Below are 60,948 nucleotides of genomic sequence, written 5' to 3'. Positions count from 1 at the left end.
GGTTCCTAGAGGTGGGCATGTCTACCCTCGTTAAGCTTCATATAATAGCTATTAGCTAGCTCCCGAGTTGATCTGCCCTACCTCTCTCTCTCCCTCTCTGAAAGGTTGCTATCAAGCTCACCAACTGCACCCACGTGAAGTGTCTTTAATAATGAGTTGTGCCTAATCAGTATATATCTCCACACTTTAACAGCTCTAATGCCTACCCATGACCTCTTTTTCGTATGCCTTCACTCCCAATACAATCACAGTACTACCTCTGATCTCCAAGCTACCTGCAGTAAGCTTGCTGCACCACACTTCACTTTTTGCAATAAAAGTTCAAGCCGAAAGGAAAGTTTTTGTCATCAGCAAAACCCTATTTCCGAATCGAATCTCTCTTGATTTTCTTCCCTAGTGTTGTATACTTCCAAAAGGCAAAAACAGTGTTCTTCAATCTTCAACATCATCACCCACTTCCGATCCTTAGGTTCTGTAGCAAATCCAGTATTTTTTTTTTGTAGGTACTTTATAATATTAACCCTATTTCATCCTCTGCCCTAGCATTTCAGTTATAGCTAGGCAAATTGACCGTTTGTTCCTCATCTAGTGTTTTGTTTATTTTGCTCAAGCACTAATTGAATCTCGTTCTCAATTACACATCACCAATCTCCAAAACCTAATTAGACATATCCTAGAGGCCATGTTTCCTCGTAGCAGCAGCGATCAGGGCCCTTTTATATACACAAGCCCGTCCATTTTGGAGAAGCCCTTCGCGAATGATGAAAAGACTAGCTCAGGACAGGATCAAGAGCATCCCTCGTCTTATTCACACTTGTCCGCACCTTTTTTTGAGGATGATGAACTATTTTTTAGTCACTTTCTTTCACAACAGAAGCTCTTTGTTTGTAGCAATTCTCAAGCTGAGATTGAAAATAGTGTTGCGGCTACAGACAAGGCAACGGATAACCGAAAGGAGGCGTGTAGCAACACTGTGGCCGAGCAGATTCCTTCGAAAAGAAAATTTCCAAACAAGAAAAGTATTGGTGATGCAAAACCGACGGGTCCCAGGAAGAGAACAGGGAAGAAGGACAGGCACAGCAAGATCTGTACAGCTCAAGGACCTAGAGACCGTAGAATGAGGTTGTCCCTTCAGATTGCGCGCAAGTTCTTTGATCTTCAAGACATGTTAGGCTTTGACAAAGCTAGCAAAACCATTGAGTGGCTATTTTCAAAGTCGAGGACGGCAATCACTGAACTAACAGAGAGCATCTCACACGTGAAGCAAACTTGCAGTGACGGTGCCAAGAGTGTATCAGTTACATCCGATAGTGAAGTGGTTTCAGAAAATGTGGAGATTGCGAGTGATGGAGACCAAAGGGGTTTTTGTGCCGATGTGGAATCTTTCAACCGCGTGGCCACAGAGAAAACAAACAGAAAATTACATATAGTTGCAAGGGATTCCAGGAACAAGGCAAGAGCAAGAGCAAGGGAGAGAACAAGGAAAAAAATGATGATCAGGGGCCATGAGGTATCAACAGAAATATCTGTAGGTCCAAACCCTAATAATAGCAATTTGGTACGGTTATGTTCTTCTAGCCCCCAGCTTGAAACTGGTAATCAGGAATCATATTTCCCCAGCCAAAACATGAAATCTTCTCCAAAAATTGTAGCTGAAGTTGAAGAACGTTGCAGTCACTTGCTCGGACATCAAATCGATTCTGTATGCATTAATGAGAATTTTCTGGGCATTGTTGGTGCACCAACATCATCTAATTTGGTTTTGAATGATTCACGCAATGATCTGGCAGCCTCGAGTGGGGGGAATACCGAGGAAGATTTTCCCGGATTTCCTGTAAATCTTAGCAGCAACAGCAACAACAATGCTAATATGCAGTCTTTTTGCTGCACGACGAGTACAAACACGAAGTCATCCACTGGAAATGTCCAATTGAGAATCCCTAGTGCCATGGGTACCTCAAAATCCCATGAATTGAAGCATACTTCGATTTTCATGACCACCTACAATACCCAAGAGCAGATCATGCTTAATTCAATTTTCAGGAGCAGTACCCCAAACATCCAAGATCAAAACCGTAGTTCCATTTTCTTTACCTCTTTGAACACTCAACGGGAAAACCCTAGTACAAACTTTTTGGCGACCTCAATTAATAATTGTTTGCAGTCTCATTTTCTCGGGAACGAGTTCTCTTGATTTCCTTCAATGGGTGACAAGAATTGCGGTTTATCCTGATCATGAGGTGCTGCTATATTTCAGAGCATGAAGAAAACACAATTAAAGGTGTGTACCAACTACTGCTATATATATATATACAGATCATATGTTCTATTGAATTGTTTGAATTCGATCAGTACTGGTGAATTAACTATGTATGAAATTGAGTTGGGAGTTACATCATGTCAAACATCACTGTATTCATGAATTGTACGTCTCGACATTTGATCATTTTAATCTTTGATCAATATGAAATATATAATTAATGTTGTGATGACAGCTTATTTTATTCCATATTAACCTGAATCAAATGTGATAACATGAATTTAGGCCAGGTAATTTTATATATTATCTCTCGTTCTTTGTAAACAGTATTAATCCACGCGGGCCTGGCTAGAAGTTAATTTGTTAAAATTAAGTACTGAATAAAGAACCTAGTTTTTCCATCTTAGCTACGTATCAATTATTAGTACTTTTCAAAGCATTTATTTTAATTACATCTCCTTCTAAATATTTCTTAATAATTAGTACTATATTTAAATATCTTGATCTTTGTTCTTTCATTACATGACAATCGTACTTACTTTTTAAAATTTGTCTTTTCCTAATTAGTAGTACTACTAGTACTAGTAGTACGTAATTATTTCACAAATTCATCTGTTGACGATCTGATCAATATAAATCATATTTTGGAATTTATTCAATTTTCTTAATGGTCATATTTAGTACTATCTATCTTTTCTGATCAATGATACATTTTTCAAAAAAATATTATTTTCCCAAGGATATATTATTAAAAAAAAGTCATATTTCTTTTCCCCAAAATGTCGTACGTATATATACTTGTAGTATATAAATCTAGTCTTTGCCTTTCGTATAAGGGAAATTAGTGATCAGACACACACACACACACACGTATATATATATAGGAACTAGCTAGCTTAGATATAGGAAACAGGGTTCCCAATTTGCTGTTGCATTGGGAGCGATCATGTAGTGCTGCAATGTATATTTGTTAATGCTCGATCTAGCCCGAGTTAGGGAAACTAAAGATGGAGAGATCTTCAACTAGGCTATATATATATATATATTACGTAGTACGTGAGTCTTTGATAAAATTAAGAGGCTTTCCAATGGCAACAATGACTGGTATATATCGAAAAGAGATCAAGTGTTTTTTTTTTTCTGAGTTATCGGCTATGGAGGATCATGTACCTTTGATCTCTGCTGTGGCGAGTTGATAGCAAATTTGCGTGATGATCAGTGTCGACCGAGAGACTGAGTGTAGAAAAAGCTTCTCCAATATGCAGCTGTAGTACTTCATACCTGTCGAGAAGTAGCTAAGAAGTGCAACACCTTGTACAAGATTATTAATTAATTCCCTTTGATTAAGAGGAAAACAAATATAATAATGGTGCTGATGATCAGTATGATTTGGTCTTGCCGGCATGCATGCACCAAACGATCGAGGTGGGCATGCATAATTTATTAATTGTTGATGTTCTTTGGATCACTTCGCTGATATCCATGTAATATAGCCAGTACTGCATGTAAACTTTACACCTCAAATCTCGTAGTATTATTTTCTAAAAATGTACATGGAATAAATGTACAATCATGGATTACTTTCAATAAACTCTTTAAAAATTAAGAAAAACGATTGAAAAGTTAACATTGGATGATCATCACCCTAAGGCTCGATTGTTGGTTTGACCATATATTTTGTGCTTTTAATGTGGATCTCCCCAATATGCATAGGGTTGGTCGGAAGGGGCTGGAAATCACGAGAATTACTCATCTCTAGCTAGCTGTCACCAACCACTACTACTCGATCGTTCTTTCTCTTTTTAGAATCCTTCTGTTAATTTTACCGTTCATTGGAATTAATGTTGCTTTAGATGAATGTGTACGTACGTGTAATCATGAGGTGTTGATTGCCCATTTACCAACCAGCTCTGAGTTTAGTCATGTCCGAACGCCATTTGCACGCAATCCATGCATTTAGGAGATTTTTGTTTTTTATATAATATCTAGGCCAATGAGCTACTGCATGCATGAGGGTTTTTCACACCCTACATTCATAGCTTTTTGTAAGAATTTAGGTTGATTGATCACTCCCTACATTTATAGTTTTTTTATAAAATATGGGAAGATTTTTCATAGGATATGAAAGTGCTTTAATTTTCATAGAGTGTGAAGTGTAAGAGTGGTAAATAATAGCTAGCTAACTAGAAAACTTTTTTAATTTAATTTGTATGATAAGCGCGCATCAAATATTATTTATATGCTTGCCTTTAACAAGAATTAAATTACGGCCAGAAGAGACAGAGAAAAGGAAATCCTGCGTACAGTTTTCTGAAGTGTAAATTAAAAAAAGCCCCTAGCATCCATTCAACAAAACATGACTGAAATCTCAACTAGAAACCTAAATTCGGTGCTGAAATTGTGAAAATTCATGATTCTCACTTAAGTACTTCACCTGTACATGCCTCCGCAATGTAATACAGCACCCTGTGACCATGATCATGAAGACTTATATACATCCCCCAGCAAGTAAGCCATATGCAGCAGCGCTGCATTAAATTTCCTTCTCTTGGATTCTAACGCCAAATGTCTCTTTGTGCACATGGAAGATCCACATGAACTAGAGAAGATTGAAGCTGCATTGATCAATGCTCGCTTATCCTTCCTAGCTACTTTTGTCAAACATGGAAGAAAACTTCACATGGGCTGGACTGGAAGCACCTTCTTCAGATGGTGGAAGCAGTCGTATGCCAAGGCCCCTCTAGCTTTTCCTTGGAATAGCCTAGCTCTTCTTCAGGGACTCTCTTCTTTTGATTCTGAGAAAATCAGATAGTGAGGGAACAACTTTATCCGATCCGCATGAAGATGAAGCGCTAATATAGGCTCAGTAAGATATCCTAAGTTGTGCCCGAAGAGCCTCGTTGAGGGCGTAGTCATCTGAATGCCTGGCATCAAATACTCGCTGGAGGCGGACTAGCACTGGCTCAGCTTCTTTCTCCTTTTGCAAATCTTCTTCCTGATGTTCAAGACGATAAAATGGATCTGATAGTTTACCCCCGTTCTGGCAAAAGGAAAACTGTGTTAAGATTTTGCTTAAAAACATCACAACATAATAATTGGGGCCTAACTATCACATGTAAAATAACTAATCCCTTGTCTTTGCATCAACATTTTAAAAGCTGTTTATTGGCCACCAAGGAAAATACGGGTGCATCTCAAAAGATTTATAAAATGCAATTGACTCGATCACTTTAATTTCCACCTGACAATCTCCCCAAAAAAAAAAAAAAAACCCAAAATAAAGAGTTAAAAAAAAAGTCCAAACCAACCTTCATCTGCAGGGAGTGCAAAGGTCACTGCATCTTCGATGTCAAACTCCTCGGTCTTTCGCTGGGCCCCACTGATAATCACATACACAACTTTTGGATCTGTCTGAATAACAATCTCATGTCTACATGTAGCATGCAGACCTCAATGTAGAGCTCCATATCTGTAATATTCAATAAGATGTTCACTGTCAATTGAAAATATTGTGGGAGGAAACACCAAAAACTAGAAAAATCTACAATTAATTATCGTCACGATCAGTTCTCACAGTGACCATATGGTAGTGAAAAACCAATTCGCAATCACAAATAAACTCATTCATTGAGATATATATATATATATATATAGAACTCTATTCATAGTCCCCTTTGCATTTGCATATCAGACTGGAGAATTAATCAGAAATCAATTGCAAAAAGATACCTTTGTAGAATAATAATTTCCCACTTGCTTTTTATCCGCATTGAACCTTACACCCTTTGCAATCATAGAATTGCAGCCACCACACCATACATTAAAGGGCATCTCAAAACTGAAAGCAAGGCAAAAACAATTAAGAGTTGGCAATCGAAGAAAGGGAAAAAAATCCATAGAGAAGAAAAAATAAAAAATTGAGTGTTCCAAAAGAAGTGGAAAAGGGGAAAATACAGATCTAGAGAAAAGCCCGATTGGATACAGAAAGGCATAAGTCTAGAAAGGCCTGCAAAGAAATAAGGTGGCAGGGGAAACTTTTGTTGTCAACCTCTAGCTTCATTCAGAGGTTAAAACTAAAAAAGACCAGCAAAGAGAAGTGGTTGGCAAGCAAGACCCTAGTAGCCGAAGCAATTGTGCAGTAGCAAATGTGCTGGGCACTAGGAAGTTCTCCTTTTCCATTATTATACAAAATTTACAAGGCATACAATCAGAGACTTAAAAGAATGTATGTGATGATGCATTACCTTATAATCAATATGCCTTAGATGATGCATTACCTTATAATCAATATGCCTTAGTCTATTTTCCTCGCCCTCTCTCTCAAAGCATGTTGACCATGAAACTTGTTCGAGGAACACTGAAAGAAGAGGAGTTGTGAGAATTTAAAGTGCAGATGCATCATCATAAGCTATTCCAAGTATATCGTACAACATTGAAGTATACCTGGCTTGGGGTCCATTCTGGAGGATAGTAAAATTTATCTGCTCCAGCAGCTGCAAGTGAAGACTGTGGAAATCCAATCAAAGTAACTTTAGCTCATTCAATGACTATATAAGGGATGCTTTGGAGAAAACAGACTTAAGAAACAACAAAGGATCATTTGAAGTCCAATGAATTAATAATGAATAATTTCTAATATTGCATTTCCAGTTCGTACGGGGATTATAAGATCTCAGAGCTTCGTTCAAAGCAACAAAGAGGAACTGCAAAAACTCTACAAGATGCCACTAATTCAAATATCTTTTTAGGTATATTGCATCATTGTAAGATAATTCTCAACAATAATTCCCAAATGAACCTGATGCCGAAACTATGAAATAGTTGAATTATGATAATGATTTCAATTAACCCCAATCACGTGCCGCTGATATTTAAAGGATAAAAAAAACTGAGCGCCCCAAAACCATAACCCCAAGTGAAATCATTATCATAATCCTAACAAAATTCTCTGACTATCTTCAGTAGCAAGCAACGAAATTTGAATCACAGCTACAATAGCGATTCCTCAGAGATTCTTCCCCCCCGCCATCCGAAATCTAATTAATTCGGATCATACCGGCTAGTCCTTTTTTTTCTTTAGAGAAAAACCATAAAAGCCATCAAATCGTTAAGTTAAATAACAAATAATATTAAAAAGCTAAAAGAACCCGACCAAAGAAATTTTAAAGCAAAGGCTAAAGGAAACACGTCTGAATATTTCGACGTCCAGGGGGGCATTGGATATAAATAAAAACCCTAACAAATATAGTGATAAGAAAACTTATAAGAAACACTAATTGCAGAAGAAAAACCGAGTAAACTCAAACAATAAACCTAGATTATATTAGTCGTAATAAAATTAGAGAGGGATTTTTCGTACCATCTTCTTGATCTTCTTCTTCCTTTCTTTCTTCTTCGAATTGGAATTCGGAATGAAAAATCGGATCGGAAAGAGAGAGGATTTGATTTGACTGTACAATGGAACGGTGTCGTATAACTTTGTCTAAAATTTTTATCCCGGGGCCTACCCGGTAGGCCCTACCGTTCCGTGTCGGCCGAGAGGCAGAGCAAGTGTCATTGGGTCGGATCGAGTGGGAAATACGAAAAGCCCATCTACTGATAAGAGGTCCACTTTATTTAGGCTATGTTGGAGCCCTCACCACCTTATTTGAAGTCGTTACAATTTAATAATTTCTAAAGTCAACGTAATGGGTAATCTTATATTTCTAATATTATTTAGAAGGAAAATTATATATATCATATTATTATATTACTTTTATCTGATTCTATAAGATGTAATATATTTATCACCATTAAATTATTTTTACATAGAAGAATTATTTTTATATAATGGAATGAAAGTGAGATAAAAGTATTATATATAACATTAATCTATTTGAAAATTTATAATCATCAATTCCTCTCTAAATTCACCTTAATGCTAAACAAAATAAAATTGATGATCATTCAATGTAATAAAAGATCGATTACACATGTAAATACTTAGAAATCATGTATAAATCCTAATCATCTTATAGCATGTCCTTTGTTTTGTGTGTGTGTGTATATGTATATATATACATATGTATATATACATATACACACACTAGGTCAGGATCAACGTGCAAAAATAATATGTTTTTACAAAGAAATTGATTAATGAATAATTTAATACATAGGAAAAAAAAACAAAATTTAGCAAATAGTTTTGGATAATGATAACTTAGTGAAGTATAATAATTACATGTTTGATAGATTAGAAACCAAAAATATTAGTTATATGATTCTAGATAATATCACCATGGTAGAAATTATCAATACAGATTACAGATTGAGACATTGATAGCATATGCTTAAGAACAAAAATTGTTAATCACCAATTTCTACTATTCCTTGATCTTACTAAACACAACTATATCCAATCCATGAATACAACTGCTGACAAACTTTATTCTAGGCAGCTATAATTAAAGAAAGAGGTTTAAATCCATATAGAAGAATTTATCAATTCACTCCCAAATTACTCAAAGATTATTATCATTAAAATATAAACAACAGCCAAAAAACCAGCAAAAGTTATACAGAATATACTAAAAAAAAGGCCAATGAACATAGTTTGAACTATCTCATTTGAATCTAACATAATAAGCATAAGGGAGTAGCAATCTCTGCTATCAAAGTAGCCCATACAGATTTCTAAACCACATTACTCAGTAAATCCTTATTGTTCACCAGAAAAATTTTCTTGACGTTAACAGGATCTAGAACAGTCATCAGAGGTTTATTTGAAAACTCTTTAAATAAGTTTAAACAAACCATAGATTGAAGCAAATTTGGGAAATAAAGCATGTTTGTTGGGAATTCAAACTACAATTTCTTGCTTAAACACCAAAATATGATGGAACTGTTTTCTTCATCATTCAGATGGTGGTTACAAAATTTTGGGGGTTATACATATAGAGATCATGTGGTGTCTTCATCCAAGGCATTTATCGAATGGACATTGAAATGTTTGTGGCACTGTTTCTAGAGTTGATCTACCTCTACGCCTAGTTGTATGACCCTTTTTTTTTTTTTTTTTTGTGAACACAATGTTGCAATGTTTTGGACATATATATGGTAGATGTTCCTATATCAAATGAATTTGGAGTTCAAGGATGGTTATTAAAAATTTAAGAGCATATAAATATAGGAAATATAAAGTATGGTGAACAAATATAAATGCAGCAGTTGGTTGTTATGAATCTCACCACCCAATACATAAAAAGGAGCAATTTATAATCAGAAACATGAATGGAGTGAATTTCATGATGTCAGTGGCCTATGATTATCCATGATTTCTCCTTACTGTTTAAATAAGCTTCCTCACATTAAAAAAAACATAAAAGATGCACACCACAAACAATTTTTTACACTTGTGTTTGGCTTAATGATCATGAAGCAGTGTTGTTAGAGTATTCACAATAGTTCATTTCTCTTATCATTTAAAATACATCACCAAATTTTACTTTTTTTATTTTACATACTGACTTTTACAATACATCATGCATCAACTTATCTATTTTTTCTTCATATTATTTAAATAATATTTTTTTATTCTTTTTAAACATTTCATTTCTACCAATAAATTTGTAATATCCATATATTTTTTTATATTTACAATATATTATTATATACAATATAATATAATTCAGTCTTATACACCCAAAATAAAAATACATAAGCCAAATAAAAATTAAAAATAAAATCAAAATATGAAAAAATTGGATAAATAATATTTCCAAGATATTTTTTAGAAAAAAATAAAATAGAGGTGTTTTAAATAATGAACAATAAAAAGAATTTGTATTGAAATGTAAAAGTAAAAGGAAATGAGGGAGTAAATGAAGTATAAATAATAAAAAAATTGTTTGAATGATGAACGGTACTCGCTACTTGTAGCGAGTTACTGTAGCAATTTGTATTTTACATGTTCTTTTACATAATCGGATGGAACTTATTTTATGAACAATTCTTTAAATAATTTATATTTTTTATATTATACATAAGCCATTAAGAATGCTCTTACATGCATCAAAGCTTATAAAGAATTATGAATACCGGCTGCATCAAACAAATGGATTGGATCGAAAACATGCATCAAATAAATAGAACCTAAAAATAGAAAATAATATGAAGTTTCTAATGGTTCTGAAAATAAGATTAGCAATTTTCATTTTGTATGTTCAGCTGAGAAATAATTGGGGGCAATGAATGGAAGTTGAAGATTTTGCAAAGTGCGTATAAACCAAAATATAAATTGAAATATTTATGTACTTTTATCCAAGTTTTGATATATAGAAACATGAACAGAAATTAAAGAAAATGATCTTCTGTTATATTATAGGGAGAGAGTTGGAATATGTGAAGCTATGAAGGCTTTTTGAGATGACTAATAAATAATCATTCAAATTTTAATTATTAAGATAATCCAAAAATCAAAAATCAAAAAATAGAAAAGTGATATATTCTACAACAGTTAACTTAATAACCAGGATTTTCTAACATACATAACGATTTGATTTTGGCCAAGTTTCAACATGAACCACATTCAATGAATAACAAATATATATTTTTTGTGTTTATTGGAGAACATGTGTTATGATTTAGTTGGTCTAATTCCAAGGCAAGTTACTTTTAGAAGGCTATGAGTGGAGTTGAATTTTTTTAAAATTCTATAGGCTTTAAAATAAATAAATAGACATGATATAAATCACCAATTAAATAGAAAAATGGATAATGAAAATTAGGAACACACCACCAATAAGCATAAAAAATTATTTTCTGACCCTTTTAGTAGCATTATAGTTGACACCAATAAGGTGTCAATACTTTCTTTCTTTTTTTTTTTAGCTTGGCAAAAATTAATCTACTTAAGCTTAGTTGACATCAGTTAATGAAATGATATATAAACATATGCCATATTCATCAATGCACTGACACTAAACACAATATTATAGTAGCAACCTCAGCTCACATATACGGATAGATTGTGTTTACTATACAAGATTAAAAGAAACGAGGATTATTTTAATAGAATATTTAAATATATAGTATAAGATGATAGGCAGGTGTACGTGATCGAAGAACTGGAGTGGTACTTATTGAAAAAGAAAAGAATTCATGATCTTTACCAAAAGGGATTAAGATCCTCCAGACTTCCAACTAGTCTATCTCTCAGGTGGATTTCTTTAAATCCCTACCATTGTTCTCAAATTCAAGCTGGGTAGGGATCATTAAAGTTTATCCTAGAGAATTTAGAGGATCCAGATCCTACCAAAAAGCAAGGAGCTTCCAAATCACCCACCTTTACTGGATTGTCTTACCCAATACCCAGTACTATGCATTATAAACTCTTGCAATTACCATGTTACGTAACAGACATCAAAACCACTAAAAAAGGATGAAGCCTCAAGTTGCTAGTTTGTACATGTCTGTGTTCAGATCAATATATATAACAAGCAACACAAATAAATGCATGCTTACCGTATGCTGAATATGAAGACAACACTAGTAGTATGATGTAAGCTGAAGCTCTCTTGATTGAATACCAAAAGGGAGCAGTACTCTTGGAAGCTTTATAAGGCATATGATAACGACAAGTGTAAGGCTTGAAAGGTTTTGTTTCCCCCCTGCAATCAAAGTCTAGAAACTTAGAAAATTATATCCATAAATGCAAAAATTGTGAGTCAAAATCATTTCAAAGAAGAGTAGAACTGTAAAAGAAAAGTAACGTTAATGGCAGCCTGGTGAACGACATATTATGTCATCTTTGCCATGTTAAGACCTCTTATGTTTTCTTGAATTTCAGACAAAACTAGTCATTCGTATATGTGAGACTCTGTGACACAGCCTAGCTGCACAAAGGAGTATTATTGTATACGACGCACAATTCAAAGGGAAATTGTCTTCTTTTTTCAGGTAAGTAAAGGGGGAGTTTTGCCATAAGAAGTATTTGCATTATCAGAATCCAAAGGGAATAGTGAAGGTAATCGCAGCTTAGTGTTATCTTGTAAAGCATTATGACGTAGTACGTATGGCCTGCCAAGGCATTGAGAAGTAGCCCTTGGATGCACATGAGAAAAGAACTCAACTTTACCTCAATAGGGAGGAATAAACTGCTACTATAAATTATAACCACAAGACAAAAAGTAGTCCCTCATGTGAAAGCAGAAGTCAGTACTTTGAATTATAGAAGACATGATATTATGTTTAATAATAGACATAATTTCCTACCAAACAAGAAAACGTTCCAAGAGATTCTTACGATTTCAGGGGCGAAATCTAACTCGTGATTCCCTGCAGTCCATATCCATGGTTGATATGTTAGAATATTTTAAATATGGGCTTCATTTGATTGCACTTTTATAAAACGGGTTAGACATAGCTCACAATGATATTTTGTTTTAACCCACTAAGTTGAGTGATCATTTGGGGTTTGTTGCACCTTAGTAATATAGGATTATATCCTATTTATATTGTGGTATAATTACGTATGTAGGCCTGGAAAACCAAGGGTCTTGATTATGGAATTTGTATAGACCCATATTGATTTGAGTCCTTAATGGGTGGACTCCATTAGTTTTCTTTTATAAGAGGCTAGGTCCCTCCTCCTCTCCATATGTCCATTGGCTTGCCCCATTGATAGCTGATATTTTGTGAGGAGCAAGGAGGAGAAGATCTGTCTATATGCATTCTGGAAACATGGCTTCCGCAGGTATATTTTCACCTTTTTCGTTTTTCAATATTGCTATTTTAGATTCTGATTTCTAGCATGTATTTTCGTGTATTTTTACATTTGGTATCAGAGCCACCATGCTAGGATTAGAATCTTGCGATGATGCAATTTTTGGTGTTCTATTTTCGGTTTTATTTTATTTATGCAAATCGATCGCTCAAAATGAAATGTGTAGGATTTATTTGCTGTAAATCTTCAATCTGGTTGGGTTTCTTTTTTCTTTTCATTGTTTCCGCAACTTTACTGTTATGGTTTCACAATTTACATTTTTGTTTTAATTTTCGGAACCATTTTTGGGCAAGAAAATCGTATTACACAATCGATTGATCAAACTCATATCAAGATCAGTTTTTGGAATGATATTTACTTGTTTTAGATGTGTTTAATCGATAATGTGTTTCGGTTTTGAGTTTTTACAAAACTAGGGTTAATACCCATTTCGAAATTTGTCTAATCTTCCTTAAATATTGATACCCATTGTTTTAAAACACCATATATGTGTTTTTCGGGCACTATATATTGTTTCCCCTAAATTAATTTTAGTTTTTGATCCAAGAATTGCAAGAAATTAAGAAAAATCCGTTTAAAACCCGTTGACCCGGTTTCTCAGACCCGCGACCCGCTTGCTGACCCGGCTGGAGGTTGAAGATGAATTCACCTCCAGCCAGATCGTTGCCCACGCGCATCAGGTGGCGCGTGCGGCGCGTGCGGCACATTAAAAACTGTTTTTTCTGGTTTTCTTTTTCCAGCATTTATGTACTCGCCCTATTAAATCTATATATATTTTTTGAAAAATTTTTGTAACAACATAAGACACTGTTTTATATTTTTGAATGTTATTTACACATTTTTCTGTGGGCTACAGTGTACCGAATATTATAATATTTTTTGTGGTGAATAGTCAGTATCTTATATGATCTTTGCATATGTGTACTCTCTCTCTTAACATGTTTTGGATGCATGTTAATTTTGTGACTTGTTTTAAGTATTTTATATATATGCATTCCAAATTCATATTTAATTTTAGACATATTTGTTGTCTTATATGTTTGATCTATTCACACTGTTTTAGTATCACAATCACATTTAAATTTTATTTGTGATTGTATCAAGTTGATGATTATTATTATCATTTTGTGATTGTAATTTATGGGCATTTAGATTATCCTTATTATTCCTTTAAATAAAATTTTTGAAATATTTGTGGGTGGTAGCCGCCAAAGTGGCACACTCATTGATATTTAAAAAAAAAAAAAAGGATATCTTTGTTTTCTAATTTATTGCACATAATATCTTGCCCAAAGGTGTTATTGTGTGTGACATTTTAGAAAATTGTGTGAATTAATTAATGAGATTACATTAGTCTAGAAATTTCCTTCTGCCTAAAGGTGATGGTATTTTGAAACTGATGTGATTTTATTAATTAGTTTTGTGATATGTTTTAAGAGTACCTTATAGCATGTTGTTTAGTTAGCCCAAAGGTGACTTTACAATGATGCACCAAGGCTCTTATTGTAATGAAGCTCATATGGTTCCGAGCTTAATTATATATTGTCTAATTAATAGCTCATATTAATTAGAAAGATTTGATATCATCTATTAACTGCATGCTATATGTTTGGATGATAATTAAATAAAATGTACTATTTCATGTTTCCACAGTTTTAAGTGCCTCCTCTATTTCAAGTCAATTATCTGCTATTGAAACTTTGACTGGGAATAATTATGTGAGATGGAAACGAGACGTAGAAATTGCTCTTGGTCTTTTGGGATTGGATTTTGTCCTAGAAGACCAACCTTCAAAACCTACTGATAAGAGTACTACCGAATATGTGGCTGAATATCAAGAGTGGGATAGGGCAAACAGACTTTGTCTTAAGATTATCAAGCGTTCTATATCAGATTCTATTATGGGAGCTATTCCAGACAGTGATAATGCTAAGCAATTTTTGGGTGCCATAGGACAAATGTTTGTTAAATCCGATAAAGCTGAAACTGGAGACTTGATGGATAGACTGATGAGTATGAAATATGATGGTTCTAGTGGAGTTAGAGAGTATATTATGAAAATGATACATATATCCTCTAAGCTAGAAGCCCTCAAAATTCCCATTGCTGAGCCTTTTCTGGTTTATCATGTTCTTAATAGTCTTCCTAGCCAGTTTAATCAGCTAAAGGTAGCTTACAATGCTCAGCGAGATAAATGGGATTTAAATGATTTGATAGTAGTATGTGCCCAAGAGGAGTGTAGGATGCGTCGTGAGACCGTTGAAACTGTGCAATTAGCTTTTCAACCACAACAGAACAAGGGGTCCTTTCATAATCATAAGTCTAAGTTCCACAAGGGAAATAAGTCACACCGAAATCAGCACAGTAAAAGGTTTGAAGGTCAGACTTCTGGTGGTCCTAAAGAAACTGTGAAGAAAAATGATCAGTGCAAGTTTTGTAAGAAGAAGGGTCATTGGCAAAAGGATTGTTTTAAGTTTAAAATTTGGTTGGAGAAGAAGAAGAAGAACTCGACAGGTATCCCATTGGCCTTAGTTTGTTTTGAGTCTTCTTTAGTAGATGTGCCTTTAAATTCTTGGTGGATAGACTCAGGTGCAAGTATTCATATTGCGAATTCCTTGCAGGGGTTCATAAGCAAACGGAGGCCAAGTGAGAATGAAGTAAACTTATGCGTTGGGAATGGAGTTCAAGTGAAGGTCGAGTTTATAGGAGTAATAAAGTTGTCTTTGGAGTCTGGTTTTTCTCTTGTTTTGGAGAACACAGTTTTTGTACCGTCAATGAGACGAAATTTGATTTCTATATCAAAACTTGATGAATCTGGTTTTTCTTTTAAGTTTGGCAATGGAAAAGTTGAATTATTCTATGATTCCCGTTTTGTTGGAAATTGTCTTTTGTGTGATGGTTTATATAGAATGACTTTGGCTTCTTTTGGTGAAGTCTCTTGTGTTACCAATGTAGCGAAGAAAAGGTCTTTAATCCGTGAATCATCTTCTATGTTGTGGCATAAGAGATTAGGACATATTTCAAAGGAAAGAATGGAGAGATTGGTAAAAGTTGAAATACTTCATTCTCTTGATTTTTCAGATTTTAACACATGTGTGGACTGTATAAGAGGAAAGCTGACTAAATCCACAAGAAAGGGTTCTACTAGGAGTGACGGTATTTTGGAATTAATACATACCGACATTAGTGGACCTTTATCTTCTACCATATGTGGGAATAAGTACTTCATAACTTTCATTGATGATTTCTCACGCTATGGATATGTTTACCTGATTAATGATAAATCTCTAGCTCTTGAGAAATTTAAGATATTCAAAATGGAAGTAGAAAATCAATGTGGAAAAAGTATTAAGGTTGTAAGATCTAACCGAGGCGGCGAGTATTATGGGAAGTATGATGAATCTGGTCAAAACATGGGCGATTTTGCAAAATTTTTACAAGGGTGTGGAATAGTGCCTCAATACACCATGCCAGGAACACCCGAGCAGAATGGTGTCTCTGAAAGACGAAATCGGACTCTAAAGGACATGGTTAGGAGTATGATGAGCAGAACAAATTTGCCAGAATATCTATGGGGTGAAGCTTTGAAAACTGCTATGTACATTTTAAACAGGGTTCCCAGTAAAGATGTTTCAAAAACTCCTTTTGAATTGTGGACAGGCCGTAAGCCAAGTTTGGCTCATTTCAGAGTTTGGGGATGTCCAGCTGAGATTAGGATTTATAATCCTCTTGAAAAGAAACTAGACCCAAAATCTACTCCTGGTTATTTCATTGGATACCCAGATAGATCAAAAGGATATAAGTTCTATTGTCCTAATCGTGGCACCAGAATTGTTGAGTCCATTACTGTAAAATTTCTAGAAAATGATGTTGGTGTCAATGGGAGTTCTGTATTGAAGGAGTTATTTGCTGATCCTAATCCAGTTGTTGTTCCAATTCCTGTTATACAGGAAAGAGCTGTTTCTCCGCCAATTGAGATTTTTAGTGAAGAACCTGAACAACAAGAAGAAATTCCAACAATGGTAGAGTCTGTTTCTGAGCCACAAGTCAGAAGATCTCAAAGAGAAAGAAGGTCAGCATTGCCTAATGATTACATTGTCTATTTGTTAGAAAGTGATTTTAATATTGGGCATGTAGTTGATCCTGTTACTTTTAAGCAAGCCTTGACATGTTCTGAGTCAGACAAGTGGTTAAGTGCTATGGAAGATGAAATGAATTCTATGGAAAAGAATAGAGTCTGAGAACTTGTTGAACTTCCTCCAGATGCTAAAGCTATTGACAACAAATGGATTTTCAAAAGTAAATTAGACTCGAAAGGGAATGTTGAACGAAAGAAGGCAAGATTAGTTGCAAAAGGGTTTACTCAGCGGGAAGGCATTGACTATAATGAAACTTTTTCACCAGTTTCGTCTAAAGATTCTTTTAGAATTATCCTGGCACTCGTGGCGCACTATGATTTGGAGCTTCATCTGATGGATGTAAAGACAGCATTTTTGAATGGAGATCTTTATGAAGAAGTTTATATGAGACAACCTGAAGGTTTTGTTGAGAAGGGAAAAGAAAACTTGGTTTGTAAGTTAAATAAATCCTTATATGGCCTGAAGCAAGCGTCTCGACAGTGGTATTTGAAGTTTGATGAGGTTGTAACTTCGCTTGGTTTTGTTGAAAATGCAGTGGATCAGTGTATATATCGCAAGACCAGTGGGAGAAACTTTATTTTTCTTATTCTGTACGTAGATGACATTTTGCTTGCCAGCAGTGACTTGGGACTACTTCATGAAACAAAGAAAATGTTATTTGCTAATTTTGAGATGAAAGATCTGGGAGAAGCTTCTTTTGTGCTTGGCATTGAAATATGTCATGATAGAGCTCGTGGTTTGTTGGGGCTTTCTCAGAAAGCTTATATACGACGTGTACTGCAAAGATTTGAAATGCATAACTGTGCACCTGGTGATGTACCAATCATAAAAGGAGATAAGTTCAACAAAACTCAATGTCCCAAGAATGAACTTGAAAGGGAATCTGTAAAGAACATACCATATGCTAGTGCTGTGGGGAGTTTGATGTATGCTCAAGTTTGCACTAGACCAGATATTGCCTATGCAGTTAGTGTTCTTAGCAGGTTTCAGTCGAATCCAGGGCAAGAGCATTGGAAAGCAGCTAAGAAAGTTATGAGATACTTGAAGAAAACTGAAGGTTACATGCTCACATTCCAGCGTTCAAATCACCTTGAGGTGGTAGGCTACTCAGATTCTGATTTTGCTGGATGTCAAGATGATTTGAAATCGACCTCAGGTTATGTTTTTATGCTAGCTGGGGGTGCTATTTCTTGGAAGAGTGTTAAGCAAACTCTAGTGGCATCTTCTACTATGCAAGCTGAATTTGTGGCGTGTTATGGAGCTACTATCCAAGCTGTTTGGTTAAGAAACTTTATTTCTGAATTAAAGTTGTTGATTCCATCTCGAGGCCAATTACTATTTATTGTGATAATAGTGCAGCGGTATTCTTTTCAAAGAATAATAAAAGTTCTAGTGGATCCAAGCACATTGACATCAAGTATTTGGTGGTCAGAGATAGAGTTAAAGAAGGGCAGACAAAGATAGAGCATGTTAATACAGAGGCGATGATTGCAGATCCTTTGACTAAGGGACTTGCTCCTAAAGTTTTTAAAACACATGTTACTAATATGGGTATTGTGGAAACTTTTGATGTTTTTGGTTAGTGGGAGTTACTTATGTAAAAAGAACTACGTTTTGGCTTGATCCCTTTACAGGGTACGTAGGTAACCCATTTGTTTTAGGGTGCAGCCCCTTTCCAATAATAATAAATCTCCCCTATTCATACACTAAGTTTTTGAGCATGCATTTGGCTTATGTCTTTTATTATAATATCATTATGATCTCGAGATATATGGGCAAAAGACATAAGATGAGTCTCTTTTAGAGACATGGCTTCATTTTGAAGCATTATGAGGACTGATATGAATTAGCACAGCTTTTGATCACATTGGTGCTAAGTTCATACTACATACTACCACATTGGTCGGAGGATGGGGATCCATGTCGATAAGGATATTAGCATTTGTAACTGTGGAGTGGTCTTACATCGTTTAAGTGGTGTAACGATTTCCATGTTCGATGTTGATATTCTTGTTGGACCGGATCGTGTTTTCTAAGGTGCTATCATTTGAGCTATGTATTTGTGTGGCCACCTATGTAGTCTAACCCGAGAGTCATTTTTATTTTATTTATTTATTTTTTTTTTAAAAGCAAGTTTTATTTTTATAGCAATCAATGTTTGCCCAAGTGGGAGAATATTAGAATATTTTAAATATGGGCTTCATTTGATTGCACTTTTATAAAACGGGTTAGACATATATATAGCTCACAATGATATTTTGTTTTAACCCACTAAGTTGAGTGATCATTTGGGGTTTGTTGCACCTTAGTAATATAGGATTATATCCTATTTATATTGTGGTATAATTACGTATGTAGGCCTGGAAAATCAAGGGTCTTGATTATGGAATTTGTATAGACCCATATTGATTTGAGTCATTAATGGGTGGACTCCATTAGTTTTCTTTTATAAGAGGCTAGGTCCCTCCTCCTCTCCATATGTCCATTGGCTTGCCCCATTGATAGCTGATATTTTGTGAGGAGCAAGGAGGAGAAGATCTGTCTATATGCATTCTGGAAACATGGCTTCCGCAGGTATATTTTCACCTTTCGTTTTTCAATATTGCTATTTTAGATTCTGATTTCTAGCATGTATTTTCGTGTATTTTTACATGATAAGCAACACTTCTCTTGACGAACCTTTCCCATGTATATATCCCATCTAGCATTTTCATGATTGGGATAGTTGTTTGCATATGAGAGGTCATGCAGATGTACTTGTCTAACTCCATGGTCACATGTGTGAACGTGATGAACTGCGGGTTAATCCCAAGAGAGGCACTCCCAGCCGGTCGGGTGTCAAGTCTGTTTTCACACCAACCAATCATGAAAAGCCACGTAGTGTCCCAACAAATTTCTTCTTGCACCCGCATACAAGTAATCCTTAATTTCTTTCTCTCCCTCTCCTTTCGCTCCCTCTCCCTCCCCCATTGCACTGAATTGAATCGACTTCCTGCACCCCTGAGTTCCAATCGACGAATGAACGACCCTGCTCCCCTAAAGTCAAGTGGGATTTTGCCCAAGGTCTCTATGAAAACACTACACCATCGTTGCCCAAGGTTACGAATTGAACGCAGAAACAATTTTGCACGAAGTCAAGCAGGATCCTTTCTTCTATCATCGTTGCCGAATAACGTCTTCTGGTAAGGCCCTCGTCGCCTGAGGTGGTTTTTTTTCTTTGTCAACTTGTTTGCATCAGGACCCAGATGGTTATTTTCCATTTCATTATTTGGTTGCATTTCGTTGTTTTTTTTCTTTTATATTACTCTTTTTTTACTTTTCATTTCGTTGTTGGTTGCAGTACTTCAAGTCCTAATCGGCCAGAAAAGAAAACCTAAACAGAACCCATCTGATCTCGCCATCGTGCCCCAAAAAAACATTTCTTGAAAGGAAAACTTTCTATTTGGTGAAAGTTTATTTTGACTTTGTTAGATAGAATACTTACAGGAAATCTTATGTTGTATAAGAACACTTATGTTGGATAGAATACTTATGGTCGATGGTGGGCTATATGGGATGCCTTTTTTACTCTCGTGGCCATTTGTTTGTCTTAAACACGAAGCAATAGATGGTGAAAAAGATAAATGCATAATGATAATGGACTGTGGGCTTGTGTGCCAAGAAGATGGGTTCGAGTCGGAGAGGAGAGGAAGGGCTTCATGGGAATAAGTTGGGTTCGAATCGGAGAGGAGAAGCAAAGAATTGATTCAGAGGAGAAGAAGGGATATGAGAGAGGAAGAGGAAAAATGGAAAAGAGATAGGGGTTTACCTGGATGCAATCCCATAGTAATTTCTATAAGTTGCAGACGTGTTTGTTTTTCACTGGATGGTATAAAAAGAAACCTTATACCTAACCGACTGTAAGGTTTTCTCTAATCCCAATGCTCGGTAATTGCAACAATCACAAAAACAATAAATAAATAAATAAATCCAGTAGAATCCCATAGAAAGAGAGTGAGAGAGAGTGAAGATTTATGAAGGAGGAGAAGGAGAGGGAGGATCGTGCGGTGGAAGTGGCTTTTTTGCATGATTTCTTAAGTGCATTTGAGAGATCGGCGTGGGGTGGTTCTGTTGTGGGTGTGGCCGTGGGTGAGGGCAATTTAAGTTGGGTTGCAGCGGCGCATCTGGCCGTGAGGCTTGGGTGGTGCTATTGTGGCTGATGAGATTGGGAGGGAGAAAGAGAAATCTAGAGAGAGAATGATTCTGTTGAGGTAAAAAGCACCGGTGGCTTGCAGTGTAGTAGTGGTGGTTTGGGGTTGCGTCTGCAGTCTGGTGGCACTAACAACGGTGCTTGGCGGCGATTGAGAAATAGAGAAACGTGGAGAGAGAGAGAGAGAGAGAGAGATCGGGAGATAGACATAGAGGAACCAAAGAGGATGAGAAGGGGTAGTCCACCAGCGAGGCGTGGTGGCAGAGGTGCTTGGTGGATTGCTACGACAATGGTTGGTGAGGAGATCGGGACGAACATAAACAAGAGAGAGAGAGAGAGAGAGGTCTAAAGACGAGGTCAAGAGAAAAGAAACAAAAACATAAGGGAAAAAAAATTTGCACTAACACAAGCACTTGACGGAGACAAAAAATCACTAACACAAGCATAACCATCCCCTTCCTCATAACTAAAATGAAAAACAAAAACTCAAAAGACTATATCCTCATATAAACGGACACAAAAGAACAAAATAAAAGGATAAAGAAGTGAACACACAACACACAGATTATACAAGGAAGGATAAGAAAATTATTGTCACTACTGTTCACGCGGGATAGGTTCTTATTATAATAGAATATATATATATATATATATAAGATTCCACGAAAGTAAACTCATAAATTGACATGTTTTCATATGATATATTAGATTTACTTTACAATAAACATTATTTTACAATCTAATATATCACATCAAGCTATATCAATTTGTGAAATTACTTTCGTAGATCACTTTAATTATAGCTAAAACATTTTTGAACTTACTAATGAGTTCTAAATTGCTCATAATATTTAGGAATTAAAAGAATTTATAAAAAATATATATATACCATATAAAAGAAGAAGGTGTTGCCGATGCATGATGAATGGATTGATTGTCTCTTTTGTTCTATTATTTTTCACCATAATTGATAATTTTAGCAAAATAGTTTTCGTAATAGCTAGTCATTTTCAGGAATCAGGCCGAATGATTTTTTTTTTTTTGTTTTCTTCTTCTGATTTAGTAGTTCGTCTTCACTTTTTCAAACGTACAGTTCTCACGTTGCTTTGTCCCACACTTTCTCCATACACTTCAAAGATTGCTTTGTGCACAGAAAATGTGGATTGCATCTTCCCCACCCTTTATTTAGTTACAATTCACTCAAACCGGTATGGAGCTTTCCTTGTACCCAATCGTGCACCATGATCTACTTGCACTTGTAGAGAGAGAGAGAGAGATTAAGATATATATATATATAATCTACCAATGCATATATAAAAATATTCAATAGATTAATAATAAGCACAATCATACACATAATTTGAGGTTTGACAATCGATATTATGCCCTCCCTCATTTTCTTCCTTTCTTTCTAAGGAACTTTCATTGGGAAAGGGTCTACATCTCTCTCTCTCTCTCTCTCTCTCTCTCTCCACATAAGCTAGCATAAAAAGGTTATATTCTCAAGTCTCACATGGAAGCTGGCAAAAACACAATTCCACCCTCTTATTTATAATATCTTAATATATATTAGTACTACTTATAACTTCATTAGATTCAAGCTGTCAAACAACGAAAATCCCCCATATCTAGCTACTAAAACCCCTCCGCCCTTTATCAAATTTTCCTCGTTTCAGTAGTACTGCTCCATGCTTCGGCCTCTCTTCTTATTATTCCCTTCTCCCTCTCTTCCTCCTCCACCATGGCCTTGAAAATATCTCAAATAATTCTGATCATTCTTCTCTGGCTCTCTCTCCTCTTCTTATTGTTTAATGAGTTCTATAACTTTAAGTCCAAGATCAACGAAAAGCACACCTCCACCACCATAAGCGCTTACTCATCAACGCCTTCTCATATTCAACCTTTGATCAGCAGAAAAGTTCTAGCCAGACAGTTCGACCTCTCACCATTTGTAAAGCATCACCAGGATCAAAAGCAGCAGCACCATCGCCGAACGGAACGTTCTCATGAGAACACGCGTGAGCATCAGCCCGAGCCGGGTGATGATCAAGGCGAGATCGATCCGCGTTATGGCGTTGAAAAGCGCCGGGTCCCCACTGGTCCGAACCCATTGCACCACTGATGATCATGATTTCTCAGGTATTACTGAATATTATACAGGAGAGATCAAAAATAAATGGGTAGTGGAAACTTTTCCTTTTTTCTTTGTCAGGAGACATGATTCAGTTTCTTTGGATCATGGTGTATGATAATTGAGAGGTTGAGCTTTGTACATTTATTAATTAATTAAGGATATATACGTTATCATATAAGAAAGGATCGGAGATCATGATCAATATTATATACATACTCTATATATATACACATATATAGGTATAGGCTTTTAAATTTTAAGTGCATATATATATATATATATATATATATGATCATGAATATATATCATGATAATGCTTTAATATTCAAACGCAATAATTAATACTTGAAATTTTGGTAATCTTTTATGTTTGGTTTCAAAGAAACATTTAAGTAGCTGTGACGGCACGGCACGGCACGGCACGTTTCGGGAAGAAGCTGATAATTTCCAGCTAGCGCACCGTAATAATGATATTTATTGATGAGGTTGGTTAGTGTGCTTTGTTTGAAGATTAATAAAAGCCCATTGTTGAAAACACGTGACGAGTTTGGTGGCCTAGCCCGTGTGTTGCGTGACCTCTTTGGTTAATGCACCGACGTCCGTCCGGCCCAGCCATGACATAGCTAGCAAAATGCAGCCACTGCTTTTCGCTGCATGTGGCATTACCTACCATGCATGTGTCGGCTCCGTGGGATTCTTCTTCTAGCTAGCGACAGTACTGATGATCTCATGATATTGTGTTCTTGTATATATATGTGTACGTTCGGATCGGAGCTCTCAAATATTATATATATATATATATATGCAAATTAATTAAGTACTGTGGGTATATGCATCGATCATGTGATCATATATATAATAGGTACTGGTAAAGGACTAATTTGTTATATGGCAGTTGACTTTGTGAGTATTATATATATATATATATATATACACACACACACATGATATAGCAGCAGCAAATTCATGTGGATACTTTGTCAGATCATTGTAAAAAAGCTGATTGAGTGGGAAGAAAGTTAACCCATTTTTCAACATCTAATTAATTATATATACATATGGGCGTGAGGGAAGCTGCATATGTCATTAATTAATTACTGTGAGAAGCTAGGCATATAGTATTCTTAAGTAGTAGTACTACTGCTAATCAGACAAATTAATTTAGCTTCAAATTAGTTTACTATATATATATATGAATGGGCTCATAATGATGAGCTAGTTTAGTTCTGATGGTCTCCATATATATATATGCATGAGCGTCCACACACACACACACACACACACACGAGTTTATTTAAAATGTTAAATTAGGAGCTAATTAATTCTGTGTAATGTAGGTCATGACTCATGATCATCTTTAACTAGACAGAGATCATGTGATTTTAATTACAAGACAACAATATTCAATTCCCCTTTTCATGCATGCAGCTTAATTAATTTGCTTTCTTAAAGTCGTAATGGAGGAAATTAATTAGCTTGATCAGATCATCTTTATATATTTATGAGCAATGTTACATATAGTTTTTAAATGAAGATTGTATTACAAGTCTAGTTAATTTTATTTTTAAATTTTTTTAAAATTATAATAATATCCTTATCAAAATGATATCTTTTTTTATTTAATGAAAGGCTTGCACATGTGGGGATTGCAAATAAAATTTCTCAAATAAAATTAACGGGTTAATTAGACTTGACACACACACACACATATATATATATATATATATGCTCCTTGCAGCACCAATGATATATATTTATTGGTGCACCAAGAAAATAATGGGCTTAGATTTACCGTTAATTTGATGAAATTAATTAAGTTGTTCCATGCATATTGCATTGATCTGATCTGGCGAAGCCCAGCTAGATCGATCGATCGATCATTAGCATTCGCTTTTAATTAGGCCGACCATTACATATATATATATAGGAACGATATATAGTTAATTAAACCAATTAATTAAGCTAGCGGTCATGAATAGGCCATTTTGATTAAATTAGCTGATCTCTAGTAGGGCCGGTGCTTATATATATATATATATATATAATATAGCAGCTAACTTTTGAAGGCCGTAAAAAGAACCCCAAATATTGGATGCAATAGTACGTACTAGTGTTCATTGGGACTGTACATAACGAGTAGCCGGGGGTCCGCGAATAGGGTTAAGGTACTGATCATGTTGAATTTCAAATATATATATTTATATATATATATATATATATATATATATATATATATATATACACACGCACTAACAACGGTTAAACGTGCAAAACACGTTTGCCACATGTGTCTAATTGGAGAAAAAAATAAAGTGTGACTCTAAATGTTGAAAATAATCTAATACATAAGAGTAAAATTACTGTTTATTCATGTTCATCATTTATTATGATATTTAAATTATGTTGAAAATTCAAATTAATTAGATAGTTTTATTCTCTTAAAAATGTTAGCAAAATTTCATCATTTATTTAATAATGAAAAATTAGTATTTTATAAATTAAAATTGATTTTAAGTGTATGATATAATATTTATATTTTAATTATCTATTTTATGTTAGTTTAAATCAATGTTTAAACCTCCACTGTTAGATTACATTTGAGGATTCAAGATGAATGATTTTGATTTAAAACCCCAAACCTAACATTTTCTCCTCACTTTCCCTTTCTCCCTCTCTCTCTCCTTCCCCTTCAGCCCCACGTATTTCCTCTCTCTCACCCGATCTCTTCCCTCAAGCAGCCTAATGTCGATGTGCGCCACCTTGCTGCATAACTGACGATCTCACCGGCTTCCTCTCACGCTGGCGAGCAAACCCCACCGTCGAAGCCCCTTGACAGCTCATCCCTCAGCCGCATGCGAGCAACCGAAATGGGTCTCGACGCATGGATTCTCCACCCTTGAGCCATCGCGGCTCAGCCCCATCTCCACCAAGCACCACCACCGAGTTTCCCTCATGCCATGGACCACTTCTATGGAACCCACCACTTGTAGCTCCTCCCTAACTCCACGCACGCAGCCCCTTTACACGAACAAGTTTCTCCCCATAGCACCGCCGTTAGCCTCCCCTACGCCACCACCAGCCTCGTCCTTCGCTGACGACCCCTCCACTTCCTCATTTTCTCTAGTTGATGACTCCTGATTTGTTATTTGTGTGGTGATTTGTGTAGTAATTTTGTGATTTTGTGATGATTTTAATGTGAGGATGTAGAGAGGACGTAAGGAGAAGAAGAAAAGCGTAAAACAAGTTTATTGTTCATTCATGTTCATTGGGCAGTAGGCTCTTTTAAGTATAAGGAGATATACCTGCTCCACTCATGGAAGAGTACCATCATCATCATGTTATATATATCATTTATGTGGGTGAAACTTGTTTATATAGAAGATCGATCGATCGTGTCCATGATAGTTCATATAATATATATATATATATAGTTCATTATTATTATACACACCACTCGACCAACGAAGACATCCTTTTTTCTTTTACCAATTAACGTGGAAAATTAAATTAAATTGAAAAGCGACGTCCTGGGATCAAAAGCTAGCTTACCATGCCTTTCCAGTGCTTTAAACATCGATTTCTATGCAGTGATCATCTCAGTAATTGGCTGTTTTAAGTTTCCAAATTAAACATATTGATAAAGTAACTCGATCGATCCATAAATTAATCAGACAGACGATTGAGCTGCCAATATATATGGATATATATGCATATTAATCCCAATGCAAATAGATGATCAACCCACATGCACGCACGGCCAGCTGGCTAACTAGCAATATCGATCAAAGAAATTATTAATTAGTTGGAGTAGTACTGTTGTCCATGCAGTAGTACTTGATGGTTGGCTTGAATATATATATAGCTATAGCTCGCTAGCTAGATCAAATAAACAAGCATCGATCATCCAGTAGTAGTACTAGTAATTGGATTAGTACTATATATATATATATTAATAGATTGCTCATCGACAATTAATATTGGAATACTATGCGATCAAAATATATATGACGCATGTGGCTGACCGGCAGTACCGCCCGCCCCCACGACGCATGATCGATCATCCTGCTGATCAGTGTGAATTCCTCTATTTCAACTGTAACGTACGTGACCCTCCAACTTAGCACTGCTGCAGCTTAGTGCATTACGATATCTCTGCAATATATAATCTCTTGGATCGACCATCTATATGTATAGTTTAGCCTCCCAACCACTCCATTATATATAATATATATATATATGAGATCAGAATATATAAATATATATATATATATATATATACACACACATGACATATTTATATATAGATCAAGTGAATATATATTAGTTTCACAGTAGTAAATGAGCCGCGTACGTAGCAATGAATTAGGTAGGTAGGTAGGTAGGTAGGTAGTGATCATTTGCCGACTAGATTAGTTTCCGCCAATGGTACTAGTACTAGTACAAGTGCACTTATAATTAATTAGCATCTTTTGAAAGGGATATGATGATCATTGATCATGAGTGGCCAACATCAACATCGTCGATCGACCCAGTGCTGTCAAATTACGAAATATATATATATATATCTATATATATATAGGTAAATCCTCCAATATCCATCAGAGTTTAAACAGTTTTTGAGAGTGATTAACTATCTCTTAATGAATAATTAATGCAAGGATAGGCCACCTAATCCTGAAAAGCTACTTGACAGCATTAATATTATAGGAAAAATACCATATATATATATATATATAAATATATTTGATGCAATTAATAGGAAAAGACGAGAGATCCATCATAGCATCTCTCGCTTACAGTAGAGATTAATAAAATTATAAACTAACAAGAACATGTAATATATATTAGCTAATTATACATATATATATATATAAGATGTACGTACGTATAACGTGTAAGTATATTATCAATATTAATGTAATATTAATCGAATACATAAGTGGTGGGATATTTAGTCTTAATTAATTCATTTTGGTGGCCGGCCCATGCATATATATATATATATATGACCAGCTTATATATAACTAGATAGGTTTTTATAATATTCTTCGCATCATGTACGTCAAATTAATTAATGATGAAATTGGCATGCATTGATCCCGAATTTGAGGTACTTGATCTGACCGGCATTATGCATATTAATTCAATATATTATGTCAAAATACAGGCCGGAGTTCATGATCAGTTCGAATCCGTACTGAAAAACGTCGTCAAATTTAATTGCCCCTGCATAATAAAATAAACATATTATATACAACTAATTAACAAAATGTGATAACGATTCTTTATTCGACCAACGAGAGTACATGTATATATATTGAGAAATGATATTTGTAATCGTGAGTGTGTAAGTATCGTGCAGTTGCTTTGAAAAAAATAAATAAATATAGGATCTACATGAAAAGAAATTAATTTTTTATGAGTAGACTTCATTCTTTTCAAAACGATTACATAATATTTATATATTCTACGATTATATATAATATTACTCTAATGATTTTATAATATGAAAGTAGAGATCTGAATTCGAACCTGACTATTCTAATACACTCAATTTGGATATTTGTATTTGGGTACTTGCCTGCACAGCTAAGAGGTTGAAACCTACAGCGGGCCTTCATTCCTCTCCTTGGCCCTTTTCTGCTGAAGAAGCACCGCTCAAAGGTCCCTTACCCTTTGAAATCTCAGTTTACCACTTCGGCCCAACATATATATATTCTCACACGATTTCTGTTTCAGATCCATCTCCTCCTTTCTTCTCTTCCCAAATCACCAATCAGCAACCACCCTTCAAGCCACATCCTCCACCCCCCCGGTCCTGCCTCCCGTCTTTCGAAACACTTCCACTCCCAAACGAATATTCTTACAAAAAAATGGCTTCTTTTCTCTCTTTTCCTCTCCTTCTCGCTAACCCCACTTCCCACTCCACCCTTGGAAGAAGAGATTTTGCATTGCCAGCTTCATTGACTGATGATGGTGGTAATAATTCTTCTCAGCAATCAACGAAATTGGTCACCTTTTTGGGCAAAGGTGGGTCCGGCAAGACCACTTCTGCGGTATTCGCCGCTCAGGTACATAGTAATATATTGCGTCATACCATTATTTTTTAATTACGAGTTTTTGCTATTTATTTTTAGTTATAATTTGTGGGTTGAGTTAAAAAAATTCATTGCCTTACTTCTCCTTTAGTTTTGGTTGTGTACGATTGTGGTAAGAATGTAAGAGACTATGGATTATGAGTATTTATTCAGAATGAGAAATGTGGTGATTAATATTTGCAACTTGATTGTTTCCCAGTTAAAGAAAACACCATAGGGATGAGCAAAGAGGGGGAAAATGAAAGATATTAAATGATGGGTAAGATATTCAGAGTAATAGAGCAAATAAGGGTTCTAAAACATTTTATAATTGACTATGTTTCAATCAAACAAGCGATAAACCTGAGCTTCTTCATGAAAGTGAAAAGTGCATATAGGAACCTCTTTCTGAACCCTTTTTCAACTGTTAATGTAAGTCTACCAATTGACTTACCAAATAATTAATTTTTTTTTTACTAGTAGTCCTAGGATTTTAGAACTTAAGATCGTTTAAGCTAAAAAGCCTTGAAGATTAAGTATAAGATATTTTGACTGATTTTATTCTCTCTCACTGTTTCTGGTTTATAGCATTATGCATTGGCTGGACTCAGCACATGCTTGGTGATACATAATCAAGACCCATCTGCCGATTATCTTTTGAACTGTAAGATTGGAAGTTCTCCTGTCATATGCAACAATAACCTTTCGGCTGTTAGGTTGGAAACCTCTAAAGTGTGTTTTTCCCCTTCTATCCTACTCTCTGCCACCTGAAAGCTTTGCTTTGAGTGGTTACTCAAGATGAACTGTCGTTGGTAATTACAGATACTTCTTGAACCTCTCAATCGGCTCAAGCGAGCAGATGCCCATCTTAATATGACACAAGGAGTTCTTGAAGGGGTGTGTACGTAATACCATTGCTGATGTTCTTGGGCAGTCTAATTTCACAGCTATAATCCCTTGAATATTTTGAAGGACTTTATATTCCATTCCTTTGAATGTGTAGATTGTGGGAGAAGAGCTTGGGGTACTTCCTGGGATGGACACTATTTTTTCAGTATTTGCACTTGGTAGGCTTGTTGGATTATTAAGTAATGTGGCTCAAGAAAACCACAGAAAAGAGAATTTTGATGTGATTATATATGATGGAATCAGTACTGAGGAAACCCTACGGATAATAGGTGCAACCAGTAAAGCAAGGTAAGAACATCTCTCTCTCTCTCTCTCTCTCAATGGTATAATATACGATAACATGACAGTGCAGATTGTATTTAAAGTATCTACGCAACTTGGCTGAAAAGACTGATCTTGGAAGAGTGGCTGGTCCTTCACTTGTGAGACTTGTGGATGAAGCCATGAGTATCAGCGGCAGCAGGTCCTATCTGAATGGGAAAATGAGTGCAGAAGTATGGGACACTCTGGAACAAATGTTGGAGGTAAATGCGATTCTCATTTTTATGAATACAGTCAGATTCTCATTTTTATGAATACAGTCAAGTGTAAACCCAATGAGGTTTTGCATTACTTATGTGCCATGCAGAGAGGATCCTCTTTCTTCTCAGAACCACATAAATTCGGCTGCTTCCTTGTTATGCATCCGAACAGTCCAATCTCTGTTAATTCTGCATTACGTTATTGGGGCTGTACAATCCAAGCTGGTGCACAAGTTTCTGGTGCATTTGGTATTGATTCTCCAAACTTGAATGAAGAGTTGGTGGAACAAGTCAAGAGAACTTTTTCACCCTTGCCTTTTGCTTTTACTCCACAAATCCAGGTCGATTCCCCTCTAGACTGGAACGAGGTCATGCTCAACACTGTTGGTAAAGATGCAAGGAATCTTCTCTCTCTACCACCAAGCCACACCAGTGATATGTCATCAGTAAAATTTGATCCAGCGAAAAAATCTGTAACCCTTCTGATGCCTGGTTTTGAAAAGTCTGAGATCAAGCTATACCAAGTATGTCATCTTTTTTTGTTTGCAACTCTCGAAGGAGAGAACAAAAAAATTGTTAGAGAATATGCTTTTGAAGCTGCTTCCCTGAGCTTCCTACTCCGCAATTCAGAAGTAATCACTAAATTATAGATACTTCTTCAAAATATAGGAATTAACTTATAAAAAATGTAATGAAATACAAGACGTGCAGAGTTAGAGAGTCAATTTAGGGGATTTGTTGTAGGATGATCAACTTCTAGATATAGTCATTTACATTATATTTTATTTTCTGGTGGTTCGTCTCACTTATAAAAAAATAAATAAATTCTGGTAGTCCATCCGTGTTATGTTGTTGTGCTTCTGTTTTTCTTGGTTGAATTTACAGAGTTGCTGATCGATATTGTTATTTTCTGACAAATGCAGTATCGGGGAGGATCTGAGTTACTGGTGGAAGCAGGTGATCAAAGACGTGTCATTCTTTTGCCTCCAGATCTTCAAGGAAAGGTGGGTGGTGCCAAGTTCATGAATAGAAGTCTTGTAATCACAATGCGGTAGTGGAATTACAATTAAATTTTATTCTTTTTTGCATTGGATGTCTTTCTGAGGGAAAGATCCATGCGTGATAATTATGACTTTTGATTTTCGGGGGGGCATATATAATGTTTTGGAATCATGCTCCTGATGAATATGTGTACAACTTCAGTTAATCTAGGATCATACAAAAGTATCTTTCCTCCAGCCAGCTGCTGGCAAAATTCATGTCGTCATTCGATTGTCCCAGGATCTTTGAGGTCTATACCTCACCGGGAAGTCATTAAATGCAATATATATCATGTCCCAAGTAAAACTCTCAACTGCTCCAGCTACATCTCTTATTCACAATATATGGTACTATCTATCCATATCTTGAATCCCAACCCAAGAGGGGTTGGACCGACAGGTGCATGAGAAGACTACTTTCCTACCCTCGGTGGACACAAATTCCTTCGCAAACTGTATTGGGGGCATGATTTTGACAAAGAAACTATCTCGAAGATGTATTCGGAGAGCATATTGAGAGACTCCGATGAAATCTTTTGCTAACAAAAGTTGTTTCCCTTCCAGTCCAGTTTCTTCTAAATATAAATATGTAGCTCAACAATCTGATAAATGAGTTATACGGATATACTCCTGTTGTTTGGTTCATTTACTTGAACTTTCATTGTTTTCTTGCTCTTTTGATGCCTACTTATGCAAGTTAAAATGGATCATGGTCATAGATTTTATAAATTATGTATGATCTATTCCCCTTCCCCCTTTTGATGTCCAATATATATATATATATGAGATGTTTTCTGCAACATGGAGTGACAGTTGAAATATACAACCCCAAAAGAAAAGAAGGTACAAAATGCAAATGAAAAAAGTAAAAATAAAGACTTATGTATCCTGCTTATTGTCTTCTCCCACTTGTGTATGGATACGGCTTCTAAGTTCTTCAAAAGCCTTCATGCTCTCTGCATCAAAACCTCCCGCAAACTGGGAACCAATTCAATGTTAAAATCGCATAATCATAATGTGTTCTAGATTTTCATATTGAAAAGCACCATTGTAAAAACACCCTAGAAAATACAAGATTGTTATTGATTTGGAATCTTAGCAAACACTAAATACATCAATGAAAGCGTGCTGCGATATTGACAAACGTAGAGAATTTCAAGTATTCTCAGAATACTGAGTTTGGCTACTGAGAGTATCTCAGACTACCTCACTACAACTTATTATTTTATTATTACTTTTTATCTACTTTTCACTATTATTCACTACTATTCAATATTTTATCATTACTTTTTCATTACTTTTTTAGAATATATGAGAATACCTCACTACCCGCCCCACTTGTACAATGTTTCCTAATTCAGCTACCTGTTTTTAACTTTAATGTAAATCAAATTAGTTAGGATAACCAAATATAGAATATTAACAGACCTGATGAACACGGAAAGCAAAACGCACGCCTTGCAGAACCAAAAACTCTCTGTTCGGTTCCTTCTCGGGTCCGCTCAATGCATCAAGTTCTGATGCTACTCGTTTCATGTACTTTCTCGCCAATTGCACGGATGATAGCTTTATCTGCAATGGGAAGAAATTATATATGACCATTCTGTTGCATATACAACTCATGGCATTTGCAGTCTGCAGCAGATACACGCACTTTTTGTATTTCTAGTGAGGTTGATTTAGAAGCACTAGCAATCGGATTTTTTTTTTTTTTTTTCCCTTCAGTTGAAAGTTGAAAACTTGAAACCATACCTTGCCAACAACTCCCGAATCTAACAGCCAATCGACTGGAATTCCAAACTCCCGGTATCGTGAAATAGCCATGTCCCTTGTACGTAAGAGGGCATACACACTAGTTTCCACTCTGTCAAAACATCAAGAGAAAATGCAAGATTATATATGGCTCCATGTAAATGGCAATTCGCAAGTCAAGCTGTACAACAAATTAAAGATGTTGGGGAAAACTACTACTAAAAAAGTAAAGAATGGTATAAGTTCTCCACATACAAGAAACGACAGAATTTTCAAATGATTCTCCCGAAATTAATCAATAACTATGTATCCGTCCTAGTCATCTATATAAATGCATGAGAACAAATTTTCTTACTTTTCTAGCAATGAGTACATCTTTTTCAGAGCATCTTCACATGGAAGCTTGGGATCATCGTCGAAAGCAGAGACTCGCTTCTCTAGTTTCATGAGGTCCTGGTATTCAAAAGCCGCCTCTCTTAATGCGTCTGCTTTTCCCTCAGGCCAATCGAAGTGCTTGAGGACTGCCCGCTCATCAACCTTATCACATAGAGAAAGAAACAACTAATGATAAACATTTCTCCAACGGCTAGAGAAATATGTGTAGACTGTTCACCCGGTGAATTTGAATACATGCTCCCATTGTTGTGGATCTTGAGAAAATTTGGAGCTTGCTTAGTGGGAATGTCAGAAAAGATGAGAGCTGATCTTGGAAAGCAGTGTTCATAAGGCTAAAAAATTGTGATTTAGCTACAGCTCACTTTGTAGTTTCTTGGAATTTTTATGGTCCCCTTCTGTTCGTTCTTGAGGATCTCTGTCAGAAAGGAAAATAAAAGAGAACGAGAACTTTGTAGCATACCAAGAAAGAGAGTTCCTCATCTAGCCAGTTTACAAAAGCCAGAAGATCTTCTATGTTGGTGAAGGAAGCGGCTCGGACTTCAGTTGCCAATGACATGACAAAATCACCTTGAGTTTCCACATCAGCTTTCACCTGGATCCAGTGCATACAGTTTGACTCTTTATTAAATTTCTCAACAAACAAACCATACCTTTATGCTCAAGATAAGAAGAAAATGAATACAAAGAGAAATTTTAACACACAGCTAAGAGGAATGATGATCTGTTCTCGATCTCCCCAATCATGTTACTCCTGGCATCTGATGCATTCGGTGTTGAAGAAAATAAAGATGGTGTATCCTTCTTTGCCTCTCGTTTCATCAATGACTGATAAAATTCAACCAGTTCAGGAGCCCGGTGAACTTTATCACCACTCCCTCCCCCTCTTGGTAGGCTTCCAGGTGGAGGAGGTGGCCTGGGTGGTCCACCAGGTGGTGGTGGCGGTGGAGGTGGGGCACCAGGCGGGGGCGGTGGAGCAGTAGGTATTCCACCTGGAGGATTTGGATTTTTACCGGCAGAAGAAACTCCAGATGGTTTAGGAGGTGGCCGAGGCACCCTAGGAGACCTTTTCTCTATGTCAGCAAGTTTCATCTTGCTTATTGTCTGAGAATCAGTCTTGTCGTCATTAGTTTGGTTACCTGAGTCACCAGATACAACCACCTTCTCCTTTATTTTAGCAAGTTTTGGCGGCAAATTTATAGGTCTCTGTCCTTCAACCTTGGATGTAGGGTCACGTAGATTTAAATTTGATTTGTCACCAAACTTCTCTGCTCTTGCTTGCCCAGCCCTCTCTTTAATTTGCTTCTCCCTTTCTAGGGCCAACTTATGCCTGTCTTTATATGCAGGATATTTCTCATCTACAACTCCTTCAACTGATTTAGACATCAAATGGAATGATGTTGCTACAGTATTCAGTGAATCACTTGATGAAACCCGTGTTCTAATACTAGGGAGAGTCGGAGTTTCAGGAGAGTAGGGTTCCAGCTCCATCCTGCCAAAAGTGGTGATAGCCATGCTATCACCTGCGTTCCTTAGCATTAAGGATTCCAATGGACCCCTTGGTCGCCTGCTTGGAGAACCTCCTGAGAGAGATCTGGATGTTGGTGAAAGAGCACTAAAATCATCTTTGCTTTTGCCCCATTTTTTCAACTTTTGGATTAAGGTAGGTTTCTTAAGGAGACTGCTATATCTACTACTGGAGCTATCTATAGAAATACTGTCAAAGTCCTCACTTCCGGGGGAGGAAGGGTGGGATAAGTTGCTTTCAAGATCTGTATCTCCTTGTCCTCGTTCTGATCCTGCATACTCTAACATCAGCTGTTTAGCCTTCTCTTGAGATTTGGGGCTCAGACTCTTGTTGAGATCACGAGCCGATGTCTTCCCTGCTGGTGCCTGATGGTTCCGGAGCTCATATCTCAAGCATGCATTGACCCAACGAAGATACACTAGCTCTTCAACTTCACTGAATCTATTCATCTGAAGTCCTTCCACTTGCTTTAGCAGGTCTTCATTTGCATGCCTAAGATTATTGACCTCCTCTCTTGCCTTGGCAACCCTTTCACTCTGCAGTGTGATGCATAGCACAGAAAGAATGAGTTGAACCCATAACATGTACCAGCACATATTAAAACACATGTTGGATTCATTATTACAAACATTCTATGTCCGTTTACCAGGTCGTTATATCAAGCACTCGAAATTGTCCTTTAGAACATCTTCCAAAATTAACTAATTATTGTGAAGAACAAGAAGTTAGCCATTGAAAAAAAGTCGGCACTTATTACAACAGCCATTCAGAGATATTGTGATGTTTTTATAATATTCAAGTAGCTATAATATCCACTTCATTTACCTAATGATCTCAACAATCAAATTTGTTGTTTACTATAGCATGGATATCTTGTTTGGCAAGTTACATGATTAATTTAGTATGAGCAATGGATGTTAAGACACTGCTGATGAGGAAAGTTTACCTATTTAAGCAACAGGTAATATCCTAATTACTTAATATACCATCTGCTATCTATTTATGTATTGATATGATTTGAAGAAGGAACCATGTCAGTGTTTTATTTCTCGAGTAAAAGAGCAGATTAATTTCAACACCCCCAGGAGTGCAAAGAATAAAAAAAAAAAAGTAGAGCATCATGATTCTGACCTCTGTCATATTGGAGAGGACTGATATTCTAGCCTCTGCAGCATCAAGTTTTACAGTCAACTCCCGCTTTTCATGTTGAAGTTCTTTGTTTTTCCTCTTAAGCTCTACAACTTCGATCTCTAACTCCTCCACAGCTTTCAGCTTCTTTTCAATTTCAGAATCTTTCTTGACAGCATCTACCTCTTTTGCCTGCAAACCTGAAACTTGTTGTTTAAGCAACAGCAACTGGCCTTTCGTCTGGTTAGCTTCAAGCTGAATCTGCCTTTGCAATTCCTTGATCCTGTTCCTTGCCACCTCCAGCTCCTTCTTTGCTGAAGTTCCCTGTGCAATCTCTTCTTGAAGCTTTTTCCTTTCAGTTTGCAAAGAGTTAATGGTGATATTGAGCATGTCAATCTCCACCGTCTTGATCTTGAGTTGCCTCTGTAACTCAAGAATATCCGATTCCTGCTCTTTCAATCCGTAGTATTCAAGCAATTCACCTTCAAGCTTTACCTCTCTCTCCTCTAATTCATTTACTAGTTTTCGCAACCGCTCCAATTCACTTGCATTATTTGCCATCTCGATTTCATATACCCTGTCTATCTCTGCATCATTAATAGTCTTACCAGGAAATGGAAATTCAATCTCCCCAGATAAAAGATCTTCAAATTCAGGCAAAATCTCTTCATCATATATATCAATTGGATTTCCCTGAATTCTGTTAAATACACTGCTAATTAATTTAACCTCTTCTTCCTCCTCTTCCTCCTTCCCCTGCAGAAAAAAGTTACAAAACGCAAACCACCCAAAATCAGATTTGTATGGCCATAAAAGAGATGGAAATCTTTTTAAAGTTGAAGTACTTACGTCCTTCTCTTTGAGTCTATCATAAGAATATACATCCTGCTCTTCGCCTCTCTCCTCACACTGATGTGGTTCAAAGTTCGCTTCACCATTTTCTGAGTTCCATTGTCACCAAATGACTTCAGTTTTAAGAGAGAAAAATTTACAAGAAAACTGAAGACAAAAACATATTTCCTCCTTAAGATAGCCATCATCATAAATGTTATACAAATATTTCTCAGACTAAAAAAAAGAAACAACAACAACATGAGAGAAATTGTATAGGCAACAAACAACTAGATAAGTGACATTTGTTCACAGACACGCAAACTCACGGAAATAAATACCTGGAAGCCTAACTTCTGAGGTCGATGACCTTGAGGTTTTGACATTAAGCTGCCTAACTGCAAAGGCTGCAATTGAAGCAGCAACCAGGAGGCTTAACCGGGTTATCATGAAGGTATAGTTGGTGGGAAATTCTTAACGCTAAACTCATCTATACATAGAACCCAATTCAAAACACCCCACCACCCATTTCTTCCAAGTCCCATCATCAACCCATCAGGCTATGTATGCAACAACGGCCACCCAAATTCTGTAATGACCAAGAGAGCTAAAAAAAGTAGCATTTATACAACAACAACAAAAAAAAAAAAAAAAAGAGGAAAAAAAAAGTCAGTCGTCTCCGACTATAGGCTTGAAACACCAGCTTTATCGCCTTATCAGGTTTATGGACCTTTCAATGGGCAAACTTTCTTGTCTGCGCGAAACGAAATTCCTGATAAGTAGAATTCCAGCACAACTGTCATGCTAGGAGCTGCAGCAACCACCAATTACTAGTGGCCACTCTTTATCCAAAAAGGATTGACAAGTCAGAATCTCTGTCTAACATATTACCACAGTTGCCAAGAGGAATATGAACAGTTAAAACAAGCCAAATAACAGAACTGAAAAAGACAAGCAACTGTAAGTTCGAACAAAAACTAATGCTGTTCTGTGTGCCTTGCGTTCTGGCCACGCCGTTAGGTAGAGTGGATTAGATGACTGGAAAAATGTCTCGTCTTCTATGCCGCACAAAATATTTGTGTGTTCTCCAGATAATTGGTAGTTCCTTCTCCGATAAAACTTCCAACTTGACAATATGAAGCTAAGGTAGATAAACAACTAATTGAAAACATATCAGTCATCATAACCATTCGATCGATCTGGACACATATAAGGACATTCACATCCGATTCCTATAAAATTTCTTAAATTGTAACTCAAATACACCATTCCATAAATTTTATCCTAAATTTTCTATTAAAATATTATTTATCTATTCTTTCTTTATTATTTTTTTTCTCTCACTTTCATCTACAATATTAACTACTACATCTTTTATCTTTTTCCTAGATTAAGCAAATTTAGCTTCTACATAAATTCATTTAATTATTGAACATGAAGATGATTTTTTTATCCTAGTACGAGAATAGTGACAAAATTATTACGATTTTAAAAATAATTAATATTCAAATTTTCAAAGAGCATTTTATTTGTAACCGATAAATAAATGACAAGAATTGCAATGGTATAAATAATAATAACGGTATTGTATTTGTAACAAATAAATATCATACAAGTACTACTATTACCCATTCACACTAGCCCCAAAACACAAATTGCATGTGTTGTGAATGAAATAATGTTATAATTATATACACTGAAAATGCCTATACACCAAACCCAAAAGCTTATTATATGTCAACAAAAAATTGCTCAGAATTTTTAAAAATAAATTGTCAAAATAAATAACCACGACATTGAAATTAGGGCTGAGCACCGACTGTTTCGGAGTCGGAGGGCCCAACCTCCGACTCCGACTCCGCGATGTACATAATCCGCTCCGACTCCGACTCCGACTTGTCGAAGCGGAGTCGGATTTTTTTATTTTATTTTTTTGTCTTTTTTAACTTCATATTTGACCCACTTTTAAAAAAAAAAAATTGTGAGCTTTCAAATTTCAACTTTCTCAATATTACAATCTAAACTAAATAGAAGACCTGGACATGCATGCAATATCAATCTAATGTTATCATTATACTAAAAGAACATGCAAACAAAAACCTGCATTACAAAAGTTTCGAAGGGCCAAACTTACTGATATCCACACCATCCATTATCCATATCCTCATATCCACATCCAACTAAATACTAATCACTACAATAAACATCCACATATCACACCTACCATCAATCATCTACATCTATTATAATAATAGATACTTACCACTACTACAATAACATGCATCAAAAATTAAAAAGAAAGTTCTATTTTTACATGTACTCCCATCATCCAGATTCCATATCCTGATATCCACATCATTCTAACAAAAAAGAAATCCAAAATGTTCTAAGAGCCAACCAAAATAAATGTTCCAACAACATTTAAATATTTAATTACAAACTTTCAAATGCACCAAAATAAAATAAATTACAAGCTTCCAAATTACAATATTCTAAATGCCCAACAAATGAACCAAAATATATTAAATATTACAAATTTCCAAATGTTCCAACTTCCAACTTTCAAGTTGTGCCTAAAAAAAAAATGAAAATATTAGTAAGAAAAACAACCCAACTTTAATATCATATGAAAAATAAATTTAAACAAACATAAAAAGCATGTATATTACATCTTTTTAGGAAGATGGAAAATCTTACATAGTTGTTTCTTTGGTGGCTGTCTGCTTTGCCATAAGCACAAGTATGTATTTTCTTTCAACAATTAGATTCCATTACATCTTAATATTTCAGACTTCAGCGATTGAGATGATAGATCCAAAAATAACAAGGTATTCACATATTGATAGTTAACAAAAATAACAAGGTTTCTGCCTTCTATATTCATGATTTAAGAACTAACACACAACAAACAAACAAAATAGTACGGTTAAGACAATCACTAAAACAGCCAAACACAGCCCCAAAAGCATAATACAAACTCATTAACTCAACTTGTGGATGTTTTACAATCACTAAAACATAAATATATTTGAGAAAATATATACTCATCTAAAACAGAAAAATAGAAAAAAAATCAGACCCAACATTCAACAACATGAACGAAAACACCACTGGCACTAAAACAACATCAAAAATTACATATAAAAATTACATATAAAATTACTAAATCACTGGCAGCAAGATGTTGTTTGCCTAATACAAATAAAACCATCATTTATAGAGTGAAATTAAACACATCAAAATCAGAATAGCTGCAAAGTCTTTAGCTTTCCATGTTCAAATCCTTCTACATCAGACTATTCGTACAGCTAGGAATGAATTATAGAACCAACAAAAATTAATCATTGCCATTAATTGAGTGTATGTTCCTATCTCATACTCATAGATTATCAACCTCAAAGATTCGAAAAAATCAACATTATTAACCTCAAAATTTTGATTAAAGAACAGAGATGGATTTGGGTAACCTACCAAGAGGAGCTGCGGCCTGCGTGAGAGGAGGGTTGCGCGAGACGGCGAGAGAGGGGCTCTGCGAGAGGGCCGTGCGAGGGAGAAGCTACGCGAGAGAGGGGTTCTGCGAGAGGGCTGCGCGAGGGACGGGCTTCGCGAGAGGGAGGAGTTTTGCCAGAGGGAGGAGTTGTGCGAGAGAGCTGCGCCGGCTGCAGCGCTACGCGAGAGAGAGGGCAACTGGCGAGAGAGGGCTGCGGCGCTGCGCTCGAGAGAGGGCGCGAGTTTGAAGTTGGAACCCGTAGGCTGCACTGCAGACCTAAATTCAATACCCCACTCCCAGGTATCCAACGGCGTCGTTTTTGCTATAATGAATTTTTTTTTTTTTTTAAATTTTTATAATGAATAGTTACTATAGTAATATACTAATATACATTATATACTAATTAATATGAATCTATTTTATATTATATATATATATGAAGATTCATAAAAAAAATATATGATATATATTATTATATATGAATATTAGTTATACTAATAGTTATATTAGTATTAGACTATTAGTTATTATTAATACTATATAATATATATAGTTATAGTTATAGTCATTTAGTATAACTATATTAGTATAAGTTATAGTGATTTAGTATAGTTATGATACTACAAGTTTTAACTATAGTCTATATTAGTATTAGAATTAGTTGTAGTGATTAGAATAACTATATATTAGTATTTGCTATAATGATTTTAATTTAGTATAACTATATAATAGTATTAGTATATTAGTATTAGTATTAATATTAGTTATACTAGTAGTGATATTAGTTATACTAATAGTTATATTAGTATTAGACTATTAGTTATTATTAATACTATATATTATACTATATAGTGATATTAATACTATATAATATATATAGTTATAGTTATAGTCATTTAGTATAACTATATTAGTATAAGTTATAGTGATGTAGTATAACTATATAATATATTAGTATAAGTTATAGTGATTTAGTATAGTTATGATACTACAAGTTATAACTATAGTCTATATTAGTATTAGAATTAGTTGTAGTGATTAGAATAATTATATATTAGTATTTGCTATAATGATTTTAATTTAGTATAACTATATAATAGTATTAGTATATTAGTATTAGTATTAATATTAGTTATACTAGTAGTGATATTATTAATTTAGTATAACTATATAATAGTATTAGTATATTAGTATTATACTGACTATATCACTGATTGTATTAGTACACTTAATGTCTAATACTAGTATATCACTATAGTTAATAACTTAATAGTATCATATAGTAATATAGTATTAGTAATTGATACTACATTAATTTATATAGTCATTTATATATAGGCTTAAAGTGGTTTACTAATTTATATATAGTAATTAATACTATTAGACTATTAGTAATTTATATGAATAATACTTTAGTTATTATACATTAGTATTATATGTTATTATAAATTTATAGATTAGTGTTTATACATTAGTATTACAATATTACATGTCGATGTCATTATTTATCTTAGTGTTTATAGTATATTATATATACATTAGTTATTAGTATTATATGCTATTATATTTATACATTAGTAATTTAGTGTTATATGGTAGTAATATTGTAAATTTGTAATAGTATGATATTTACATATAGTCATATACTAAACTATTATTAATCAATTTAGTCTATATATTATAGTATAAATATATTATTTAACTAGTATATTATTGAATTTAACTAACTATATAAGATATAGTTGTATAAAATTTAAATAATTAATATATAGAAAAACACATATTTTATAAAATATGTATAAAATCGGAGGAGGAGGCGGAGTTGGAGGGCGACGTTGGAAGCGGATTCGGAGGCGGAGGCGGAGGATCGAAGTCGGATCGGAGCGGAGTCGGAGTCGGATCATCAATGGATCCGACTCCGACTGCCAAGAAGAAAAAACCTCCGACTCCAACTCCGACAAGTCGGAGCCGGAGCGGAATCGGAGTGGAGCTGGATTCGGAGTCGGATTGTCAGATTTTTGCTCAGCCCTAATTGAAATCACAATAATAAAACTCTTTTTCTCCAATTTTCTCTTACGCCTCTCTTAATCAATTTGTACTCGATGTCTAATGGTTTGGATGTCCATTAAGACTTGTATCTTATGAAGTTCAGTTTTTAATCAGTAAATTGTCTTTTGAGTATATGCTAGTATTTTAGGATCATACCAACAGAAAAAACCCGTAAGCCTGCTCAGCCTGCACAGTTGACAAGTATTGAAATTTATAAATAAGATGGTACCATAATAATTCATAAAAATCAGACCATCAATAATTTGTAAAATTACCTCATAGTTTACATAATCGAAAAATCGGTTTTGAGTTAGCAAGAATAAATAAGAAAGCTACGAACAGATGTTTTATCCATTTTTAATTAAAAATCAAACCCACATATTAATTCATTTATGAGAGTATTTGTAAAAAGCTAGGGTTTTTTTTTTTTTTTTTTTAGAAAGCAAGAATAGATCAGTGCACACAAAAAAAGATCATAGTAAAAGCAAATCCCAATCTCTGAGCACAAGCTTGTAAATTGCAAGAAAAATCCAAAAACAGTACAAGCAAAAATAGATCAATGCACCAAATAAACAAAATCACAGCAATAGCAAATCTCAATCCAACAGCACATGCTTGTAAAAAGCTGGGGTGTTTTTTCAAGCAAGCAATTCACAGATCAGTGCACCAAATAGTCCTAAATTAGTGCATAACAAATCCCAATCTCTGAGCACATGCATGTAAATTGCAAGAAAAAACTGAAAACAACACAAGCAAGAACAAATTAGTGCACCAAATCACCAAAATCATAGCAATAGCAAATTTCAATCCAACGGCAGAGGCTTGTAAAAAATTTTTTTTAGTAAGCAATTCAATGCACCAAATAGCCCCAAATTAGTGTATAGCAAATATCAATCTCTGAGCACATGTATGTAAATTGTAAAAAAAAAATCGAAAATAACACAAGCAAGAACAAATCATTGCACCAAATCACCAAAATCACAGCAATAGCATATTCCAATCCAACAATAGAGGCTTGTAAAAAGCAAAGGGTTTTTGTAGGAAGCAATTCAGTGCACCAAATAGCTCCAAATCAATGCATAGCAAATCTCAATCTCTAAGCACATGTATGTAAATTGTAAGAAAAATTCAAAAAAAGCACAAGCAAGAACAAATCTCACTACAAAGCATACGGATGGATAAGCAATTTTAATGTTGGATTTGTGTGAGAGAGAATGACGGAGTCCAGCCATAGAGGACCCCAAAAATGAAATGCGATAAAGAAGCTCGATGGCCAACCATGGAGGATCCCGATTCTCACAAAGTCCAGCCATGGGGAAAGTCGAACAGATTAGTATGTGTGAGAAAGAATGGGGGAATCCAGCCACAAAGGAAATCAAGAGGGGATGAGGACTTGTATTGATTTCCAATGGAGAGGCTACCGTTGATGGTGGCTACGATGCGAGGGAGGGGCAAAAACAACGATAGGACCCAACGGTCGAAGAGAATGAGACACAGGATCAACAACGGGGAAAGCACGAAATCATATTTTGAAATGTACAGTAGATCCTCAAATATGGGGAACCGCTATATCATCCGAATAGTTGATCCCTATTTTAGAGATTCGACTGGAGGAGGATTTGGAATGAAAACCCTAAACTTTTTTCTCAAAATATAGGAAAAGACATAAATGCAAATGCTCTACGCTTTGATTGAAGGATTTGGAAAACAAGATTATTATGATCCAGATGACTAAGGACATAGTGTGGACCGATCTCGCAGAATACGTGCATTTCTGCATTTTCTAGTGGATCAATCATGTACCTTTTGAGGATGGCTCTATCTGTGTGTGCTGTAGTCACTAGTGACCCACACAAGGAATTCTTTTGATCCAAGGGTTCGGTTTCTCTGAGTAGTACAGAATAATAAATCCCAAGGGTTTCGTAAAGTGGGTCCACCTCAAAGGCATGCCTGCGCACACGGATGACAAAAATGAAGATAAGTAGATGGTGGGTTTGGTGAATAAAGTTTATTGAGGCTGAAAATTGAGTACTCAACCGCTAGCTTAATGGACTTTTTGTAACAAAATCTAGTCCACCAAAACTTTTTGCAACACTTGTTCCCTTTTTGGCTTTTCTCCAACACTTGTTCCCTTGTGGTTTTGTGTTCATCTTTGACATCCTTTAGTGCAGTCTCAATCAATTAGCAACTAATAATTTTATGCAGACCTAATGATATTTGTCCCATTCTCTAGTGAGTGATGTCCTGAGATCGAGTCCTCGCACTCCACAATTCCTTTATAAAATCATAAAATAACAATCCACAATTCCTTTATAAAATCATAAAATAACAATAACATATTTTGTTATTGTTAGAACAAGCATATTTTGGCTGAGACCATCGATAAGATTGGCATTTGGCCACATATGTTATGTTTTTGCTATGGGGGAGGTGGACTCCATCCATCCATATTATATTGGCTGAGGATGTTGTTTTCGAGGATTTTGGCATTGGCATTTGATGGTGTTAACTTGTCAACGGGGATATTTTCTAAAATATAATGTCGTGTTATATTGAGGATAAATGAGAAGTTGTTTACAGGGTCCTATTTTTGTGGACTACACTGTCCCAATAGCAGCCAAAGTCTTATCCAAAACCAAGTGACTCTGGGGCTCTTATAGTTCCTGCATCGTTTTAGCTATATCTCAGAAACTCGTGCCCTCGGTTCTTTCATTTAACTTCAAATGAAAAGGAACGTTAAATGAGGAAAACAGATCAAGACTACTTAAAAATCAAAATCCATATCCTAATCTTTATTTTCTGGACAATCTAATATAAAAGACAACCATAATAAGCACAGCCCTCAACCGGTTTGCTGTCAGGGGCAGACGGGCTTCATATTTACCCACTACAACATTTCACAAGTCTTGTCCCTAAGGGCTACGACCGAAAATGCCTGGTCCCCGGCCCCTCCCTACATGGTTATACCCCCTTCCATAGTAACCACCACGAAAACGGCCACCACGCCCGGACCCACGACCCCCTCGACCACCCCGATATCTCGTGAAGTCACCAAAAGTCTGAAACCAAACCACCAAATATGTTGGAAATAACCCCACAAAAACTTGGAGCGAGATAAATCAAAACACACTTTACCTCCGTGTCTATCTTCATTTGCTCAGAGAATCTACTCCTTCCATTCTGCAACTCATGATTGAGTGAGTTGCAGGAGAGCGAATCAAAGAAATCATCCTTCTTGTAGACAGACTGCTGACAAAGAAAATACATATCATAACAAAGTAAGAGCAGAAAAATGCGTTTTTCCCACCCTCAACAGAACTCACCCTCAACAGAACTCAATTTAATCAGAGTGATACGAAACAGCAAATCTCACCGTGACCTCAAACTTTGATAGTTGAGCATCTTCATCATCTAGAGTATCATCTTCATCACTTACTTCTCCATCCCCTTCCCTTGAATTAGATTTATTACTCTTGCCAAGATGACCCCACACTTCGTCCTTCTTAAATTTCTCATTCATAGCTATGAAATCAAAATCTTCAGAGAATTTTGTTACTGGATGTGAACTCTGCACAGAAAATGGTCAACATTTCATGCCAAACCCACATTCAATGAAAGCATCAAGCCAATTATAAATCACTTTCATTGTGTAAATCAAGATTTGCTGGGGAAAGATGTCATCTGCAGTACCTTGATCAGATTATATCACATCACATCTAAACATTTTAAACCCCCCCACCAGACAGTTCTTGCGTGTAGAAAATACCTTAAGATTCAATCTCCAATTAAAATATGATTGTGAATAAGCCATTTCAACAGTTCAGTTCACACTCCGAAAACTTGAGCAATATTAAAATTGTTGCTAATACCAAGATCCAGAAACTTGGAAAGTGAAACTCACAATTCAACTAATTTAATAATTATTCCTTTCACCAAGTTTTCAGATTGTACACTTGATCCACATCCAAAACCCAAATTAACTTAAAATGTAACAGTAAACAACAAATTACCCCACTTCCTCTTCCCCTATCACGTCCCCGGTAACCTTGACGATATTGAAAAGGAGTTCCATTCGGCTGGGATGAGAGAGAGAGAGAAGCAAAGTCAGCATACTCATCAAACCCCACACACATAACATCAATCATAGGTTTAAATTTGTTACCATTGTTTAGCATAAAAAAGCACCAAGTTCAATCAACTTCAAAGGAGAGAAGAAAAACTAAATTGCTTTAGCACATGTAGCAACCTCAGGATATCCAGCAAATAAATCTCACATGAGAGATAAGAGGGAAGAGTACTCAAACAAAAACTGCAAGATAAAGTGCTTTTAGCAGCTTGCAACGAAACAAGGGTAGACAGGGTAGGGTCGCATAAACCCATTGACAACCTCAGATATTGTGAATTAAAGCTCACAAAAAATACTTAAAAGAAAAGTTTGTTAGCTGGCAACAGTGTTTCTTTGGGGAGGGTGGAACCTACCGGCTGTCATCTCACAATAAGCAATTCAAAATACCAAGCTTTTTTTTTTTTTATTGGCACCGGGTGTCCGGGAACAACGTCCCGACTAATCCCGGGGGTACACAGGCCTTGACAAGAAGTTTCCCGCAAGCACACCTCGGGTAACATTACTTGCTTTCCTAGCGAACGATCAGAGCATTATCGAAATTCAGTGGCCATGGAGAAATTCTCCGAGTTCATCTTTGATTTGGACCTCATGGATCTCCTCTTGGTAGGGGGCGAGTACACTTGGTCAAATGGACGGGTTTGGTCAAGATTGGATAGATTCCTTGTCTCTCCTTCGTGAGAAGCACACTATTCAGAAGTGAGTCAGAAATGGTTAGCTCGAGTCAGTTCAGATCATTTTCCTATTCTTTTGGATTGTGGGGTATTCACAGGGGTCGTCGATACTTAGTTTGAAAATATGTGGCTAACAGCGGACAGGTTTGTAGAGATGGTGCGTGCTTGGTGGTCATCATATCCATTTATTGGCACTTCAAGTTTCATTCTTGCAGGCAAGTTGAAGGCTCTGAAATAGGATCTGAAGAAGTAGAACCTGGAAGTTTTTGTCACATTGACAATCAGAAGTCTACATTGTTGGCGGAACTGCAAGAGCTAGAGGGTAAAGAATTGTTGGGGGATACCTCGGAGGAGGTGTTATTGAGGAAGGGCATGGTTATGGCAAACTTGGAGAGAGTTCTATTGTCAGAGGAGACTTCATGTCGTCAAAAATCCAAGGCCCTTTGGTTGAAAGAATGTGATAAGTGCACGAAATTCTTTCACAAAGTAGCTAATTCACATCGGCATAACAATGTTATTGAGTCGCTTCAATTAGGCTCTTAGGTGTTATCTTCTCCTCCGAAGCTAGAAAACCATATTGTACATTACTATGAGACCCTTCTCACATAATCAAATTCTTGGAGGCCGAAGCTTGATGACTTGCCCTTTGAGGCAATTGATTCACAGAGTGTGAGTATTTTGGAGAGACCTTTCGTTGAAGAAGAAATTTACAATGTCATCACTAATATGGCTAAGGATAAAGCACTGGGTAAGGATGGTTTTTCAATGGGTTTCTTTTAAACTTGTTGGGACATAGTCAAAGGTGATGTTATGCAGGTTTTTAATGAATTTCACTCTTTTCAAAAGTTTAAAAAATCCCTTAATGCGACTTCCATTGCTCTCATTCTCAAGAAACACGGCACTTCAACTATTGAGGACTTTCTTCCAATAAGCTTGGTTAGTAGCATTTATAAGATTATTTCAAAGGTTCTTGCCAACCAGCTTAGTCCGGTGTTGGAACTTATTATTTCCAAGTCTCAGAACGCATTTATTCGTGGGAGACAAATTATTGATTCGGTACTCATTGCAAATGAGTGCTTGGACCACAGACTACGGGAGGGAGGTTCAGGTGTTCTTTGTAAGCTTGACATGGAGAAGGCATATGTTCATATAAACTGGGAATTCCTCTTATACTTACTTGAGAGGTGTGGTTTTGGGGATAAGTGGATTTCACGGATGCTTCATTGTATTTCAACAGCCTGGTTCTCAGTTTTAGTTAACGGCACCCCTGCTGGTTTTTTTTATAGTTCGCGGGGATTGTGGCAGGGAGATCCTCTATCTCCCATTTTATTCGTTATAGTTATGGAGCCTTTAAGTAGGATGGTGCAGGCTGTTATTGGGGGAGGGTATTTATCTGGTTTTCAGGTGGGTAATGGCTCTAGTGGCCCCATTATCTCACACCATCTTTTCGCATATGATACTTTAGTCTTTTGTGAAGCAGATAATAGCCAAATCTAAACTCTGCGAGCATTATTACTTTGCTTTGAAGCAGTGTCAGGGCTTAAAGTGAACCTTGGCAAGTCTGAGATGGTTCTTGTGGGTGCGGTTTCTAATATCCTCAGATTAGCAAGCCTTCTGGATTGTAAGATGTCATCTTTTCCAATAAAATATCTGGGCCTTCCGCTGGGTGCAACTTTAAAAAATAGAGCTATATGGGATGGAGTGGTAGAGAAGATAGAGAAAAGGTTGATTGATTGGAAACGGATGTATTTATCAAAAGGGGGCCGCCTCACTCTTATTAAGAGTACTCTCACTAACCTCCCCACATATTTTCTTTGTTTCCCATGTCTACAGGGGTGATGAATAGAATGGAGAAACTCTTTAGGACGTTCTTATGGGAAGGTATGGGGGAGGAGAAGAAATTTCATCTGGTTAGATGGAAGATAGTTTGTGCCTCAGTTGTGAATGGGAGTTTGGGAGTGTGTAACTTGAGAACTTTTAATAGAGCTCTCTTGGAAAAATGGCTTTGGAGATATCACTTGGAGAGGGAGTCATTGTGGAACGAAATTATTGACGCTAGATATGATGTCGCTGGGGTGGTTAGTGCTCCAATGAAGTGGAGAGGGGGCTATGGTGTGGGTTTATGGAAGTTTATAAGGAAAGGGTGGCCATGCTTAGCAAACCACATTCGCTTTGTAGTTGGTGAGGGTAATCGAATCAGTTTTTGGCAAGAGGTGTGGTGCGAAGATCAAGCATTGGAGAGGGCTTTTCCGGCCCTATATCATATTGTAGTTAATAGGGAGGCTTCAGTGGTGGATGTACGGTTACTTTCTCATGGCTCGCTCCAGTAGAATATTCTTTTTATTAGGGATTTTCGTGATTGGGAATTATCTATTGTTTCAAACTTTTTCAGCCTACTATATTCTATAGGGACTCCTTTAGCACAGCAAGATCGATTGAAGTGGAGGTCTAATAATCACAAGATATGTACAGTTAAGGCGTATTATAACATCTTGACAACACAAGATCATACTCCATTCCCTTGGAAGAAGATTTGGAGGTCTCGTGCGCCTTTTAAAGTAGCCTTTTTTGTTTGGAATGCCGCTCTTGGGAAGATCTTGACTACGGACAACTTGAGAAAGAAAGAATGTGTAGTGATGGATTGGTGTTACATGTGTAAAAAGAATGGAGAATCTGTGGACCATCTCTTACTACACTGTGAGGTAACAAGGGTGTTGTGGGATGAGATCTTTCAAAGGGTTGATGTTGCTTGGGTTATGTCTATGAGGGTGGTGGATTTGTTGGGTCGTTGGAGAAAGATGCAAGGTTGTCATCAAGTGGCAGCGGTATGGAAGATGATTTCGTTGTGCATCATGTGGTGTATTTGGATGGAAAGGACTACGCGCTGCTTTGAAGACAATGAACGCACAATGGCCGAGTTGAAGAATTTATTGTTATACACTTTAATGTGTTGGTTTTCCGCTATTGTATTGCGTGGGGACAATGTTTATTATTTTTTGTCATTAATTTATCGCTCTTAGAATGTATTTAGGTATTCTTCTGTATACTTCTCATGTACATAGGCTATGCCTATTTCATTCATATATATAATATTTATCTCTTACTTTTCAAAAAAAAAAAACATATCTAAAGTAGAAACTAAGGCACCAAGCCCATAAATAACAGAAACGAGTGGGCAGTTAATTGGACACACAGACAAAAACATATGTAATAGGATCACCTTTTGAGAAGTTCGTGAAGGTACTGGCAAAGGCAGTAGTGGTGGCTGACCTTCAGCTAGAACTGGGACTATTGATTCAGATGATGAAGATGATACTTGATCTACTTCTACATCCTTATGCACTGTTTGTAAAGTTTGGGAAGAAGCAACTGCACTAGGTACAGACTGCAACAACTGACCTGGAGTTACCAATGATGGCGCTGGTGCTTCTGCGCGAATAGTGTTGGATGTTCCAACAATAGATGAGGTAGATTGCAAAGAGGCTTGATATGACAAGATTGGTCCGGGAATTGCACTAGGCTTGTTGGAGATCGGAGGCAAAATAGCATTTATATCTGCGCTAGACATAGCTAAAGGAGCTAGAGATGGCATACTAGAACCTAGTGCGATTGTTGGAAGGCCAGAACTAGGGGGGGCCTTGTTGGGCACCGAGTTTACTAATGTTTCAGAAGCTAGTGTAACTGAAGGCACGGGAGGCAAAGTTGATGGTGCTAAAGAACTGGAGCTTAAATTCATGGAATTAGAACTGGCAGGAGGCAAAGGAGATGGAACTTCGGGTAAGTTTGAAGAACCAGAGGGTAAAGAGACATTAAAATTAGGATATTGCATTGGAAGCTGCAGTGAAGAAGGCATTGGCAGCTGCAGTGAAGAAGGCATAGGCAGGCCAGGTGGTGGACGAAGCAAAGATTGCTGATGCAAATGAGGAAGCCCATTTGGTGGGCCATAGTATCCTTGCCAGTACATTGGCATAGCAAGCCCACCACCATTTGCACTAGATGGAGGTGGTGTGGCTCCCCAAGATGCTATATTACCTCCAGGCTGATACAAAGGAAGGCCACCTTGGAAACTTGACCCGTGGAGTCCCAACTGTGCACTATGGGAACTAATATCTGTCATAGACCCACTAACAGCAGGAGGCAAGCTTGTAGAAGTAGAAATCGGGCGGGCAAAGTGAGACTGCAATAAGAAATTAGAAAGAATTCAGAATAGTGTAGCTGATTTAATTTGAAATGGGATAAAAAAAAAATTTTTAAAAAATAGGTCTCCACTCCAATCACCTGAATAATAGCAGGATCAATGTTTATGGGTGGCATAGGCTGAACAGGTGGAGAAGATTTAACCTGTAAATCCTGCAAAAGGAAGCTTAAAGAATGTTTAGGATCTTTCTACTCAAATAAAAATATTAACAAAGGGGAAGTGCTAAAAGTTGAACCTTGATATGATAATTCATATCAGTTCAGTTCTTTTCCTTTTTTCCATTTTTTATTAAACATAAAATCCCAGCCCATTCCATCCATTAAAAGGCAAAGCCACTCCATTTTAAATGTAATTGTTACAGTCATCTCGACAGATTTTATGTATCATCTCGATTTGTCAAACATGCAGAGGCAGATTTGATACAGGGAACCACTAGAAACAATATAAACATAAACCTTGGCATTATTAAGCATAAATAGTGGTGTAAATATGGTAAACAACATGAAGAGCAGCCAAAGGCCGCTTGCCCATAAGATACCTTGATGTCACTCCCACGGAATAGTATATATTTATAGATTTTGTCGCCGGGAGGGACTTGTGGACCATCTTTTTTCCTTCCTTCTGTTCCAAATGACCTTACTGCCACATTAAAAAATATTTTTTTATATAAGTAAGAAATTTATTAAAAAACCACGTATTAGGCATAGCCCAATTACACGGGAAGTATACAATATAAAACACCTAATTACAAACTAAAGCTGAAAAACAGCACAAAAGTCATTGGAACTAAATCCATCCATTACCCACATTTAAAGATATATACAAGCATTAAAAATCCATCTGAACATCTCTTTGTTATAAATATATTATAGTGTGTTGGTGAAAGCATTCCGCACAAAAATGACTTCTAGAGCCTAGGCACAAAGTGCAAGCGTGCGCCTTATTGAAGACTAAATCAAAATATACCAAAAAGGCCATGACCAAAAATTCCCAAATTATAGATATTGACTTCAAGCCAACTTAGACTGTTATATAGAGTTCAAAGCATACACATCACATATGGCAATATGTGGCACCATGGTATGTAAATGATCTTCAATATCAACTAAATACTTAAGAATATTCGTTTACAACATTTTCTAGGTCTTGAAATCATCTATGCTTTAAGCTCATAGAAAAAGCGTAAAAAAGCATGCTTTTGTAAATGTGCTTTGCTTTTGGAAAGCAAAGCAGTTATGCATTGGTGCTTTGCGCTTATGCATGCTTCTACCAGCACTCATCGTACATCAAATATATATTATTATTTTTTTTATGTCGGGGAACCTCTCCAAGGCAGGGCCCTTCGGACCCACTCCTGAAGAATAAACCCCGGTCCCGTGCACCGCACCCTCGGAAGTTTCCCTACACAGAACTGATTAAATCGTTGACTTTTCACCGGAGGTTGTGGCCCAAAAGGATTGTTTGAACCCATGAGGTGTTGAACCTTAGACCTTGAAGGGAGTGATACCCCAAGACCAAGGCCTTCACCCCTTGGGGTCATCGTACATCAAATATAGAAAGAAAGCGTACATGACAGAGGATAAACAAGAATGTGGGCAAATAATCAGGAAAAAACAAGAATCTCAGGCTATGTACAAATGCATCCAGACCATAATTATGGACAAACAAAAATAGAAGAGTATTTTCTGAAGAGTACTCCAATGTCCAAAGATCAATTAAGACTATGACAGGGATCAAAAGCTTATCTCATCTTGAACTTAAAGAATTACATAAGTTGAGATGGTGTTTTAATTGAGACCCACAAACATCTCTACTTTCTCAGTTAGACGATTGACTAACCCAAGTCTTACATAAAACATACAGTTATGACCGTGACCAAAAGCATTTAGATAGACAAGTTAATATTCCGATGTTGCACGAGTCGTGCGCACCGAAAACATCTTACTTGGCGAGTGCCACTCAAAGCACGCCCTCTACAGCAATGGGGGTTTCGTATAAAATAACCACAACTTCAAAATAACAAAACTGGCGTCCTCCTCCTCCAAGAACTGACTCTTGGGTATTGATGTTAGAAAATCAAAAGAGAAGCAAAAAAAATAGAAAGAAAAAGAGTACCATTTTCAAGTCCAATACTGGACTCTTGAGTGTTGATGTTGTAGAGTACGCCCTCGTATCTGATCTCGCTCTTGGAAGTCAAACTAATCAAGCTTCCTATGTAAGAATCGGCCGATGTAGTGGATGATCTGGAAGCACTTTCGGAAGCCATAATCTTGCAATTCCAATCATAAACTACAATAACCCTAAGATCATTTATCACTATAATTAACGGAGAGAAAGAAAGAGGGACAGAAAGAAATGAAGGGAGAGAGAGAAAATAGGGTTTAGGTTATGGGGCCGCGCCGTGTGGCATTTGTTGTTTCTGTGATTATCGGGAGGAGATCTAAAGAGTAAGGAAAATACTGCTCTCATCCTTAATTTCTATACTTTTTACGTGAGTTTTTTATTTATTTTTTAATATTATTATTTATTTAATAATTAAGTAAATATTTTTTAATAATATTATAAATTTTTTATTTTTTAAAATATATTTAAATATGTTAAAAAAATATTTAAAAAAAAAAAAACTCATATCAAAACCACTGGGGTGTGTTTGGATGCTGAAGTGAGTTGAGTTAAGTTGATAAAATATTATTAGAATATTATTTTTTAATATTGTTATTATTTTGAGATTTGAAAAAGTTGAAGTGTTTATTATATTTTGTATTGAGATTTGAAAAAATTCTAATGATGAGTTGAAATGAGTTTGGGATCCAAACTCACCCTAATAGAAGCCCTAGCAAAAGCTTCCAACAGTTAGAGTAGTACTGCTCAATAAATAATAACACTTACTATTATTTTTATATCTATCTAATAATCAAAATTCTAAAAGAATATTTTGTGCATAATTTAAACAAAAATTATATTCTCATAATTAAAAAAAAACTGTCTACATAATTTGATTTAAAAAAATATTATATTTAAATGATCTTAAAAATAAAATAACTTAATTTACTTAAGATTCCGCTATCAATTATAATGATTTAAAATATAAAATGTAAAATCTTATTAATTATTCACTTAACATAATATCAACCATTAAGTCTTTAAAAAATATATTTTAATAATTTAAAGTTAAAATGTATCGATTTTAATAACTTAAATTGTAAATAGTAAAATCAAAAATTATATTTATGTTTTTATTTTTTATGGAATAATGAGTAAGACAATCACACAATTAATTTTTTTTCATTTGTACTATTCTTTGTTTTTTATTTTGTTTTTTAATAATATTTTTACTTTTTAAATAATTTTATAAATTAATTATTTAGATAAACAATAATATATTAATAAACGTAATCTTTTTTATATAATAAAACCATATCATTAATGGGAAAAAACCATTACATATTGTTTTTGTCAAGCCATGTAGCTTGAGAAATAAACATTGGGATATCTTCCCACCACATTTTAATATTCTCAACATTTCAAGAATAACGGGGCAAGCCTATGCATTGCCTCATTTCTCAACCTATAAATATGTTAAATTTTGCATTCTGTAAATTGTTGCAGCAAGCGCTTTGTTTCTTTTAACAAATTTTTGAGAGCTAGAAAAGAGTCTACATACAGTCACTCTCAAGGATTAACTTAGAAAAATCCAAGTTTGCACATAAATGTAGGCCTCGAAACATAGCTAAGAGCTCAATAGTTTATAGGTCAAATACCTCATTCTCCACTTTGTTAGCACTTATCACAATATCTCATTTATCATCTCTCAGAATAGCACCCACATCCGCCTTATGTTGATAAAAAAGTATTGCTCCATCCGCATTTAGTTTGAGGTAGCCATGAGGTGGGGGTTTCAAGATCAAATAGCCTTAGATTTTGTGCTTGGTATAGTTTCCAATCCTTGTGAATTTTCTGCATAGACAAGGCATATTCAATCACATTTTTAGATTCAATACATATTTTTTCATATACCAATTACCATCTTGTTTCTTCTAAACCAAAGTCCACAACCTATTAAGAAAAAAGTAGTTAGATCCTCCATATTGCCCTCCTCCTTCATAGACAATGTCAGATCCATCATATTCACACTCTTTTCAATTTTCAACACAGAATGGATATATTTGTTTCACAAATCTCGAATGGTATGGCAGTAAAATAAAGCATGTGGAAGGTATTCCAAACTGTTCTGACATAACCAACACTTATCTTCAACATCAACATGTTTTTTTTTATAAGATTATATTGGGTAGGTAGGCCTTCTCTACAAACTCTTCATGCAAAAACCTTGACTTTATTTAGAGTTTTCATCTTCCACAACACTTTCTATAGAGCTTTATGTCTGTGCACACTAGAGCTCTCACCTTGTTCTTTTTTAACTTCCCTTTAAAAAATTTGTATGCACTTTTAATACTGAATTTGCCATTTTTCTCTTGAGTCCACAACCACTGGTCTTCATTTTCTCTTGGACAGATAATGATCTTCAGTATGTCTGCAACTACAGTTGGATTGAATAGAACTCTAATTTTTTCAATATTCCACCACATAATATTTTTGTCAATAAGATTATCAACAGTGTCTTCACTATCTTCTACCGCCACCATGCTTATTTCCTGCTTGATGACCTAGAATTCATACATTTTTCAAATCTTTACTGATTTTTCATAACCTATTCTCCATCGACATCCTTGGATTAATAAGTTTTTTGCTTCCCAAATTCCTCTTTATACATATGAGGGATTTGTGCCCAAAGCTAAATCAAAGAAACTTACTTTTGGAAAGTACTTAACTTTATAGATCTTATGCAGTAAAATACCCTCTTCTTGCAAGATTCTCCAACCCTGTTTAGCCAAGAGAGAAATGTTAAAAATCCTCAGATCTTTAAAACCTAGCCCACCTCTGGATTTTGACTCACACATATGATCCAAACTAATCAAATGTATCACTCCCTCATTTGTTTTCTAGCCCCACCAGAATCGTGTCATCATAATCTCCAAATCAGTATATAGGTTACTAGGTAATTGAAAGCAGTTCATTGCGTAAATAGGGATATAGAGTGCCATTGCTTTTATAAGTACCTCATTTCCACCTTGAGATAAATGCTTTTGCTTCGGACTCTATAGCTTCTGCCAAACTTTTTGCTTGATTTTTTAAAAAGCTTGTGATTTTGATCTACCTATCATGGGAGGTAAGCTAATACACTTTTCATATTGTTGAACATTAGTAACACTCCACATTGACATAATTTCATTTTGCACCCCATCTGTCACATTTCTACTAAATATCATAGAAGTTTTGTCCCTGTATATTTTCTATCCTAATGCAAGTTCAATTCATATTTATTCAACAAAATTTGAATTTTTCTGTTTGTATTAGAATATGTCTTACAGAAAATAATACTATCATCTGCAAAAAGTAAATGATTTAATCGAGGGGCTCCTCTATAGATCTTGAGATCCAATTAAACATGACAAGGGAAATGACTATTTCTCTTTTAATTTTTTGATTTTTGGAAGAAGTTTATTATGATGTTCAAAGTTAAAGGTTTAACCAAATTAGTGTTTAACAATTTTAAGATTTTTAGAACAATAGTTAGGTTTTTAACAATGGACGAAGTGGCAATGGAGAAGGACCATGAGGCACTTTTGGAAAAGATCATGGACCTTCAGAACGAGGGTAGTGTTAAATCTTGAGCTGAAAATTTGTTTGTAAATGGTTTTAAATTGGAAATGGAAACGTTTTAGTTGAAAGTTTGTGGCATGGATTTTTTTTAAGTCTGAAATTATGTTTTTCAAGTCGGTAGAGTTGGCGCAAAAATAGCTTCATAGGAAATAATTCATTGTTTAGTTATCTTTTTGTGAGTTTTGCAATCTAACCACTTGACTGGGTTTTTTTTCCCATTTGTACCTAATATATTCCAACTTTAAAGTGAGAATCTTTGAGATTTTGTTACCACAATCAAGAAATTTTTGTGGGAGCAATTGCCTTATATTTCTTACCTTTTTATTTGTATGATCTTTATCAGAGTTGCTCATTTACTTAAATCCTTCATACATTTCATTATGGATTCAAGTGTATTTATATACAACTTTACAAAGGAATATAGAATCAAAAATGAATCAAAGTAGTTACAAGCATTGGAGGGAATAACAACAACATTCCCTGCGGTTGCTTTAATATTGTACTATCCTGCACATGTGGTTCAATATCGTCACACCATAAGGTGGGAGCTCGAGAAAGAGGAAGACTAAGTTCACATAAAACTGTTTGCAACCAAATGAGCTCAGCAGCAGAAACGGCAATAGACTTGTATTCAGCTTCTGTGCTGGATATTGCCACTATTTTTTGCTTTTTAGAGCTCCAAGAGATCAAGTGTTTGCCTAACAAAATACAAAAGCCCTCAGTTGACCTTCCATCATCGAGGCATCCTGCCCAATTGGCATCGGAGTATGCATGTAAGTTGAAAGGAGATGTATAGGAGAACAACAAACCAAAGTTAATTGTTCCATTAAGGTATCGCAAGATCCTTTTAACCGCACTCCAATGTGAGAGTTTTGGGGCATGCATGAACTGCCATGCTTTATTCACAACAAAATTAATATCAGGCCTTGTAAGAGACAGATATTATAAGGCTCCTACTACACTTTTGTAAAGGGTGGCATCATCAAAGGTGGGAAAGTTAAAGTTTGACAGTTTTAAAGATGCTGCCATAGGTGATGGCATTGGTTTAGCTTGCCACATTTTGCTTTGAATGAGAAGATCCTTAATATATTTTTTTTGAGAGGGCAAGAGACCATCACGTAGGTAATCAATTTCCAAGCCCAAAAAATAAGATAAAGGACCTAAGTCCTTATCAGGAAATGCATGGCTCAAGTCAGATATAAGCTTATCAATGGCTAATGCATACAAAGATGTTATGACTATATCATCTACGTAAATGAGCAAGTAAATTCGCAAGTCACCATGGGCTAAGATAAAAGAGAAGGGTCAGCTTTTGAAGCTGTGAAACCATACCCAAGAAGCCAACTACTGAGCTGCGCAAACCACGCCCATAGCGCCTACTTGAGACCATAAATGACTTTCTTCAATTTACAGACATAGTCCGGATGAATGGGGTCAATGAAGCCTTGGGGTTGTTGCATGTAGACTGTGTCCGAAAATTCGCCATGTAAGAAGGCGTTTTGGATATCAGTTTGAGGAAGAGGCCACTTTCGAGCTACAACTACGGACAATATCAAACATATGGTGGGTGATTTGACAACGGGGCTAAAGGTATCATGATAGTCGATCCTCTCTTGCTGGTGGTAGCCTTTAGCTACCAATCGGGCCTTTTTGCGTTCCAATGAGCCATCGACATTGAATTTCGTCTTGTAAATCCACCTACAACCGAGTACATTAGAGGAAAGGTCAGGTGGAACTAAGGTCCATGTGTGATTCTGAATAAGAGAATTATACTTCTCAATCATGGCATGGTTCCATTCTGGTATTTTAAGGCCACCGAAAAACTAGAAGGGGTGTCGGGAGGGGTGGTTGTGATGGTAAGACATTGTCGAGTGGGATGGGATACTGTGCCATCAGTGAGAACACGTGAACGGGAGGAATTAGTTTGAGCTCGAGTGATGATTGGGGATCGGGGTGGAATGAGAATGGGTGAGGAAGGAGAATTGTTTGAGGAAGACGTTGTTGGAAAAGGAGACACAGGGAGTCTAGAGGTAGAAGATGAGGAATTTGAGATAGGAGATGATGTTAGGCTTGGGCCGGGGCCTATAATAGATGAGGGAAGAATAGGAAGGATGGCTTCAGATGTAACAGGAGAAGGAGAGATGGATTGAGCACACGATTTTGAAAAATGAAACTAGTCTTCATTGAATAAAACGTCTCTTGACACATTAAGCCTATTAGTGGCCATGTCCAAACATTTATAGCCCTTGTAGGAGGGACTATAGCCCAAAAACAGACAGGATTTGGACCGAAATTGAAGTTTATGATTGTTATAGGCTCGTAAATTGGGCCAATACTCACAATCAAAAACTCTTAAGAAATTATAATCTGGATCTTTGTTGTAAACCAAAAAATAGAGAGATTTATTTTTCAATATTGGAGTGGGGAGAAGATTAATGAGGTAGACGTCTGTTTCAAAGGCTTCGGCCCAAAACTTAAAAGGTAAATAAGCATGGGCCAAGAGAGCAAGGCCTGTCTCAACAATGTGTTGATGCTTCTACTCAACAAGTACATTTTCTTGATGGGTATGAGGACAAGAGAAGCGGTGCATGATGCCAAGTTTTTTGCAAAATGGGGTTAGTGGTTTAAACTCACCACCACCATCGATTTGAAGATTGATTAATTTTGTGTTGAATAATTGCTCAATAAATAATAAAAATGTAATGAAAATATTATAGACATCATATTTGAATTTAAGAGGAAAGAACCAAGTATATCTGGAATATTGATTAACAAAAGACAAATAATACGTAAAACCATGACTAGAGATATACGGGGCTGGCCCCCAAAGATTGTCACAAACAAGTTCAAGGGGCATAATTGCTTGGGCCCAATTAGGAACGAAAGGATATTGATGGATCTTTGCTAGTGGACAGTCAGAAAAACATAAATTTATTTTATGTGGGAAGAACTTTCAAGTAGCTTCTATGCAAGATACTAGAGACAAGAGGGAGTGAAGGATGTCTTAAGCGGCGGTGCCACTGT

The 60,948-nt window shown here is 35.9% G+C and overlaps 5 protein-coding genes and 1 pseudogene across 6 annotated transcripts; 3 read left to right on the top strand and 3 right to left on the bottom strand.

Annotated features, from left to right (window-relative positions):
• Positions 1-221: 221 nt before the first annotated feature.
• Positions 222-2,423, top strand: LOC109002586 (transcription factor TCP12-like). Its single transcript, XM_018980389.2, has one exon. It carries the CDS (start codon positions 683-685, stop codon positions 2,192-2,194), a length of 1,512 nt encoding a protein of 503 aa, XP_018835934.2. The 5' UTR covers positions 222-682; the 3' UTR covers positions 2,195-2,423.
• Positions 2,424-4,457: 2,034 nt separating this feature from the next.
• Positions 4,458-7,690, bottom strand: LOC109002554 (annotated as a pseudogene).
• Positions 7,691-22,953: 15,263 nt separating this feature from the next.
• On the top strand, positions 22,954-23,538 carry LOC118344738 (CLAVATA3/ESR (CLE)-related protein 12-like). The gene has a single exon (XM_035686080.1). The coding sequence runs from the start codon at positions 23,095-23,097 to the stop codon at positions 23,473-23,475; it is 381 nt and encodes a 126-aa protein (XP_035541973.1). The 5' UTR covers positions 22,954-23,094; the 3' UTR covers positions 23,476-23,538.
• Positions 23,539-29,232: 5,694 nt separating this feature from the next.
• Positions 29,233-32,661, top strand: LOC109002724 (uncharacterized protein At1g26090, chloroplastic). The gene is made up of 7 exons (XM_018980595.2): positions 29,233-29,558; positions 30,153-30,296; positions 30,387-30,461; positions 30,568-30,761; positions 30,826-30,997; positions 31,102-31,518; positions 31,918-32,661. Exons 1-7 carry the CDS (start codon positions 29,361-29,363, stop codon positions 32,047-32,049), a joined length of 1,332 nt encoding a protein of 443 aa, XP_018836140.1. The 5' UTR covers positions 29,233-29,360; the 3' UTR covers positions 32,050-32,661.
• Positions 32,662-32,754: 93 nt separating this feature from the next.
• On the bottom strand, positions 32,755-38,520 carry LOC109002718 (protein CHUP1, chloroplastic-like). The gene is made up of 9 exons (XM_018980582.2): positions 38,008-38,520; positions 37,685-37,776; positions 36,839-37,591; positions 34,885-36,243; positions 34,643-34,774; positions 34,142-34,323; positions 33,787-33,898; positions 33,463-33,606; positions 32,755-33,012 (listed from the first exon to the last, which is right to left on the bottom strand). Exons 1-9 carry the CDS (start codon positions 38,114-38,116, stop codon positions 32,914-32,916), a joined length of 2,982 nt encoding a protein of 993 aa, XP_018836127.1. The 5' UTR covers positions 38,117-38,520; the 3' UTR covers positions 32,755-32,913.
• A 7,426-nt stretch (positions 38,521-45,946) lies between these two features.
• Positions 45,947-54,661, bottom strand: LOC109002741 (protein decapping 5). Of its 2 annotated transcripts, none has more exons than XM_018980619.2 (8): positions 54,316-54,661; positions 52,739-52,839; positions 52,281-52,352; positions 51,223-52,179; positions 47,216-47,281; positions 46,579-46,773; positions 46,341-46,451; positions 45,947-46,264 (listed from the first exon to the last, which is right to left on the bottom strand). In XM_018980619.2, exons 1-8 carry the CDS (start codon positions 54,464-54,466, stop codon positions 46,118-46,120), a joined length of 1,800 nt encoding a protein of 599 aa, XP_018836164.1. In that variant the 5' UTR covers positions 54,467-54,661; the 3' UTR covers positions 45,947-46,117. The 2 variants fall into 2 exon arrangements, with proteins under 2 accessions (XP_018836164.1, XP_018836156.1); XM_018980611.2 differs by having other exon boundaries at positions 46,341-46,454; positions 54,316-54,650.
• Between the last annotated feature and the right edge of the window lie 6,287 nt (positions 54,662-60,948).

Source organism: Juglans regia, chromosome 15 (genome assembly GCF_001411555.2).
Source record: "Juglans regia cultivar Chandler chromosome 15, Walnut 2.0, whole genome shotgun sequence".
NCBI lineage: Eukaryota > Viridiplantae > Streptophyta > Magnoliopsida > Fagales > Juglandaceae > Juglans > Juglans regia.
The sequence above is the reverse complement of the archived record's forward strand: the minus strand, read 5'-3'. Positions and strand labels throughout refer to the sequence as shown.

Bases quoted from the DNA above. Each gene is read 5' to 3' on its own strand.
- LOC109002586 (XM_018980389.2), top strand. From the start codon at position 683: ATGTTTCCTCGTAGCAGCAGCGATCAGGGCCCTTTTATATACACAAGC.
- LOC118344738 (XM_035686080.1), top strand. From the start codon at position 23,095: ATGGCCTTGAAAATATCTCAAATAATTCTGATCATTCTTCTCTGGCTC.
- LOC109002724 (XM_018980595.2), top strand. From the start codon at position 29,361: ATGGCTTCTTTTCTCTCTTTTCCTCTCCTTCTCGCTAACCCCACTTCC. The intron at 30,462-30,567 runs GTGTGTACGTAA...TTGAATGTGTAG, and splicing joins CACAAGGAGTTCTTGAAGGG to ATTGTGGGAGAAGAGCTTGG. The intron at 31,519-31,917 runs GTATGTCATCTT...TGACAAATGCAG, and splicing joins CTGAGATCAAGCTATACCAA to TATCGGGGAGGATCTGAGTT.
- LOC109002718 (XM_018980582.2), bottom strand. From the start codon at position 38,116: ATGATAACCCGGTTAAGCCTCCTGGTTGCTGCTTCAATTGCAGCCTTT. The intron at 37,592-37,684 runs GTAAGTACTTCA...TTTTTTCTGCAG, and splicing joins ATAGACTCAAAGAGAAGGAC to GGGAAGGAGGAAGAGGAGGA. The intron at 33,013-33,462 runs GTCTGTTAATAT...ATTGGTTCCCAG, and splicing joins TTGCTTTCCGTGTTCATCAG to TTTGCGGGAGGTTTTGATGC.
- LOC109002741 (XM_018980611.2), bottom strand. From the start codon at position 54,466: ATGGCTTCCGAAAGTGCTTCCAGATCATCCACTACATCGGCCGATTCT. The intron at 52,353-52,738 runs GTATCTTATGGG...TTCCTTTTGCAG, and splicing joins TCCGTGGGAGTGACATCAAG to GATTTACAGGTTAAATCTTC. The intron at 46,774-47,215 runs GTAATTTGTTGT...TTTTCTGTGCAG, and splicing joins ATAGGGGAAGAGGAAGTGGG to AGTTCACATCCAGTAACAAA.